General features: G+C 38.0%; 9 protein-coding genes and 2 pseudogenes across 9 annotated transcripts; 1 reads left to right on the top strand and 10 right to left on the bottom strand.

The window, feature by feature from the left end:
* Positions 1-1,732: 1,732 nt before the first annotated feature.
* Positions 1,733-2,671, bottom strand: LOC119254341 (olfactory receptor 5B3-like). Its single transcript, XM_037521450.1, has one exon. The coding sequence runs from the start codon at positions 2,669-2,671 to the stop codon at positions 1,733-1,735; it is 939 nt and encodes a 312-aa protein (XP_037377347.1).
* A 5,934-nt stretch (positions 2,672-8,605) lies between these two features.
* On the bottom strand, positions 8,606-9,570 carry LOC119254210 (olfactory receptor 5B3-like). Its single transcript, XM_037521328.1, has one exon. It carries the CDS (start codon positions 9,542-9,544, stop codon positions 8,606-8,608), a length of 939 nt encoding a protein of 312 aa, XP_037377225.1. The 5' UTR covers positions 9,545-9,570.
* Positions 9,571-15,122: 5,552 nt separating this feature from the next.
* LOC119254340 (olfactory receptor 5B3-like) lies at positions 15,123-16,061 on the bottom strand. Its single transcript, XM_037521448.1, has one exon. The coding sequence runs from the start codon at positions 16,059-16,061 to the stop codon at positions 15,123-15,125; it is 939 nt and encodes a 312-aa protein (XP_037377345.1).
* Positions 16,062-21,999: 5,938 nt separating this feature from the next.
* LOC119254339 (olfactory receptor 5B3-like) lies at positions 22,000-22,938 on the bottom strand. Its single transcript, XM_037521447.1, has one exon. It carries the CDS (start codon positions 22,936-22,938, stop codon positions 22,000-22,002), a length of 939 nt encoding a protein of 312 aa, XP_037377344.1.
* A 5,124-nt stretch (positions 22,939-28,062) lies between these two features.
* LOC119254338 (olfactory receptor 5B3-like) lies at positions 28,063-29,001 on the bottom strand. Its single transcript, XM_037521446.1, has one exon. The coding sequence runs from the start codon at positions 28,999-29,001 to the stop codon at positions 28,063-28,065; it is 939 nt and encodes a 312-aa protein (XP_037377343.1).
* Positions 29,002-42,713: 13,712 nt separating this feature from the next.
* On the top strand, positions 42,714-43,661 carry LOC119254336 (olfactory receptor 5B12-like). The gene has a single exon (XM_037521445.1). The coding sequence runs from the start codon at positions 42,717-42,719 to the stop codon at positions 43,659-43,661; it is 945 nt and encodes a 314-aa protein (XP_037377342.1). The 5' UTR covers positions 42,714-42,716.
* A 3,677-nt stretch (positions 43,662-47,338) lies between these two features.
* On the bottom strand, positions 47,339-48,280 carry LOC119254209 (olfactory receptor 5B17-like). The gene has a single exon (XM_037521327.1). The coding sequence runs from the start codon at positions 48,275-48,277 to the stop codon at positions 47,339-47,341; it is 939 nt and encodes a 312-aa protein (XP_037377224.1). The 5' UTR covers positions 48,278-48,280.
* A 5,625-nt stretch (positions 48,281-53,905) lies between these two features.
* On the bottom strand, positions 53,906-54,851 carry LOC119254207 (RNA-binding protein EWS-like; annotated as a pseudogene).
* Positions 54,852-55,908: 1,057 nt separating this feature from the next.
* Positions 55,909-56,853, bottom strand: LOC119254335 (olfactory receptor 5B3-like). The gene has a single exon (XM_037521444.1). The coding sequence runs from the start codon at positions 56,851-56,853 to the stop codon at positions 55,909-55,911; it is 945 nt and encodes a 314-aa protein (XP_037377341.1).
* Positions 56,854-62,974: 6,121 nt separating this feature from the next.
* On the bottom strand, positions 62,975-64,824 carry LOC119254206 (RNA-binding protein EWS-like; annotated as a pseudogene).
* A 1,078-nt stretch (positions 64,825-65,902) lies between these two features.
* Positions 65,903-66,847, bottom strand: LOC119254205 (olfactory receptor 5B3-like). The gene has a single exon (XM_037521325.1). The coding sequence runs from the start codon at positions 66,845-66,847 to the stop codon at positions 65,903-65,905; it is 945 nt and encodes a 314-aa protein (XP_037377222.1).
* Positions 66,848-71,710: the final 4,863 nt, after the last annotated feature.

Below are 71,710 nucleotides of genomic sequence, written 5' to 3'. Positions count from 1 at the left end.
ACCTCTTGGCCATGTTTGTGTTTGAAGTGTCTATTTAGCCCTTCTGCTCATTTCATAATCTGCAATATTTTAGGTGAATGCTTATTATATTTATTTTTTATGAGGTGACATATAACACTGTGTTGAGGTTTACAACACAATATGATATAGGGCGATAGATTCATACTGCTTAAATGTATTTCACACCACGCCCACTAACAAACCCCCACAGAATTATCTCTTTCATCAAAGCATTCAAGTGTGGTTGTCATGAATGTGAGCTGTGCTGTCACGAGAACTATTTTTAAGTTCTAGTTCCCTGTCATGCTTTTCAGGATGTTCTTGGTCAAGTAGTTTAATCTCTCTTCACTTTACTATCACCTATAAATGGAGGGGTAATAATATTGTATACCCCTCCTGAAAGAGTCTAGAGATGAAATGAGGTTCTGTTCATGAGGTGGTTTGAGATGACACTCTTGAGCAATCCTGTTAAATAGCTCAGGGTGCTATTAAAGTCTATCTGGCAGCTCTAAATTGTAGGGGAGCACTATTATCAGAGGATCAAAGATTTAACACATTGGGACAATTAGAGCCCAGCCTTTATTTCATGCATTCAGTTTACAAGCATTTATTGAGAATCTACAAAGCAACACACATATTTAAGCATGAGGATCATGTTTTAATGAAAACAACATCACTGATTTCTTCAAATTTATAGTCTAGCTGTAGAGAGAGATATATATTAGTGAGGAAATAATATATAGTTAGGCAATGTCAATCTAACTATGAAGAATCACACAGGATGAGGGAATAGTGCACATGGGGTGGGTGATGATATTTATGAAGATGCTTGTGGAAGACAATGCCTGGGATAAGGTGTCATTTACGTAGAACTTTCACACCAAGGACAAAAGTCCTTGACGTAGAATCTGTTTGAACTTGTGAGGAAATTGTGAAAAAATCATTGGAAATTAACTGTGATAAATAACTGGAGAAATGAAAAAATATAATGCAACTTTACTAAATTAACAATTAATAAGCAACATAATTGTCTAAAGTACTTATAGATGTAAAATGCATTATTAATGTATCAGTGCATTTTTTGAACAATGCAAGAGAGCAGTCATCTATACTGAAATTGTAAAAGATTTTATTGTTCTTCCTTATTTTGTGTGGTGACTATTTTCCTTTTGAAAGGCATAATGGGAAAATATAAGCCCAACAAAATGACTCAGACAATGTAGAATTTTTGATTCATTTATAATACTAACTATATTCTATCAATAAAATATGCCAATGATCTAACACATAGTATTATGTCTGTATCTGTTTCTTCTCAACTTACGACTCTTAGATTATTTTACAACTAAAAACACCTTGATATATTTTATATGTCAATATTTAATATTTAAATTAGCTTGTTAAAAAGAATATTCTCATTTACCTCTTGCTGCTTAGCTACAACCATGTATTTACATTGCCCACAGCAGAGAAAATGCACAGAGAGAAAATGAATATGTCAAATATCCTTAATATGCATTTTTGAAAGGTAGAACCAAGCATTTTATGCTTCCCCTTAGCCATTCTTAGTTAAACTTCCATTGTTGTCAGATTTCCCCATTCTAGACAATAGACTTTAGAAAAGGTGAGGGCATCACTTCAGGACTTAAAGGTTTATCTTAGATTGTAAGTCAGCACATGAAGAAGATGGAGAGGAATGAAAGTAGCTAATTATGCCCCACACAATGTTAAATCAGAATCCCAGAGACGATTTTGTCTTCTCACCCACCTTCTTGATTGCATTCTTGACCTCCTTGTTCCTCAGGCTGTAGACTATGGGGTTCAGCATGGGGATGACCATAGTATAAAACACAGACGCCATTTTGTCCGTGTCCATGGAATGGCTGGAGCTGGGCTGTAGGTACATGAAGATGATCGTCCCAAAGAAGATGGTGATGGCGGTGACGTGAGAAGCACAGGTGGACAGAGCCTTCTGATAGCCTGCAGATGAGCGCATCCTATAGATGGTGATAAAAATGAACACGTAGGATACGAAGATAACCGAAAGAGCAGAAGAGACATTGAAGGTGTCTACATAAACAACAACCATCTCAGCAACATGCTTATCAGAGCAAGATAGAGCCATGACTGCTGGAATATCACAGAAGAAGTGATGGACCATATTGGAGCTGCAGAAAGTGAGGCCGAATGTTTCTATAACATGGATGACGGCATTCAGAAAACCACCAGCATGGCAGACTGTGGCCAGACATGCACACACACCTGTAGTCATGATGGTGGTATAATGCAGGGGTTTGCACACGGCTGCGTAGCGGTCATAGGCCATTGCAGCCAAGATGAAAATTTCCCCCGTGGCAAAGGCTGCAAAAAAGAACATCTGGGCAGCACATGCGTTGTAGGAGATGACCTCATCTCCTATAAATAAACCAGCCATGACTGTAGGGAATACAGACGTAGAGTAACAGAAGTCCATCAGAGACAGATTACTGAGGAAGAAGTACATGGGCGTGTGGAGACGAGAGTCCACAAAAATCAACAGGATCATCCCCAGGTTCCCAATGGCGTTAATGACATATATAAGAATGAACATCATTATAAGTGGGGTTCGTAGGTTTATGGCTTTGGTCAGTCCTAGGAGGACGAACTGGGTCACTTCTGTGGTGTTCTCCATGGAGCTTGTTTAGAAATCAGATTTCCTCCAGCAAAAAGATATAAAGGAATATAGAGTTAGATGTGGAAATTACAATGAAAATTATATGTTTATATACCAGGGTCATTATTTTATTACAGCAAGAGTATTTATATCAAGACTCTCTGTACCTAAGAATATGTCCTTCAATGCATGTTTTAATGTCTAAATTATTTGGAATTCTAAACTAATGAAATAAGGAATCTTCATGGATTACCTAGTCAGTTTTTAATTCCTTCATATTTTTAGAATGAGACTTGGAATAGTGAATTTTTCATCAGGGCAATTCTACAATTTATAAATAAGAGCTAAGCTTTCACTAGACAATTATATTTTACACTGCTTAGACATTGTAGCTGTGTTCACTGATTCTTCTCAACAATTTGTGAGGTTGGGTAATTATTAGTTTCACTTACATTGTGAGTCACATGAGACTGAGTAATTTATTCATAGTTCTACAAACACTGTTTTCACTAAAAGCATACATTGTATACAGGAGCTCACCTTCTACTTGAAAACAAATGACAGTCAACCCTGAATAGTATGTTTGAGATAAGAAACAATCAGGCCGTGGTATAATGCACAGAGTCTGTTAGAGAAGCTCTGTGCAGTAGTGGGCACATGATCCAAGGACTCTAAGGCAGGGAACAATGGAGAGAGAGAAAAAAAAACACATTAATGTGGGTTCAAGATCGAATCTATCATTTTTTCTTCCTTGTTTTCTCCCTATTTATAAAATAAAATAATAAAATTACCTCTTTCAATAAGCCCATGGAATATGCTTGTAAATAACAAACCAATGCCTATAAAACAACTTGATGGGTGTAGGGGTTTCATTTTAAAGTAATTCAGTATGATTTTTACCTTGGAGTGTTTTCTTGGCCATGGCTTCAAATTTGTAGAAAATCCTGAGCTCAGAAGAAGGTCTGCATGTGCAAACCGTTAGCATTCTGATGAGCACATGAGATGTTCAAAAGGTCTAGGGCCAAAGTCTAGTCATTGTAAATAAAGCTCCAGAAGTCACAGTGGATACAGGGTTAGCGCATGGGGACCGAGAGTGGATTATAAAGACGTGAGGTTCTCGGGGGATGTCCCCCATGAGGGTACCTCCTGCAACTCACGCCACTTTCCAAAGGACAAAGTAATCAAACTGCCTATGGGATCACATAGATAATTTTAGAATATACAGCTGTGTTTGTATTGTTATTTCTTATTATTTTCATTTTTAATTAACAAGTTTCAGAGAGTAGTATGCTCACCTCTTAATGTATACTTCCAAGATTTTGGTCCATCATGGTCCTTGGAATCAATGCTGTCATAATTACTGACCTGATTTTTCATATATTTTTGTCTTTCTGAGAATGTCCTTCACTAGGGCCTTAGAATCCATAGTGTTTGATTCTTTCATTTTTCACTTAAAATAATTCATCTAAAGGCACATCCTTATCTGTATCTTTCATGGAATTTTAAATTGCAAAGTAGTAGTCCATGTTGTGACCTTATTTTATTTCTTCTTTCCTCAGTTAAGAATCTTTTATTTTGTTTCCAGTGTTTAGTGATTATAAACAAAGCTCATTAAAGTGTACATCTAAAATTTTTGGGCAAACACAAAGTTTTATTTCATTTGGGTAATTATCAGGGAGTTGTTTTGAACCTTTGGTAAATATACTTAATTGAGTAGAAATTTTAAAACTATGTGAAGTGTCTCACAATTACATTTCCAACAGCAAGCACATTCTGATTTCTTCATCTTTATAGCACTAGGTACTTAAATTTCAAAATTTAATTTAATTTATATTTTATTTTCATTTCTTCTCTTTATCAAAGATGTCTTGAGTACCTTTAGCAATTTGTTTTATTATTCAACTTGTGTTACCACTATAATCATGGCCTGACCATGATTTTTTTTCAACAAAATCCCATAAATCCATTTTCTCTTTACGTGGTCTCTAAGCTCATACTCCCAAGCAAATATCATAGCTTCCTCATTGCAGGCATGTGGAGTTACATGTTACAGGTTTGCACAATGTAAAAGTGTGATTAGGCGTCAAATTGTTTAAGTACTTAAATCATTGGACTCCAGCTTCTCATGGGTAAGAGGGAGATAATGGTATCATGCCATCCTTTTAGGATTGTCAAGAAGATTTGCAGATCCCATATACACAAACCAGAAAAAATACCTAACACACATCAGGTGTGCAGAAATGTTCAGTATTAATGCTTACTAAATATTGCTACAGTATGGTTCACAAAATAATAGAGTTTAAACATTATTCTAGTTCCCTGCAGAATGTGCCTGCCCATTTTGGGTACAAGTGTCAGGTGTCCACCATGGGCTTAGAAAGAATTGACATGTGTCATATTGGGTGAGGCGAAGCACACCCAGTTCTCTAAATTTTCGCTCTTCTGCTGCAAGGATTGAAGAGGCTTCATGTGTTGACAGTGCAGCTATGGATGGGGAAGCCTCATAGCCTTGAATGAGCACCCAGAGGGAGCCCTGCACTTGCCCAGGACCCTGGGTGATGGGCTTGGAGAAGAGTCTGTGAGAAGGAAATCAGCAGGGGCTGAATAGAGGTTCTCAAACACACCAAGTCAATTCCTGGATTCTGTAAATATTACATGAGTCAGAACACACTGCACATGTAATTAGATTAAGAGCACTAAGAGGATGCAATTACCTGGATAATCAAATAATCAATGTCTTTACAAAAGAAAGGCATAAAAAAAAGCAGAAATTGTTATGTTTCAAGGGTCCACCCTTTAACAATCTGAAACATCAAGAAAATACCCTTGGAAACAAATTTGTTAGAACTCTGGAAAACTGATGAGTGAGTGTTGAGTGAAGAATATGGTTATGCAAATGTGGAGGTCAAAGAGATACCCACTACTCAGGGGTCACAGGTAAAATTGCAGGCTTCAGAATAGTCTTTATTCTAGAAAACTTATTAAATAAAATTCTACCTTCCACAACAAGAAGCAACAAAAACCTCCCATTAACATGGGGTTCTTTCAATTTACTGAGATCTATTGAAATTCTTTTCAACATTATTTAGAGCTTTTAGAGTACAAATCCATCATATCTTTGGGTAACTTTATTGCTCGATCGTTCATTTACTATTTCATATTTATTGTGAACCCGGTTGCTTCCTTCGTGTCATAATCAAGTTCATCGCTTGTGAATAGAACAGCTGAATTTTGCATTATGGCTTCTCCCCTGTGCTTTTATTAAAATCTTTTTGAAAGATGTATTTTTTTTATTGGTGAAACAATGTTTTTTTAAAATAAATTTTATTTTTATATTCCCCATACAATTGCAATCCCCTCATTTTGACCCCAATCCCTCCCCTCCCCACACCCCCCACCCCATAGAGTGTCTCTGGTTCATAGTTTTTTGTTGATTTTGATTTTCACTTTCTTATAGTTATTCATTTTCCTGGTCCCTTATTTAAGTTTTCTAGATTCCTGCTATGAGTGAGATCATCTGGTATTTTTCTTTTTCTTTCTGGCTTATTTCGCTGAGCATGATCCCTTCCAGCGCCATCCATGTTGCTGCAAATTGCATGTGTTTATCTTTTTTGAATGCTGAGTAATATTCCATGGCGTAGGTGAAACAATGTTTTACAATACTGTGGATGACTCATTCCCACCAAGAGTGCATGAGGTCCCTTTCTTTCAAACCCTCATCATCACTTGTTTCGGGTCTCTTCAAGATGGGCCATTCTCACAGGGGTGAGCTGGTGTCTCATGGAGGATTGATCTGCACTTCCCTGATGATAAGTGATGACGAGCACTTGTTCATGCACCTCTTATCAATCTGCATGTTTTTGAAGCGTCTATTTAGCTCTTTTTTATCATTTCATCATCTTTAATTTTTTATATGACGTGACATGTAACACTGTGTTGAGTTTACAACACTGTATGATTCAGGTGTATATGTTCATATTTCTTTAAATGTATATCAGCACACCACACCCACTAACAATCTCTCAGGAGGAATTATTTCTTTAACAAGGTGTTCAGGTGTGGTTGGCACAAGCTCTGCAGTCTGGGGAGTTATCTACATCCTAGTTCTGTCATGGTTTACAGCACTGTCGTGGCCAAGTAGTTCAATCTCTCCACACTTGACTCTACCACCTATAATGGAGGGGTAGTAATAATGTTTATCCCTGTAGGGTAAATGATTTTCAGGCTTTTCTGGCCTCCCTCCATTAAGATTGCATGCTTGATGGTGGGCAACTTTATTTTGATAAATTGCTATATTTAGTTGCATTGTTTACTTCTGTGGGCCATGGCTGGGCTGCAGTATTGATATATTGGCCAAGAGAAGCAGAGGCAGGAGAGTGAAAGGGAGAAAGAACATCAGAGAGCCCAGAGTGAAGACTTGCCGGGGGCCTGGAAGCTTACCGGCTTCCTGGCCCCCGGCACCTCTACCTGCCATGTACCTGGTGCTGCACTACATGTAAAAGCTCAATAAAAGCCTGAGAAAGCCACCAAGAGCTCCAGGACTCTCCTTTATCCCATCTGCTCCAATCACAGAAAACTTGCTTTGTGCCCTTGCTGGCACTACAATCCCTCACTGAAGAGTTCTAAAGACAAAATGAGGTTCTATTCATGAGGTGGCTTGTGATGACACTCTTGAGCTGGATTTCTAGGAAGCAATCCTTTTCAATAGCTTGTGGTGCTATTTCTAAATTACTGAAAACACACCATGATCAGTGGTTCAAAGATTCAACACATGGGACCAGTAGACTCCAACTTTATTTCATGCATTCAGTTTACAATTATTTACTGAGAATCAACTATGCAGCTCACATATTGAAGTACAAGGATCATTTTAATGACGTTTTAAAGAAAATGTCAACAATGTCTTGGAATTTATGGCATAGTTGAGAGAAAATATAGAAGTGAGGAAATAATCTTTAGCTAGCCAATGTCAATCAAACTATGAAGAATCTACAGGATGAGGGAATTGTGCACATGGGATGGGTGATGAGAATTTATGAAGATGGTTATTGAAGATAACATCTGGGAATAAAGGAGTCATTTATGCAGAGCCTTAACAGCAGGGACAAAATCCCTGAAGTAGAAGCTTGCTTGGATTTGTGAGAAAATTGGGAAATATCATTGTGAATTAACTGTGGTAAAAAAAAAAAAACTGGCAGAGTGAAAAGATATAATGCAACTTAACAAAATTAAAATTAATAAGCAATATAACCATCTAAATACTTGCAGACTTAAAATACATTATCAATGTCTCAGTGCATTTTTTTTAAACGATGTGTAAGTGGGCAGTATCTATGAAGAAATTAAAAATGCTTTTATTTTTCTACTTTTTTTCATGTTGTGGCTATTTTCCTTTTGAAAAGTATTTTGAGAAAATAACAGCCCAACAAAATGACTCAGACAAAGTAGAATTTTTGATGCATTTATAATGACAAATCTTATTCTGTCAATAAAATATGCCAATGAAATAAACACAAAGTATTATGACTGTATCCCATCTTTTCTCAAGTTAGGACTCTTAGATTATTTAACTACTAAAAAACCTTGATTTTTTTTAATATACCAATATCCCAATTTAAAATTTAAGTAAGATTTTTAACAATAATACTCTTATTTTACTTCTTGCTAATTTTCTGCTCCAATGTATTAATAGTGCATGTGGCAGAGAGAATGCCTAAAAACAAGTGAATAAACCAAATATCCCTAATATGTATTTTTGACACAGGAACCAAACATGTTGTGCTTCTCGTTATCCATTATGTTTCCCCATTCTAGACAATAGGCCTTAGGAAAGGTGAGGGTATCATTTTGACTTAACCGTGTATCTTAACCGTATTTTGACTTAACCGGTCAACACATGAAGAAGATAGAGAGGAATGAAAGTAGCTAATTATGCCCCACACAATGTTAAAATCACAATCCCAGAGACAATTTTGTCTTCTCACCCACTTTCTTGATCGCATTCTTGACCTCTTTGTTCCTCAGGCTGTAGACTATGGGGTTCAGCATGGGGATGACCATAGTATAAAACACAGATGCCATTTTGTCCGTGTCCATGGAATGGCTGGAGCTGGGCTGCAAGTACATGAACATGAGTGCTCCAAAGAAGATGGAGATGGCGGTGACGTGAGAAGCACAGGTGGACACAGCCTTCTGATAGCCTGCAGATGAGCGCATCTTTAGGAGGTTGATAAAAATGAATATGTAGGAAACAAAGATAACTAAAAGAGCAGAAAAGACATTGAAGGTGTCAACATAAAGAAGAACCATCTCACCAAAATGATTTTTAGAGCAAGAGAGAGACATGACTGCTGGAACATCACAGAAAAAATGATGGACTACATTGGAGCTGCAGAAAGTGCCACTGAATGCTTCCCCAACTTGGATGGAGGCATTTGTGATACCAGCTACATAGCAGGCTATGGCCAGACCTGCACACACACCTGTGGTCATGATGGTGGTGTAATGCAGGGGTTTGCACACAGCTGCAAAGCGGTCAATGGCCATTGCAGCCAAGATGTAAACTTCCCCAGTGACAAAAAGTGCAAAAAAGAACATCTGAGCAGCACATGCATTGTAGGAGATGACCTTGTCTCCTATGAATAAGCCGGCCATGGCCGTAGGGAATACAGATGTAGAGTAACAGAAGTCTATCAGAGACAGGTTACTGAGGAAGAAGTACATGGGCGAGTGGAGACGAGAGTCCAAAAATATCAACAGGATCATCCCCACGTTCCCGATGGCATTTACTGCATATATAAAACTGAATATCATTATAAGTGGGACTCGCAGGCTTGTGACTTTGGTCAGTCCTAGGAGGATGAACTGGGTCGCTTCTGTGGTGTTCTCCATGGAGGTTGTTTAGAAATCAGATGTCCTCCAGCAATGTGAAATAAGGGAATAGATAATTAGATGTGGAAATTACGGTGAAATTGAATCTTAATATACTGTCGTCATTATTTCATTACAGCAAGAGTATGTGTCTCAAGAGTTTCCATACCTGAGACATTACCTTTAATGCATTGTTTATTGTATACATAGTCTGGAACTCTAAGCTGATGTATAAGGAATCTTCATGGATCACCAAAACTTTTTTTTTTTTATTTTTAGACTGATACTTGCAAACTTTACTGAATTTTCCAACAAGGCAATATTAAGCTTTCACTGGATGGTTAAATTTTACAATGTCTAGCCATTAGAGCTGTGAGATTGGGTCTTTATTATTTTCACTTACAGTGTGAGTCACATGAGAATGAGTTATTTATTCATAGTTCCAAAAACACAGTTTTCACTAAAAGCATACAGTGTATACAGGAGCTCACCTTCTGCTTGAAAACAATGACAGTCAACCCCGAATAGTGTGTTTGAGATTAAAAAAAAAATGCAGCCAGGGAATAATGTACATAATCTGTTAGAGAAGCTCTGTGCAGTAGTGGGGACAGGTTCCAGTGTCTCTAGGGCGGGGAACATGAAGAAAAGAAGCCATTAACCTGGGTTCAAGTCCTGAATCTACCGTGTGTTTTTCCTGACTTTCTCATTAATTTTAAAATAGACATAATAGCATTTACCTCTTTCAATAAGCCCAGGATATTGTGTTAGCAAGTAACAAAGCAACATCTTAAAACAACTTGGTGGATTTAGGAGGCTTCACTTTAAAGTCATTCAATATGATTTTTACCTTGGAGTGTTTCCTTGGCCATGGCTGCAAGTTCGTAGGAAATCCAGAGATCAGAAGAAGGTCTGCATGTGCAAACCATCACCATTGTGATGAACACATGATGTTCAATAGGTCTGGGGCCAAAGTCTGGTCATTGTAAATAAAGCTCCAGAAGGCACGGCGGATACAGGGTTAGCGCATGGGGACCAAGAGTGGATTATGAAGACGTGAGGTTCTCAGGGGATGTCCCCCATGAGGGCACCTCCTGCTTCTCACTCCACTTTCCAAGCGACAAAGTAATCAAACCGCCTATGGGAACCCCATAGCATAATTTGCAGGTGTATAGATGTGCTTGCATTGTTATTTCTTATTATTTTCAATTTTTAATTAACAAGTTTCAGAGAGTAGTATGCACACCTCTTAATGTATATTTCTAAGATTTTGGTCCTTCAGCATCCTTGGAGTCAATGCTGTCATAATTACTGACCTGATTTTTCCATGTAATTTTACCTTTGTGAGAATGTCCTTCACTAGTGTCTTAGAATCCATAGTATTTAATTCTTGCATTTTTCACTTAAAATGATTCTGTTAAAGGTACATCCTTATCTGTGTCGATAGTGGAATTTCAAATTACAAAGTATTATTCCATGCTGTGAACATTATGTTTTATTTTTTTGTTCTTTCCTCAGTTGAAAACCCTTTTTTATTTTTATTTATTTATTTATTTATTTTTTAAATAATAAATTTTATTTTTATATTCCCCATACATTTGCAACCCCCCATTCTGACCCCAATCCCTCCCCTCCCGCCCCCCACCCCCAAAAGGTGTCTCTGGTTCATAGTTTTTTGTTGATTTTGATTTTCACTTTCTTTTTTTTTTTTTTTAAAGATTTATTCATTTATTCATTTATTCATTTATTTATTTATTTATTTATTTATTTATTTATTTATTTATTTATTTATTTATACAAGCACCGGGTACAGTCAGAAGCGCGGGAGGGTGAGAGAATTCACCAGAGCCAGAGTGGGGAGCAGAGCAGGCAGAAGGACCGAAGTACACTGCTGAGGGGAGCAGCGGGCGGCAGGAGAGGTCTGCGCACCATGTGGGACCCTCCTCCGGTGGCCTGGGAGCACTCGGGGATCGAACCGGTGTAGCCGAGGCTGCGGGCAGTTTCACAACCCCGCGCTCAACCGCTGCGCCACCGGGGAGGCCCGATTTTCACTTTCTTATAGTTATTCATTTTCCTGGTCCCTTATTTAAGTTCTCTATATTCCTGCTATGAGTGAAAACCCTTTTTTAATGTTTCCAGTGTTTGGTGATTATAAACAAAGCTGATGAAAAAACATATCTAAAAGTTTTGTGCAAACACAAATTTTTATTTCATTTGGGTAATTATCAGGGAGTCGTTTTGAACCTTTGGTAACCTTTGGTTACCTATGTAGTGGTTACAGGTTTGCACTATGTAAAAGTGTTGAGGCACCAAATTGTTTAAGTACTTAAATCATTGGACTCCAGCTTCTCATGGGTAAGTGGGAGATAATGGTATCACTCCATTATCTTAGGGTTGTCAAGAAGATTTGCAGATCCCATACCCACAAACCAGATAAAATATCTAACACACATTAGGTGTTCCTGAAATGTTCAATATTAAGTCCTTTTTTTCTGTTGCATTTTTTAAAAAATTATTTATTTGTATATATTTTACATCATTGTTCATTTTTTTGTTCATTTTTAAACAATGTTTGCTTTCTCTTTTCAGGCAATATGAACTCTTCCTAAATATTGCTACAGCATGGGTCACAAAATAATAGAGATTAAACCTTACATACTTCCCTACATGTGCCTGCCCATTTAGAGTACAATGGGACATGTGTCAGTTGTAGTCCATGGGCTTAGAATGAATTGACATCTGTCATTTCTGGTGAGGTGAAGCACACCCAACTCTTTCCAGTTATCTTTCTCCCACTACAGGGATTGAAGAGTCTCCATGTGTGGACAGTGCAGCTGTGGATGGGGAAGCCTCATAGCCTTGGATGAGCACCCAGAGGGAGCCCTGCACTTGCCCAGGCCCCTGGGTGATGGGCATGGAGAAGAGTATGTGAGAAGGAAATCAGCAGGGCCTGACAAATGTTCTCACACATATCAGGTCAGTTCCTGGATTCTATAATTATTACATGAGTCAGAATACATTGCACATTTAATTAGATTAAGAGCACTAAGAGGTGCTAATTACCTGGATAATATGGTAGCCTAAATCTAATAATCAGTGTCTTTATAAAAGAAAGGCATTAAAAATAGCAGGAATAGTATGTTACAAGGGTCCACCCCTTTAACGATCTGAAACATCAAACAAATACCATGAGAATCAAAATTATTACAACTCTGGAAAACAGATGAGTGAATGTTGAGTGAAGAATATGGTGATGCAATGTGTAGGTCAAAGAAATACCTGTCACTCTACTCAGGGGTCACAGGTAAAACTGCAGTCTTCAGAGATCACAGCTAGCAAAAAATAGTCTTTATTCTAGAAAACTTACTGAACAAAAATATGAATCCTACAAGAAAGAAGAAAAACCTCCCATCAACATGGAGTACTTTAAATTTATTTTGGTCTATTGAAATTCTTTTCAACATTATTAGGAGTTTTCAGAGTACAATTCAGTTATATCTTTGGCAAAATTCTCTCTCAATTGTTTATTTACTCTTGCATATTTATTGTGAACACAATTGCTTCCTTAATTTCATTTTCAAGGTTCATTGCTTGTGAATAGAACAGGTGAATTTTGCATGCTGATCTTGTCCCCTCTAACCTAACTAAATTTTTTGGAGAGTTGTATTCTTTATTGACATAACAATGTTTTACAACACTGTGGATGACTCATTCACACCAAGAGTGCATGAGGTTTCTTCTTTCCAAATCCTCATCATCATTTGTTTCAGGTCTTTTTGAGATGGGCCATTCTCAGAGGGGTGAGCTGGTGATCATGGAGGTTTTGATCTGTACTTCCCTGATGATAAGTGATGATGAACACATTTTCATGCAACTCTTGTCAATCTGCATGTTTTTGAAGTGCCTATTTAGCCTTTTTAAAATCATTTCATCATCTTTAATTTTTTAGACGAATTTTTTTTTTTTATATATGACATACAACACTGTGTTGAGAACTACAACACTGTGTGATTCAAGGGTATAGGCTCATAGTTATTTAAATGTATATCAGCACACCACACTCACTAACAAACTCCTGGGCAAAATTATCTGTTTAACAAGGCATTCATGTGTGGTTGGCACAAGCTGTGCAGTCTGGGGAGCAATCGACATGCTAGTTCTGTTATGGTTTACAACACGATCTTGCCAAGTAGTTCAATCTCTTCCCAATTCACTCTACCACCTATAATGGAGAGGTCATTATAGTGCACATTCCTCACTGAAGAGTTCTATAAACAAAATAAGCTTCTACTGATGAGGTGGTTTGTGATGACACTCTTGAGCTGGATTTCTAGGAAGCAATCCTTTTCAATAGTTTGTGATGCTATTAAAGTTTACCTGCTGCTCTAAATTACTGATGACACACTATAATCAGTGGTCAAAGATTCGACACATGGGACCATTAGACTGCAACTTTATTTCATGCATTCAGTTTACAAATATTTGTTGAGAATCTACAATGCAACTCACATATTTAAGTATAAGGGTCATTTTAATGATGTTTTAAAGAAAATGTCAATGATGTCTTGAATTTGTTGTCTAGCTGAGAGAAAATACAGTAATGAGCAAACAATATATAGTTAGGCAATGTCAATCAAACTATGAAGAATCACAAGGATGACAGAATAGTGCACTTGGTGTGGGTAATGAGAATTTATGAAGATGGTTATTGCAGACAACATCTGGGAATAACGTATCATTTTGCAGAGCCTTAACTCAAGGACAAATCCCCGAAGTAGAAGGTAGCTTGGAGTTGTGAGGAAATTTGGAAAAAAATCATCGTGAATTAACTGTGGTAACAAACTGGAGAAATGAAAAGATATGCAACTTAAATTAACAATTACTAAGCAACATAACCATCTAAATACTTGTAGAATTAAAATACATTATTAATGTCTCAGTGCAATTTTGAACAACGTGGAGTAAGTAGTCATATGTATAGAAATTTAAAATGATTTTATTTTTCTTCCTTGTTTTTTTTGTGCTATGGCTATTTTCCTTTTGAAAAGTAGTGTGAGAAATATCAGCCCAGACTCATACAAGTTAGAATTTTTGATTCATTTATGATGCCAAGTGGATATTCCATCAATAAAATATGTAAATGAAATAAACACATAGTATTATAACCACATTCCATTTTTTCCCCTCAACTTTAAACTCTAGGACTATTTTACTAATAATAAACCTTGATATGCTTTATATATAAGATCACAATTTATTATTAAAATTAGTTTTGTTAACAACAATACTCTCATATACGTCTTGCTAATTTTTTCCCATGTATTTTTCGTGCATATGGCAGAGAAAATACATGTAGAAAGAGTGAATCAGTCAAATAACCCATATGTATATGACATATGGAACCAAACATTTTATGCTTCTCAATATCCATTATTATTTAGACTTCATTTGCATAGTATATTTCCCCATTCTAAACAATAACTTTTAGAAAAGGTAAGGGTATAATTTCAGGACTTCAAGGTGTATTGGAAATTGTAAGTCAGCATATGAGGAAGATAGAGAGGAATGAGAGTAGCTAATTATGTCCCATACAATGTTAAAATCAAAATCCCAGGGACAACTTTGTCTTCTCCCCCAACTTCTTGATTGCATTCTTGACCTCCTTGTTCCTCAGGCTGTAGACCATGGGGTTCAGCATGGGGATGACCATTGTATAAAACACAGATGCCATTTTGTCCGTGTCCATGGAATGGCTGGAGCTGGGCTGCAAGTACATGAACATGATCGTCCCATAGAAGATGGAGATGGCGGTGAAGTGAGAGGCACAGGTGGACAGAGTCTTCTGATAGCCTGCAGATGAGCGCATCTTTAGGATGGTGATAAAAATGAATATGTAGGAAACAAAGATAACTGAAAGAGCAGAAAAGACATTGAAGGTGTCAACATAAAGAAGAACCATCTCACCAAAATGTTTATCAGAGCAAGAGAGAGACATGACTGCTGGAACATCACAGAAAAAATGATGGACCACATCTGAGCTGCAGAAAATGCCACTGAATGCTTCCCCAACTTGGATGGAGGCATTCAGGAAGCCAGCAGCATAGCAGGCTATGACCAGACCTGCACACACACCTGTGGTCATGATGGTGGTGTAATGCAGGGGTTTGCACACGGCGGCATAGCGGTCATAGGCCATTGCAGCCAAGATGAAAACTTCCCCAGTGGCAAAGGCTGCAAAAAAGAACATCTGAGCAGCACATGCATTGTAGGAGATGACCTTGTCTCCCATGAGTAACCCAGCTATGACCGTAGGGGTGACAGCTGTAGAGTAACAGAAGTCCATCAGAGACAGGTTACTGAGGAAGAAGTACATGGGAGTGTGGAGACGAGAGTCCAACAGAATCAACAGGATCATCCCCAGGTTCCCGATGGCGTTTATGGCATATATAAGAGTGAAGATCATTACAAGTGGAATTCGTAGGTTTGTGGCTTTGGTCAATCCTAGGAGGATGAACTGGGTCACTTCTGTACTGTTCTCCATGAAGCTTGTATAGAAATCAGATGTTCCGTAGCAATTTGATGTAAAGGAACAGAAAGTTAGCAATGGAAATTACAATGAAACCCACATGTTTATGTATCAGGGTCATTATTTCAGTAAAGGAAGAGCGTGTGTCCCCAATACTTTGTACTTCAGACATTACTTTGAATGCATAATTTAATGAGTATATTATCTGAAATTCTAAATTGATGAAAAGGAATCATCACGGATCACCTCACCACTTTCTTATTCCTTTATATTTTTAAGCAGAGACTTGGTAGGTTTACTGAATTTTCCAACAGGGCAATTATGGAATTTATAAATGAGAGCTCAAACCACTAGACAATAAATTGTACACTGCTTCGACACCACATCTCTGTTCACTGATTCTTCTGAATAATTTGTGAGGTTGGGTTAGTTATTATTTTCACTTACATAGTGAGGCAGAATACTAGTAATTTATCCATAATTCTGCAAATATTTTCACTAAAAGCATACAGTGAATATAGGAGCTCACCTTTTACTTGAAATTAAATAACAGTCAATCCTGAATAGTGTGTTTGATATTAAAAAAAATGCAGTCATGGAATAATGCATATGTTCTGTTAGAAAATCTCTGTGCAGTAGTGGGCACAAGTTCCAAGGTCTCTATGGCAGGGAACAAAGGAAAAAAGAAAGCATAAACATGGGTTCAGGTCTTGAAGCTATCATGTGTTTTTTCTAGCTTTGTCTTTAATTTTAAAATAGACATAATAACATTACCTCTTTCAATAAGCCCAGTATATTGTGTTAGCAAGTAACAAAGCAACATCTTAAAACAACTTGATGCATTTAGGCATTTCATTTTAAAGTCATTCAATATGATTTTTACCTTGGAGTGTTTCCTTGGCCATGGCTGCAAGTTCATAGGAAATCCAGAGATCTGAGGAAGGTCTGCATGTGCAAACCATCAGCATTGTGATGAACACATGATGTTCAATAGGTCTGGGGCCAAAGTCTGGTCATTGTAAATAAAGCTCCAGAAGGCACGGCGGATACAGGGTTAGTGCATGGGGACCAAGAGTGGATTATGAAGACATGAGGTTCTCAGGGGATGTCTCCCATGAGGGCACCTCTGTCTTCTCACTCCACTTTCCATGGGACAAAGTAATCAAACTGCCTATGGGATCACATAGATAATTTGAGGAGGTACAGATGTGTTTGCATTGTTATTTCTTGTTATTTTCATTTTTAATGAACAAGTTGCAGAGAGTCGTCTGCACACCTCTTTTTTTTTTTCCTTAAAGATTTATTTATTTGTTTGTTTGTTTGTTTGTTTGTACAAGCACTGGGTACAGTCAGAAGAGCGGGAGGGTGAGAGAATTCACCAGAGCCAGAGCGGGGAGCAGAGCAGGCAGAAGGACCGAAGTACACTGCTGAGGGGAGCAGCGGGCGGCAGGAGAGGTCTGCGCGCCATGTGGGACCCTCCTCCGGTGGGGGGGCGGGGGCCGGGGAGCAGCCGGGCATTGAACCGGCGCCTCAGAGGCTGCGGGCAGCTTCGCAACCCAGCGCTCAACCGCTGCGCCACCGGGGAGGCCCATCGTCTGCACACCTCTTAATGTATATTCCTAAGATTTAGATCCCTCGGTTTCCTTGGAGTCAACGCTGTCAAAATTACTGACCAGATTTTGCATATAATTTTTACTTTGTGTGAATGTCTTTACTAGGACCATAGAATCTGTAGTCTTTAATTCTTGCTTTTTTATTTAACATAATTCGGTTAAAGGCACATCCTTAACTGTATCTATACTTGATTTTTAAATTGTAAAGCATATTCCATTATGTGAATATTATGTTTTATTTTTTTTCTTCTTCCTCAGTTGAAAACCTTTTATACTGTTTCCAGTGTTTGGTGATTATAAATAAAGCTGATGAAAAAGCATGTCTAAAATTTTTGTACAAACACAAGTTTTTATTTCATTTGGGTAATTATCAAAGAGTTGTTCTTAATCTTTGGTAAATATACTTAATTGAGTAGAAATTTTAAAACTGTATGAATTGCCTCACAATTTTGTTCCCCAACAGCAAGCACTTTTGGTTTCTTCATATTTTGCAGCATATTTTTCATTTCTTCTCTTTATCAATAATGTCTTGAGTACCTTTAACAATCTGTTTTATTATTCAACTTGTGTTACCATTATAATCGTGAACTGAAAATTATTTCTCTTTCAACAAAAACCCATAGATCCTTTATTCTCTCTAGATGGTCTCTAAGTTCATTCTCCCAAGCAGAATTATCACAGCTTCCTCATTGTAGGCCTGTAGGGTGGTTACAGGTTTGCACTATGTAAGTGTGTGATTAGTCATCATATTGTTGAAGTTCTTAAATCCATTGACTCCAGCTTCTCATGGGTAAGCAGGAGATAATGGTTCATGCCATCCTTATAGGGTGGTCAAGAACATTTGCAGCTCCCATACAAACTAGAGAAAATATCTAACACATATCATGTATCCTGAAATGTTCAATATTAACTCTTATTAAATAATGCTACAGCATGTTTCAGAAAATGATCTTGTTTAAACATTACATCTGCTTCTCGACATGTGCCTGCCTATTGTGGGTACAACAGCACATGTGCCAGTTGTAGACCATGGGCTTAGAAAAAGTTCATGTGTCATTTCTGGTGAGGTGAAGCACATCCAGTTCTCTCCAGTTATCCCTCTCCTGACACAGGTTTGAAGAGGCTTCACATGTTGACAGTGCAGCTGTGCATGGGGAAAACTCACAGCCTTGGAGGAGCACCCAGAGGGAGCCCTGCACTTGACCAGGCCCCTGGGTGATGGGCATGGAGAAGAGTGTGTGAAAAGGAATTAGCAGGGGCTGAATAAAGGTTCTCACACATATCAGGTCAATTCCTGGATTCTGTAAATTGTATGTTTCAAGGGTCCATCCTTTTAATGATGAAACATCAAATACGCTCTGAATCAAAATTGTTAGAACCCTGGAAATAGATGAGTGAATGTTGAGTGAAGAATATGTTGATGCAAATGTATGGTTCAAAGAGCTAGCTGTCTCACTACTCAGGGGTCACAGGTAAATTTGGAAACTTCAGAGACCACAACTAAGAATAGTTTTTACTCTAGAAAACTTACTGAACAAAAATCTACATCCCACAACAAGATAAAAAATAAAAAAACAACCTCCCGGGCTTCCCTGGTGTGCAGCGGTTGAGTGCTGGGTTGTGAAGCTGCCCGCAGCCTCTGCAGCACCAGTTCGATCCCCAACTACCAGCGAGGGTCCCACATGGCACTCAGACCTCTCCTGCTGCCTGCTGCTCCCCTCAGCAGTGTATTTCATCAGTTTGCCTGCTCTGTTCCCTGCTCTGTCTCTGGTGAATTCTCTTGCCCTCCTACGCTTCTGACTGTACCCAGTGCTTGTGTAGATGAATAAATAAATCTTTAAAAAAAAAAAAAAGCCTACTTTAAAAAAAAAAAAAACCTCCCATCAAGTAGGGTTGTTTAAATTTATTTCAGTCTATTGAAATTATTTCAATATTATTCAGAGTTTTCAGAGTACAATTCAGTCTTATCTTTCACAAAATTTCTCTCTCAATCGTTTATTTACTTTTTCATATTTATTGTGAACGCAATTCATTCCTTAATTTCATTGCCAGGGTTGATTGCTTGTGAATAGAACAGCAGAATTTTGTCTGCTGCTCTTGTCCCCTCTAACCTAATTCTTTTTTGAAAGTTGTATTTTTATTGACATAACAATGTTAAACAACACTGTGGATGACTCATTCCCACTAAGAGTTCATGAAGTTCCCTTTTTTCCAAATCCTGATCATCGCTTGTTGCAGGTCTCTTTGAGATGGGCCAGTCTCACAGGGGTGAGCTGGTGTCTCATGCAGGTTTCGATCTGCACTTCCCTGGTGGTAAGTGATGATGAGCACTATTTTATGCACCTCTTGGACATCTGCATGTTTTTGAAGTTCTTTGTTATTATTTCATCATCTTTAATTTTTTAGATGAACATTATTTTTTATGACATGACGTATAACACTGTGTTGAGAATTATAACACTGTATGATTCAGGGCCATGTGTTCACATTTCTTTAAATGTATATCAGCACACCACACCCATTAATAAACTCCTGGGCAGAATTATCTATTTAACAAGGCATTCAGGTGTGGTTGGCACAAGCTGTGCAGTCTGTGGGGCAGCTATCTACATGCTAGTTCTGTCATGGTTTACAGGACAATCTTGGCCAAGTAGCTCAATCTCACCACAGTTCACTCTACCGCCTATCACGGAAGGATAATAATAGTGCATATCCCTCACTGAAGAGTTCTAAACATGAAATAAGGTTCTACTCAGGAGGTGGTTTGTCATGACACTCTTGAGCTGTATTTTTAGGAAGCAATCATTTAGCTTGTGATGCTATTAAAGTCTATCTGCTGCTCTAAGTTACTGTTGCACTATAATCGGTTGTTCAATGTTTCAACACCTGGGACCTTTAGACTCTAATATTTATTTCATGCATTCAGCTTACAACTGCTTATTGAGAATCTACTAAGCAACTCACATATTTAAGATGAAGATCATTTGAATGATGTTTTAATTAAAACATCGATGATCTTTGAATTTATAGTCTAGTTGTAGAGTGAGAAAATAAACTAGTGAGGAGATAATATATAGTTAGGCAATGTCAATCAAACTATGAAGATTCACACATTATGAGGGAATAATGTACATGGGGTGGGGGATAAGAATTTACAAAGATGGTTATTGAAAACAACATCTGGGAATAAAAGTGTCATTTAGGCAGACCTTGCCAGTAGGGACAAAATCCCTGAAGCAGAAGCTTGCTTAGAGTTGTGAGGAATTTGTGATAAAATCATTGTGAATTAACTGGTAAAAAACTGGCAGAATGAAAAGATATAATGCAACTTAACATAATGAATAATTTCTAAGCAACAAAACCATCTAAATTATTATACTTAAAATACATCATTAATGTCTCAGTGTATTTTTTAAAAAAAATTTATTTATTTTTATACAAGATCTGGGGTACCGGCCAGAGGCATGGGAGGGTGAGAGGATTCACCAGAGACTGAACGGGGAGCAGAACAGGCAGACAACTGAAATACACTGCTGAGGGGAGCAGCAGGTGAGACAGGAGAGGTCTGCTGCACCATGTGGGACTCTCCCTGGCCAGCCGGGAATTAAACCAGTGCTGCAAAAGCTGTGGACAGCTTCACAGCACTGTGCTTAACCCACTGCGCCACTGGGGAGGCCCTCAGTATATTTTTTAAACAATGTGCAGTGAGCAGTCACCTATAAAGAAATTGAAGCTGGTTTTATTTTTCTTCTATGTTTTCTGTATTGTGGCTATTTTCTATTGAATAGTAGTGTTAGAAAATATCAGCACAACAAAATGATTCAGAAGGTAGAATTTTTGATTCATTTATGATGCCAAGTCTATATTTTGTCAATAAGATATGTCAGATAGTTTTATGACTGTATCCTATTTTTTCCCCTTAACTTAGGGCTCTTAGATTATTGTACTACCAAAACCACCTTGACATGTTTTATAGCAATGTCTAAATTTAATATTTAAGATAGTTTTGTTTAAAAAAAACCTCTCATTTACCTCTTGCTAATTTTCTGCTCCCATGTGTTCATAGTGCACACGGAAAGGGAAAATGTATGTGAATAAGTGAATAAATCAAATATCCCTACTATGTATTTTTGACACATGGAACCACACATTTTATGTTTCTCGTAGCCATTATTATTTGGACTTCATTTGCAGAATAATATTCCTCATTCTAGACCATATACTTTAGAAAAGGTAGGGGGTCATTTTAAGACTTAACTGTGTATCTTAGATTGTAACCAGCACATAAAGAAGATGGAGAGGAATGAAAGTAGCTAATTATGCTCCACACAATGTTAAAATCATAATCCCAGGGACAATTTTGTCTTCTCTCCCAACTTCTTGATTGCATTCTTGACCTCCTTGTTCCTCAGGCTGTAGACTATGGGGTTCAGCATGGGGATGACCATAGTATAAAACACAGAAGCCATTTTGTCTGTGTCCATGGAATGGCTGGAGCTGGGCTGTAGGTACATGAACATGATCGTCCCAAAGAAGATGGATATGGCAGTGATGTGAGAAGCACAGGTAGATAGAGCCTTCTGATAGCCTGCAGATGAGCGCATCTTTAAGATAGTGATAAAAATGAATATGTAGGATACAAAGATAACTGAAAGAGCAGAAAATACAATGAAGGTGTCTACGTAAAGAAGAACTGTCTCACCAAAATGATTTTCAGAGCAAGAGAGAGACATGACTGCTGGAACATCACAGAAAAAGTGATGGACCACATTGGATCTGCAGAAAGTGCCCCTGAATACTTCGCCAACTTGGATGGATGCATTCATGAACCCACCAGTATAACAGACTATGACCAGACCTGCACACACACCTGTGGTCATGATGGTAGTATAATGCAGGGGTTTGCACACGGCAGCATAGCGGTCATAGGCCATTGCTGCCAAAATGAAAATTTCCCCTGCGGCAAAGGCTGTAAATAAGAACATCTGAGCTGCACATGCATTGTAGGAGACGACCTCGTCTCCTATAAATAACCCAGCTATGACTGTAGGGGTGACAGCTGTCGAGTAACAAAAGTCCATCAGAGAGAGGTTACTGAGGAAGAAGTACATGGGCGTGTGGAGACGAGAGTCCAACAGAATCAACAGGATCATCCCCAGGTTCCCAATGACAGTTATGACATATATAAGAGTGAAGATCATTACAAGCAGTACTTGTAGGTTTGTGGATTTGGTCAGTCCTAGGAGGATGAACTGGGTCACGTCTGTGGCATTCTCCATGGAGGGTGTTTAGAAATCAGATGTCCTAAAGCATCAAGAAATAAAGGAATAAAGAGTTAGATGTGGATACATTTAGGAAACTAAATGGATCATTATTTTATTATAGCAAGGATCATTATTTTATTATAGCAAGAGTATCTGTCTAAGACTCTCTGTACCTAAGATATGACTTTGAATGTATAATTTAATGTATAAATAATCTAGAATTCTAAACTGATGAATAGGTATCTTCATGGATCACCTCACCAGTTTTTATTCTTTTATATTTTTAAACTGAAACTTGGTAAGTTTACTGAATTTTCCCACAGGGCAATTATGGAATTTATAAATGAGAGCTCAGTTCACTAGACAATAAATTGTGCACTGCTACAACAACACTACATCTCTGTTCACTGATTCTTCTGAACAATTTGTAAGGTTGGATTAGTTATTATTTTCAATTACACTGCAAGGCACAATACAACGTGTAATTTATTCACAGTTCCACAAATACAATTTGCACTAAAAGCATACATTGAATATAGGAGCTTACCTTCTACTTGCAAACAAATGACAGTCAATCCTGAATAGTGTGTTTGAGATTTAAAAAATGCAGTCATGGAACAATGCACATATTCTCTTAGAAAATCTCTGTGCAATTGTGTGTACAAGTTCCAACATCTCTAAGGCAGGGAACAATGGAGAAAAGAAACCATTAACATGGATTCAAGTCCTGAATCTACCATGTGTTTTTCCTGGCTTTCTCATTAATTTAAAAATAGATATAATAAAAGTTCCTCTTTCAATAAGCCCAGGAAATTTTGCTAGCAAATAACAAACCAATGTCTTAGAACAACTTGATGGGTTTCGGGGTTTCAAGTCATTCAATATGATTTTTACCTTGGAGTGTTTCCTTGGCCATGGCTGCAAGTTCATAGGAAATCCAGAGATCTGAGGAAGGTCTGCATGTGCAAACCATCAGCATTGTGATGAACACATGATGTTCAATAGGTCTGGGCCCAAAGTCTGGTCATTGTTAATAAAGCTCCAGAAGTCACTGTGGATACCAGGGTTAGCGCATGGGGACTGAGAGTGGATTATGAAGACATGAGGTTCTCAGGGGATGTCTCCCATGAGGGCACCTCTGTCTTCTCACTCCACTTTCCCTAGGACAAAGTAATCAAACTGCCTATCGGGCCATAGAGTATAATTTCAAGATGTACAAATGTGCTTGCATTGTTATTTCTTATTACTTTCTTTTTTTTTTAAGATTTATTTTTATTTATTTATACAAGCACTGGGGTACAGTCAGAAGCGCGGGAGGGTGAGAGAATTCACCAGAACCAGAGCGGGGAGCAGAGCAGGCAGAAAGACCGAAGTACACTGCTGAGGGGAGCAGCGGGCGGCAGGAGAGGTCTGCGCGCCATGTGGGACCCTCCTCCGGTGGCCGGGGAGCAGCCGGGGATCGAACCGGCACAGCAGAGGCTGTGGGCAGCTTCGCAACCCAGCGCTCAACCACTGCGCCACCGGGGAGTCCCCTTATTACTTTCATTTTAATGAACAAGTTGCAGAGAGTAGTATGCACACCTCTTAATGTATATTCCTAAGATTTAGATCCTTCAGTTTCCTTGGAGTCAATGCCATCATAATGATTGATGAGATTGTGCACATAATTTTTCCTTTGTGAGAATGTCCTTCATTAGAGCCTTGGAATCCATACTCTTTGATTCTTGCATTTTTTCACTTAAAATAATTGGGGTAATGTTATATTCTTAGCTGTATCTATAGTAGAATTTTAAATTGCAAGGTGGTATTCCATGCTGTTTTATCTTTTTACTTCTTTCCCCAGTTGAGAACCCTTTATACTGTTTCCAGTGTTTGGTGATTATAAACAAAGCTCATAAAAATGCATGTCTAAAATTCTTGCACAAACACAAGTTTTTATTTCATTTAGGTAATTATCAGGGAGTTTTGTTGAACCTTGGTAAATATACTTAATTGAGCAGAAATTGTAAAACTATGAATTGCCTCACAATTTTACAATTCACAAAACTGTATGAATTGCAAGCACATTCTGGTTTCATCACATCTTTGTAGCATTAGGGACTTAAATATAAAAATTTAATTTAAATATATTTTATTTTCAATTCTCTTTATAGAAGGTGTCTTGTGTTCCTGTAACTACTTGTTTTATTATTCAACTTGTGTTATCTGTATAATCATGGCCTGAAAATGATTTCCTTTCAACAAAAACCCATAGATCCATTTCTCTCTCTCTATGGTCTCTAAGTCATACTCTCAAATAGAATTATCACAGCTTCCTCACTGCAGGCATGTGGGGTCGTTATAGGTTTGTTCTGTGTAAATGTGTGATTAGGCATCAAATTGTCTAGTACCTAAGTCATTGGACTCCAGCTTCTCATGCATAAGAGAGACATAATGGTATCATGCCATCCTCATAGGGCTGTGAAGAACTTTTTCAAATCCCATATATACAAACTAGAGAAAATATCTAACATACCAGGTGACCTGAAATGTTCAATATTAACTCTTACTAAATATTGCTACAGCGTGTTTCACAAAATAATCTTGTCTGAACATTACATCTGCTTCCCTACATGTGCCTGCCCATTGTGGGTGCTACGGGACATGTGGCAGTTGCAGACCATGGTCTTAGAAAAATTTGATGTGTCATTTCTAGTGAGGTGAAGCACACCCTAATTCTCTCCAGTTACCCCTCTCCTGCTACAGGGATTGAAGAGGCTTCATGTGTGGACAGTGCAGCTGTGGATGGGGAAGCCTCATAGCCTTGAATGAGCACCCAGAGGGAGCCCTGTACATGGCCAAGCCCCTGGCTGATGGGCATGGAGAAGAGTATGTGAGACGGAAATCAGCAGGGACTGAATAGAGGTTCTCACACATCATGTCAATTCCTGGATTCTGTAAATATTGCATGAGTCAGAATACATTGCACATGTAATTAGATTAAGAGCACTAAGAGGATGCAATTACCTGGATAATCTAATAATCAGTGTCTTTACAAAAGAAAGGCATTAAAAAGAGTAGATATTGGGGCCTCCCCTGGTGGCGCAGTGTTTGAGCGCTGGGCTGCGAAGCTGCCCGCAGCATCTGCAGTGCCAGTACAATCCCTGGCCGCTGGGGAGGGTCCCACATGGTGCACAGACCTCTCCTGCGGCGTCCACTGCTCCCCTCAGCAGTGTATTTAGTTGGTCTGCCTGTTCTGTTCCCCGCTCGGACTCTGGTGAATTCTCTCACACTCCTGCGCTTCTGACTGTACCCAATACTTGTATAAATAAATAAATAAATCTTAAAAAAAAAAGAAGAGTAGATATTGTATGTTTCAAGGGTCCATCCTTTTAATGATGAAATACCCTCTGAATCAAAATTGTTAGAACCCTGGAAATAGATGAGTGAATGTTGAGTGAAGAATATGGTGATGCAAATGTGGAGTTCAAAGAAATACATGTCCACTATTCAAGGGTCACTCTTAGAATTGCAGGCTTCAGAGACCGCAGCTAACAAAGAATGTCTTTATTCTAGAAAACTTACTAAACAAAAATTTACATCCCACAGAAAGAAACAAGGAAAATCTCCCATCAACATCGGGTACTTTAAATTTACTTAGGTCTACTGAAATTCTTTTAACATTATTCAGAGTTTTCAGAGTATAATTCAGTCAAATATTTGGTAGTTTACAGGTGCTTATTGAGAATCTACTAAGCAACTCAGACATTAAGCATGAGGATCATTTTAATGAAAACATCAGTGATCTTTGAATTAGTAGTCTAGTTGTAGAGAGAGAAAATATAGTAGTGAGGAAATAATCTTTATTTAGGCAATGTCTATTAAGCTGTGAAGAATCACACAGAGTGTAGGAACAGTACGTAAAGTGCCATTTATGTAGAATCTAAACAGCAGGGACAAAATCCCTAAATTAGAAGCTTGCTTGGAGTTGCGAGGAATTTGTGATAAAATCATTGTGAATTAACTGGTAAAAAAACTGGCAGAGTGAAAAGATATAATGCAATAACAAACTGAAAAATTTCTAAGCAACGTAATCATCTATATATCTGTAGACTTAAAATACATTATCAATGTCTCAGTTATTTTTCAAACAATGTGCAAGTGTGCTGTCATCTAAAAGAAATTGAAAATGCTTTTATTTTTCTTCTTCGTTTTCTGTGTTGTGACTATTTTCCTTTTGAAAGTAGTGTGAGAAAATATCAGCCCAGCAAAATGACTCAGACAAGGTAGAATTTTTTATTTTTTTATGATGCCAAGTCTATATTCTCTCAATAAAATATGCCAATGAAATAAACACATAGTATTATGACCGTATCCCATTTCCCCCCCTCAATTTAGGACTCAGATTATTTTAGTACTAAAAACACCTTGATATTTTTTATATACCAATATCCCAGTTTAATATTTAAGTTAGTTTTGTTAAAAACAATACTCTCATTTACCTCCTGCTAATTTTCTGCTCCCATGTATTCATAGTGCACGTGGCAGAGAAAAGGCATGTAAACAAGTGAATAAGTCAAATATCCCTAATATGTATTTTTGACACACAGAACCACATATTTTATGCTTTTCATTTTCCATTATTATTTGAGTATCATTTTAGGACTTAATGGTTATCTTAGATTGTAATAAGCCAGTGATGAAGATGGAGAGTATTCAAAGTTGCTAATTATGGCCCTTCCTGGTGGCACAAGGGGTTAAGCGCAAGCACTGTGAGTCTATCCTCAGCCTTTGCAGTATGAGTTCATTCCCCAGCAGGCCAGGGAGCTACCTACATGGTGCAGCAGACCTCTCTACTAAGCAACTCAGACATTAAGCATGAGGATCATTTTAATGAAAACATCAGTGATCTTTGAATTAGTAGTCTAGTTGTAGAGAGAGAAAATATAGTAGTGAGGAAATAATCTTTATTTAGGCAATGTCTATTAATGTCTCTGCTTCACCCACTGCACCCCTCAGCAGTATATTTCAGTCAGTCTTCCTGTTCTGTTTCCCACTCTGCCCCCACACATCTGGCCTGTATCCCAGTTCTTGTATGCATAAATAAAAAAAATATTTATAAAAAAGAAAATAGCTAATCATGACCCCTGCAATTTAAAATCATAATCTCAGAGATATTTTTATCTTCTCACCCACCTTCTTGATGGCATTCTTTACCTCCTTATTCCTCAGGCTGTAGACTATAGGGTTCAGCATGGGGATGACCATTGTATAAAACACAGATGCCTTTTTGTCTGTGTCCATGGAATGGCTGGAACTGGGCTGCAAGTACATGAACATGAGCGTCCCAAAGAAGATGGATATGGCAGTGACGTGAGAAGCGCAGGTGGACACAGCCTTCTGATAGCCTGCAGATGAGCGCATCTTTAGGATGGTGATAAAAATGAATATGTAGGATACAAAGATAACAGAAAGGGAAGAAAATACAATGAAGGTGTCTAAATAAAGAAGAACCATCTCATTAAAATGTTTATCAGAACAAGAGAGAGACATGACTGCTGGAACATCACAGAAAAAATGATGGACTACATTGGAGCTGCAGAAAGTGCCACTGAATGCTTCCCCAACTTGGATGGAGGCATTCAGGAAACCAGCAGCATAGCAGGCTATGGCCAGACTCGCACACACACCTGTGGTCATGATGGTGGTGTAATGCAGGGGTTTGCACACGGCGGCATAGCGGTCATAGGCCATTGCAGCCAAGATGAAAACCTCCCCGGCGACAAAGGCTGCAAAAAAGAACATCTGAGCAGCACATGCATTGTAGGAGATGAGCTTGTCTCCTATGAACAACCCAGCTATGACCGTAGGGGTGACAGCTGTAGAGTAACAGAAGTCCATCAGAGACAGGTTACTGAGGAAGAAGTACATAGGCGTGTGGAGACGAGAGTCCAACAGAATCAACAGGATCATTCCCAGGTTCCCGATGACATTTATGCCATATATAAGAGTGAGGATCATTACCAGTGGGATTCGTAGGCTTGTGACTTTGGTCAGTCCTAGGAGGATGAACTGGGTCACTTCTGTGGTGTTCTCCATGGGGGTTGTTTAGAAATCAGATGTCCTAAAGCAATAAGATACAAAGGAATATAGTGTTTGATTGAAAATTACAATGAAACTTAAATATTTATATACCAGGGTTATTATTTCATTATAGCAAGAGTATGTGTCTAAGACCATCTGTACCTAAGACATGACCTTCAATGCTTAATTTAATGAGAAAATTATCTGGAATTCTGAAGTGATGAATAAGAATCTTCATGGATCATCTCATCGTTTTTTTTTTATTCTTTTATATTTTTATAGTTAATGGTTTTCTTTTCTTTCTTTCTTTTTTTTAAGATTTATTTGTTTATTTATTTATACAAGCACGAGGTACAGTCAGAAGCGCGGGAGGGTGAGGGTCCCGCATGGCGCGCAGACCTCTCCTGCTGCCCGCTGCTCCCCTCAGCAGTGTACTTCGGTCCTTCTGCCTGCTCTGCTCCCCGCTCTGGCTCTTTTATATTTTTAAACTAAGACTTGGAAAGTTTATTGAATTTTCCAACAGAGCCATCATGAAATTTATAAATGAGCACTCAGCCTTGCTAGATATAAAATTGTACACTGCTTCGACACTACATCTCTTTTCACTGATTCTTCTCAACCATTTGTGAGGTTGAGTTAGTTATTATTTTCACTTACATTGTGAGGCACAAAATGAGAAATTTATTCATAGTTCCACAATTACAGTTTTCATAAAAGCACACATTGTGTATAAGAGCTTACCTTCTGCTTGATAACAAACAACAGTTAATCCTAAATAGTGTAGTCATGGAATAATGCACATACTCTGTTAGAAAATCTCTGTGCAGTACTGGCACAGATTCCAACGTCTAAGGCAGGAAACACAGTAGAAAGAACACCATTAACCTGGGCTCAAGTCCTGAATCTACCATGTGTTTTTCCTGGCTTTCTCATTAATTTAAAATAGACATAATAAAATTACATATTTCAAGAAGCCCACAGATTTGTCTTAGCAAATAACAAAATAAGCCCACAGATTTGTCTTAGCAAACAACAAACCATCATCACAGTTTCTTATTTTTACCCCTCTCTCTTCTCTGTTTTGATTGCCCTCCATACCTCTCCTTTGCTGTATGACTCATCTATGGTCAGCTTGCTAGTTTTGTCTTTTTTTTTTTTACCTTTGGACTGATATCTTTATAGTCCACCTGTAAGACCATCCAATATTTATCTTTTTTCCTTCTGACTTGTCTATAAAACAAATTGATACATTTAGGGGGTATCATTTTAAAGTCATTCAATATAATTTTTACATTGGAATGTTTTCTTGGCCATTGCTGAAAATTTGTAGGAAATCCTAAGATCAGAAGGACTGCATTTGCAAACCATCATCATTCAGATGAACACATGATGTTCAAAGTGTCTGGGGCCAAAGTCTGGTCATTTATATAAAGCTCCCGAAGTCTCAGTGGATACCAGGGTTAGTGCATGGGGACCGAGAGTGGATTATAAAGACATGAGGTTCTCAGGAGATGTCCCCCATGAGTGCACCTGTGGCTTCTCACTCTACTTTCCAAGGGACAAAGTAATCAAACTGCCCATAGGAATCACATAGCATAATTTGAGGGTATACAGACGTATTTGCATTGCTATTTCATATTATTTTCATTTTTAATAAAAAAGTTGCAGAGAGTAGTATACACACCTCTTTTCTCACATAATTTTGCCTTTGTGAGAATATCCTTCATCAGACCCTAGAATCAACAGTCTTTGATTCTAGCATTTTTCACTTAACATAATTCAGCTTAAGTCCATGAACATCATTACCTGTATCTATAGTGGAATTTTAAATTGCAAAGTAGTATTCTATGCTGTGACCTTATATGTTTTTCTTCTTTCCTCAGTTGAGAACCTTTTGTTTTGTTTCCAGTCTTTGGTGATTATAAACAAAGATGATAAGAAAGCTCATCTAAAATTTTTGTGCAAACACAAGTTTTTATTTCACTTAGTAAATATCAGGGAGTTGTTTTGAACCTTTGGTAAATATACTTAAATGAGTAGAAATTATGAACCAGAGACACTTTTAGGGGGGCGGGGGCGGGAGGGGAGGGATTGGGGTCAGAATGGGGGCGGCAATTGTATGGGGAATATAACAATAAAATTTATAAAAAAAAAAAAAAAAAAAAAAACTATATGATGTGTCTCACAATTTTACATCCCCAACAGCAAACATATTCTGGTTTCTTCTCATCTTTGCAGCACTAGGTATATATATACATATATATATATAATATATATATATATTATAAATATGTATATTTTTTAAAAAGATTTATTTATGTGTACAAGTATTGGGGTACAGGCCAGAGGTGTGGAGGGTGAGAGGATTCACCAGAGACAGAGTGGGAACAGAACAGGCAGATTGACTGAAGTACACTGCTGAGGGGAGCAGCAGGCGAGATAAGAGAGGTCTGCTGCACCATGTGGGTATCTCCCTGGCCTACGGGGAATCAAACCGGCGCTGCAGAGGCTGCAGACAGCTTCACAAAGCTGTGCTCAAACTGCTGTGTCACTGGGGAGGCTCTTTTTTTGCAAAAATTTTATTAATTAAATTTTTCTTGTATCAATGTGGTCCCCATATTCTCCCACCACATATCACTGGTAAACCATCATCACAGTTTCTTATTTTTACCCCTCTCTCTTCTCTGTTTTGATTGCCTTCCATACCTCTCCTTTGCTGTATGACTCATCTATGGTCAGCTTGCTAGTTTTGTCTTTTTTTTTTTTTACCTTTGGACTGATATCTTTATAGTCCACCTGTAAGACCATCCAATATTTATCTTTTTTCCTTCTGACTTATTTCAGCTAGCATAATCCCTTCCAGCTCCATCCATGTTGCTACAAATAGCATGTTTGTCTTTTTTGATTGCTGAGTAATAGTCCATTGTATAAATTTACCACAGTTTTTTGATGCATGTGTCTATGTTGGGGCATTTGGGTGGTTTCCATATCTTGATTGTTATAAATAGTATAGCACTAGGTGATTTCCATCTTAAATTTTAATTTAAGTTTTATTTTTAATTTTTAATTTTATATTTTAATTTATGTTTTATTTCTGCTCTTTGTTAAAGATGTCTTATTGAGTACCTTTAACAATTTGTATTATCATTCAGTTTGCATTAACACTATAATCATGACCTGAAAATATTTTCTTTTTCACAAAAACCCATAGATCCATTCTTTCCTTCACATGATCTCTCAGCTCATACTCCCAAGCAGAAGTATCACAGCTTCCTCATGCAGGCATGCAGGGTGGTTACAAGTTTTCTCTATGTACAAGTGTGATTTGGCATCAGATTGTTTAAATAATTTAATAATCTAACTTCAGCTTTTCATACATGAGAGGGAGATAATAACATCATTCCATCTTCCTGGGATTGTCAAGAAGATTTGTAGATCCCATACATACAAAACAGAGAAAGTTTCTAACACACATGAGGTATTCTGAAATTTTAAATATTAACTATTAATGGGTCACAATATTGTTTAAATAGTAGAGTTTAACATTATGTCTGCTTCCCTACATGTGCCTGCTCATTTTGGGTACAATAAGACTTGTGTTATAGGCTTAGAAATAATTGACATGTGTCATTTCTGGTGAGGTGAAGCACACCCGTTACTCTCCAGTTCTACAGGGATTGAAGAGGCTTCACGTGTTGACAGTGCAGCTGTGGATGGGGAAGGCTCATAGCCTTGGACGAGCACCCAGAGGGAGACCTGCATTTGGTCATAGTCTTATAGTTTCATTGTATAGGTACATCACCTCCTGGCTAGATTTATTCCTAGTATTTGATTCTTCTTTATATAATTGTGAATGGAAATTAGTTTCTTAATTTCTATTTTTTCTCTTTTATTGCTTATATAACGAGATGCAACAGATTTTTATATGCTGATTTTGTAACCTGCCACTTTACTGTATTCATTTATTATTTCCAATAGCTTTTCAGTGGAATTTCTAGGTTTTTCTTTTTTTTAAAGATTTATTTATTTATTTATACAAGCACTGGGTATAGTCAGAAGTTCAAGAGGGTGACAGAATTCACCACAGCCACAGCAGGGAACAGAACAGGCAGATCAATGAAATACACTGCTGAGGGGAGCAGCAGGCGCAGCAGGAGAGGTCTGTGTGTCATGTGGGACCCTCGCCGGCGGCCGGGGATTGAATCAGCACTGCAGAGGCTGTGGGCAGCTTCACAGCCCAGTGCTCAACCATTGCGCCACCAAGGGAGGCCCTCTCTAGGTTTTTCTTTACATCATCTGCATCTATATTTGCATTATATCATCTGCAATTAATCATAGATTCACTTCTTTTCCAATCTGAATTAAATTAATTCCTTTTATTTCCTGTTGTCTGACTGCTTAACCTCAAACATTTAACATGAAGTTAAAAGGAAGTGGTAACAGAGGAAATTCTTGCCTTGTTCCTGACCTTAAAGAGTAAGTTTCAGTTTTTCATCATTAAGTATTATACTGATTGTAGTTCATGATATATGCCTTGATTATATTGAGGTAGGTTTATTCTGTTCCCATTTTGTTTAGTTTTTTAAAAATCATAAATAGGTGCTGAATCTTATGATAGGCCCTCTCTGCTTGTATTGATATTATAATATTATTTTTATCTTTTCTTTTGTCAATAAAATGCATTATATTAATTGATTTATATATATTAAACCATCCTTGCATCCCTTGTTTAAACCCTATTTCATCATGATGTTTAATGATCATTGTGATGCATTGTTGAATTCAATTTGCTAGTATTTTGTTGAAGATTTTTGTGTCAATATCTATGAGGTATAAACTGCAGTTTTATTTTCTTATACTGTCATTGTCTGCATCAGAAAATGTGTCAGGGAACACTTCTTTGGAATTTTTAGAAATCATTTGAGCATGATGGACTTAAATACTTAAAGGATTTGGTAGAATTTGCTTGTATAGTTATAATATAATATAATATAATATGGTCTTGAGTCAGCTCAACCTGTAGAGTATGCCTGAGCACTAGGTACAGCACTGGTTAAGGATTGTAGCTGAGACAAAGCTGCAAGCCAGGCATTTTGCTTTTTGCTTTTCCAGTGCAGTCTTACCCTGGGGTGTATGCTATGTTAAGACCAGGTGTTTAAACTCTGGTTAATGAAGGTGTCCCATTGTTTCCATTTTGATCCTGAGTGTTTGTGTGCGGGGTACAGGGGAGACAGTGGCAGGTGTTTAGAATATCATAGCCTTATGGCAGCAATGAGGTGACACAGGTAATTCAACTTGGCTCATCTTATTGGTTGGTCTCCAGATGTTTTAATTTGGAAGGCTTAAGCTCAAGTCAGTTACTATCACTCTACATGCAAAGTCCTTTAGTTCTCTAATGGTGCTCCTTCTGTCCTGAATGTCACTTCTGTGCGCCCACTTATCCAGTTAGTACTCGGTCTGCAATATGGGTATGTTGGGTCTCCCAGCATGGGTATGTGCCCCCCAGTCAATAGTTGTAGGGCATTTTCTATGGCAGTTACCCCTCCTGTTCATGAGTTCTACTGCTCTAATATGCTTCGAACACAGTTTAATTAGTTTTTTATACCCCTTTCCACCAGATTGTCGTTCCTGTTGTATGCTATAGTCATCAGGCTGTCTGTTAGGGGTTGTTAACTTTGTGCTGCAATTTAGTTGTGACTATATGGAGGAGACCAGCCTGGCATCTTCACTGTGTCATCAACTTGTGAAACTTTAGCTAAAACTTCTGTCATGCCATGTAGTTATCATTACTTTTTTGTGGTGAAACATTTAAATTCTAGTCTCTTAACAACTTTGAAGTATTGTATAATACTGTCTTGTGGACTGTCATTAAGCTGTGCATCAGAGCTCTAGAATTTATTCATCTTCATCTTCTGGTTGCAAGTTCAGATCCTCTCAGGGTACCTGAAGCCTTTTAAAATATCTTTTTTAATAAAGACATCTTTTTGTTTGTTATTTTGGGAAAATCTTGGTGAGTGTCTCTTTAGATATTGTTTCTGCCATATTATTTCTCCCTTCCTTTCTTTGTTTCCAAATCATATTCAAAGAACCTTTTCATTATGTTCCTCATGTATTTTATGGCCTTTTCTTTAATTTCTGTGTTTTGCTCTACTTTTAGCTTGGATATTTTTCTTCTGAGCCCTTTGCTAGCATAACATTTTGCTGTGTCTAATATGCTTTTTATCAAATATTGAATTCCTTTATCCAGTAAAGAAAATGAAGAAAAACTCAATCCATTTATTTTCCCTCCTGTAATTAGGCTCCTCAGTTCATGACTGCCTTGGTTATTCTTCACTATCTTTACACAACTTTAAAGAAACAGACTTAATTTCTACAGTTGTACTTACTGACACAATTAGGCTATTTCCATCTACATGGTTATAAGCCCTAATGGTCTTTTTTTACTAAATTGTGGACTAGATTTCTTAGTCATAAAATGATCCATAACAGAGCTGAGATCACTGTGTATACATGCCACAATCAATCAACCTCTCTTTTATTTTTAATTTTTTAATTAATAAATTTTATTTTTATATTCCCCATACAATTGCAATCCCTCCATTCTGACCCCAATCCCTCCCCTCCCGCCCCCCACCGCCCAAAAAGTGTCTCTGGTTCATAGTTTTTGTTGATTTTGATTTTCACTTTCTTATAGTTATTCATTTTCCTGGTCCCTTATTTAAGTTTTCTAGATTCCTGCTATGAGTGAGACCATCCAGTATTTTTCTTTTTCTTTTTGGCTTATTTCACTGAGCATGATCCCTTCCAGCGCCATCCATGTTGCTGCAAATTGCATGTGTTTATCTTTTTTGAATGCTGAGTAATATTCCATGGTATATATGTACCACATCTTCTTGATCCAGTCATCTATTTTTGGGCATTTGGGCTGTTTCCAAAGCTTAGCTATTGTAAATAGTGCTGCTATAAACATAGGGGTGCAGGTGTTCTTTGGAATTGATGTTTCTGTATCCTTTGGGTAAATACCTAGGAGTGGAATTGCTGGATCCTGTGGAAGCTCTATGTTTAGTAGGTCCAGAAATCTCCACACAGCTCTCCATAGTGGTTGGACCAGTTTGCACTCCCACCAACAGTGCAGAAGATCAAACTCTCTTTTTTTTTTTTTTTTTTTTTATATTTTAATTTATTTTTTTTTTTTTTAATAAATTTTATTGTTATATTCCCCATACAATTGCAGCCCCCCCATTCTGACCCCAATCCCTCCCCTCCCACCCCCGCCCCCCTAAAAGTGTCTCTGGTTCATAGTTTTTTGTTGATTTTGATTTTCACTTTCTTATAGTTATTCATTTTCCTGGTCCCTTATTTAAGTTTTCTAGATTCCTGCTATGAGTGAGACCATCCGGTATTTTTCTTTTTCTTTTTGGCTTATTTCGCTGAGCATGATCCCTTCCAGCGCCATCCATGTTGCTGCAAATTGCATGTGTTTATCTTTTTTGAATGCTGAGTAATATTCCATGGTATATATGTACCACATCTTCTTGATCCAGTCATCTATTTTTGGGCATTTGGGTTGTTTCCAAAGCTTAGCTATTGTAAACAGTGCTGCTATAAACATAGGGGTGCAGGTGTTCTTTGGAATTGATGTTTCTGTGTCCTTTGGGTAAATACCTAGGAGTGGAATTGCTGGATCATATGGAAGCTCTATGTTTAGTAGGTCCAGAAATCTCCATACAGCTTTCCACAGTGGTTGGACCAGTTTGCACTCCCACCAACAGTGCAGAAGAGTTCCTTTTTCTCCACACCCTCGCCAGCATTTGTTGTTGCTAGTTTTTTTAATATGTGCCATTCTCACTGGTGTAAGATGGTATCTCATGGTAGTTTTGATTTGCATTTCCCTGATGACAAGTGATGTTGAACATTTTTTCATATGCCTGTTGGCCATTCGCATTTCCTCTTCAGAGAAGTTTCTTTTAAGCTCTTCTGCCCATTTTTTGACTGGATTATTTTCTTTGTTGTTGTTGAGTCTCATCAGCTCTTTGCAGATTTTTGTGATCAGTCCTTTATCATTAGTGTTGGGTGCAAAAATGTTCTCCCAGTCGGTGGGGTTTCTCTTTGTTTTTGTTATTGTCTCTTTTGCTGTGCAAAAGCTCTTTAATTTGATGTAGTCCCAGCTGTTTATCTTTGCCTTCACTATCACTGCTTTGGGTGATGTGTCTGTAAAGATGTCTTTGATGTGCAAATCACGTAGTGTTTCGCCTATATTTCCTTCTATATATTTTATGGTTTCAGGTCTTATGTCTAGTTCTTTAATCCATTTTGAGTTGATTTTTGTGTATGGTGTGAGGTGGTGGTCAAGCTTCATTCTTTTGCATGTAGCGACCCAGTTTTCCCAGCACCATTTATTGAACAAACTTTCTTTGCTCCAATGCATATTCTTTGCTCCTTTGTCAAAGATTAGTTGACCATAAATCTGTGGGTTTATTTCTGGATTTTCTATTCGATTCCATTGGTCTGTATGTCTGTTCTTGTTCCAATACCATGCAGTTTTGATGATTATGGCTTTGTAGTATAGTTTGAAGTCTGGGAGTCTGATGCCTCCATTCCCTTTTTTTTTTCAGGAGAGCTTTGGCTATTCGGGGTTTTTGGTGATTCCATATGAATTTCATCAATAATTGTTCTATTTCTTTGAAGAATGACATTGAAATTTTGATTGGAATAGCATTGAATCTGTATATTGCTTTTGGTAGGATGGCCATTTTAATAATGTTTATTCTTCCAATCCATGAGCAGGGGATGTCTCTCCATTTCTTTGTGTCTTCTTCTATTTCTTTTAACAGTGTTTTATAGTTTTCTTTGTATAGGTCCTTTACCTCTTTTGTTAGATTTATTCCCAAATATTTGATTTTTTTTGTTTCAATAACAAAAGGGATGGTCTTTTTGATTTCTTCTTCTTCAGATTTATTGTTTGTGTATAGGAAGGCTACTGACTTTTGCGTGTTGATTTTGTATCCTGCCACTTTACTGAACTGATTGATGAGTTGAATTAGCTTTTCTGTGGAGTTTTTGGGGTTCTCTATGTATAATATCATATCGTCTGCAAATAGTGATAGTTTGACTTCTTCTTTTCCTATTTGGATTCCTTGGAAGAAACAGATAACATTCAAAGGAAAACCAATCAGGCTGACATCAGACTTCTCCGAAGAAACACTACGGGCAAGGAGAGAGTGGAGGGACATAGTCAACAGACTCCAAGAAAACAGATGCCAACCAAGAATACTCTATCCCGCAAAGCTCTCCTTACTCTTTGAAGAAAGAATATGGACCTTCCCAGACAAACAGAAACTCCGGAATTTCATTGCGACTAAACCCCCACTCCAAAAAATACTACAAGGAGTCCTAAAGCCAGAACCTCAGAGGGACGAATAACAATGAAAGAAGGCCAAAAAAAAAAAAAAGTTATTAAAAGAATAAATAAATAAAATCAAAGGAAAGACAAACACAATGGCAAATACAGATGTTAACATATCAATATTAACTCTAAATGTAAATGGACTAAACTCTTCAATATAAAGACACAGAGTGGCAGCCTGGATTAAGAAACAAAACCCAACCTTTTGCTGTCTCCAGGAAACACATTTAGCTACAAAAGATAAAAATAGGCTCAAAGTTAAAGGATGGAAAACAATCCTACAAGCAAATGGACCAAACTCTCTTTTAAATAACAATTATCACAAGTCCACTTACTGCACAAATTCTCTCATGATTTTCTGTAAGTCAGATGATAAATATTTTCAATTAGTTGGTATGTTTTTCCAGTGATTTCTGAACTGAATTGATTTGACAGGAGTGATGGAACACTTTATTTCAACTCATTGGATGACTAAGCACTCCACACTATCCACTTCTTTTTTTAGTGAATGTAAAGACTGAAAAAAGCCAGATTATTTTTCATGCCATTTGGCTAGATAGGTAGAAATCTATATCTACCTATATATTTTCTATCACCTATCCCTGTATCTGTAATCTATCTCCCATCCATATTAATTGTTCCAACTATTTTATATATTATCACATTATGATGTAAATAGTACTATTATCACAAGTGTTTTCCAAATATCTCATAGACAGATAATTGAGAAGTCTAGCATTTAAAAGTAAATGCAACTCTCTATAGTCTATGCTTACCATGCATATCAATGCATGTAACAACATGGACCTAGATGGAAAAAAAAATTCCTATTCATTTACAGAAGTGAGAATAGTCAGTATTCCTGCCAGGACAGGGAAAAAAGATATCCTTGTGGAATGTTGATGACTGATAAATGAATACATTGTATCACTGGGTGTAGGAATATATTGCTCAGTCATGTCTTAATTGAGTGGAGGTTAATTATTCATATCTTTTAGTAAGTCATTGGAACTATTCATTCTATCATGGGATTTTAGACATATAGGCTGTAAGTAATTCATTTCAGATAGATGAATAATCCTTAAGAAATGGTGGTGCACTTTCTCAAAATGATACCTATTCCCAAACAAATGGGAACAAATAATTTCCAATTTGAAGACAAATGTGAATCCCAATGACCATTGCTTTGGGGAGAACAAATTGGAAGCATCATTACAACCTTCCTGTTTTGTTCATGTGTTCCAAACCAGTAGCCATGATGATCAGGCATTGGGGATTTGTCTCGCTTTACTCGGGTTTTATTTTGGGAGGATGCTCCAGTGGAAACTGCCAAGGAAGAGGTCTAGTTACCTATATTGCATCTTCATTGCCTTCCTTTAGATTATGCCAATCCCCTTTAAATTTGGGGCCATTACTACATAATTTTCATTTTCCTTGGAATAGTCTTTCCCATGCTGGTGTATTCTAATGCCTGGTTAAAAAGCTAATTTAAAGAGAAAAATATTCTGACCAGTTAATGAAAATTAGATTTCTAGGGCCTCCCTGATGGCGCAAGGGGTTTGATGCAACCTTTGAAGTAATCCACAGCCACTGCCGCACAAGTTTGATCCCCTGTGAGCCAGGGAGCAGCCCACATGGCGCAGCAGACCTCTCTTGTCTCGCCCACTGCTCCCGTCAGCAGTGTACTTTGGTCAATTTGCCTGTTTTGTTCCCCACTCTGTCTCTGGTGCATCTCTCACCCCCCACACCTCTGGCCTGTACCCCAGCTCTTGTATGCATAAATAAATAAATCTTTAAAAAAAAAGAAAATTAGATTTCTACTGTTCACTTTCATTTTTCTACATGTAATTACATGTTTTTTCTATACATAATTATATATAACTGTCGTTTTGTTTTATATCTTTTAAATGCTCACTGGGTATTTGTCTATTTTCTCCATTAGTTATAAGTATCATGAGTGCAAGAAATATATTTATTTTGCACAAGTCTATTCCTTCATCATTATGGTTGAAGGCCATTTGGGATGAATAAAGAGTGAATGAGTTGGTATTTCTCAATGATACACACATCAAGTTGAATTAAGGAATGCATTTTTCCTGGGGTCCACTTGTTCAATGACAAAGCCTCTATCTCTGTTTCCCAACATTTATGCCAAATTGCAGTCTGAGATCATGCTGTGATTCAATTTGTGCATTATCAGAGAGAATTACTGCAAACAGTGTAGATACACCCGTGATTTTCCTCAACAGGCAGAGCTGAATCCCCAGACACTTAAACACTTGTTCCCTTGTTAGGGGAGATAAAGAGCTTTGCCTGCTTCCTAGTGTATTTGTCCCTTGAGACTTCCATGACTCTATAAGTCCCTCCTGATTCTCATTCTTTAATCTTTCATGTCTGCACATGGCTCCATTTTACCTCATACTAGAGGGTGCAGTCCAAGAACCAGAGTTCTTTGACCAGACACCTATTCATCTGATTTGTTAATAGTTGTCTAGTATTGATAATGACTTTTCTCCAGACAGTGATTTTACTAAGAGCATGCAATGCCAGGAAAAACCACCCCAGATAACAGGGATGCTTATTGCAATTATCGTGACTACCTCTTACCAAGTAGAAGGCATATTAGGGTTTTTCTTATCATAGTTAGTATTTGGGGAAGATGTTTTGAGGACTACCTTTCATTATTTCAGCTTTATAGATGGAGATATCAAAGCTCAAATAGATGAACTTATCTAAGAAAAGTGAGCACTAATAAGACTAGAACCCTGTTATCTTACTCAATTGCATTTTTGTTCCTCAGTTTCCCCCTGCCTCCAGAGAACTTTATAACTTTGGTCACACACTGAAGAACATCCCTATTTGCTGTTTTGTTCTTTCACAGACTGAATCTTCTGAGATCCTTGCTGTATTTTTCAGTGAGAAAGGTAAGCCTACAAATCTACTAGATCAAATCAACTGTCTGTATAAATTTGCATGAGTAGAGGTAGTAGGGAAATGCATCAAGGAAGCCATTTCTCCTTTTATAAATTCAGAGCTTGGGCTTGAATATCTTGAATAATTCTTATATTTTGTTTGTACTTCATGAGGCCAGATGTTACATGTCTAAACCTTATTGATATGCTAATAGAATATATTTATCTATATATTTATCATGTGACACAGAGAAAAGCACAAGGAATCACTTAGTGCGTACTTTGAGCAGGTTATTTAAACTATTTCAATTTCAATTTTTTTCCTTTCAGTAAATGTGAAAATAATGGTCATCTTAACTAACAAGTTTTAACTTTATTTTCACTTCAGGCAGACAGTTAAAATCAAATTTCACATATGACGAGAAGGTTGGTAAAAATTTTGAAATGATTCCTATCACAATGTATTTTTTTCCTGGAATTTTAATAATCTATATTTGTGGTATTACTTCAAATTAGCAGATCTGTACCAGAGGGTATTCTAGACACACTGAAAGGGTATCCTAGACACACTTCTCTGGAAAAGTGAGCCTCATGTCCCTAATAGCAGGAGTGAACACTGTCCAGAATCTCCATGCCCCTGTCATGAAGCTCACCTGTCTAATCACCTGTCTAGTCCCCACGCTCACCTAGAAGCTATAGGACTAATCACATTATTCTATTTACTCCTGTGTCACTCATTGTTAAGCTGAGGATTGCCATGCCAGCCCTCTGCTCCTACTGTGATGTCCACACACATTTTCTAGATGTCCAGATGTCTTTATTAATGAATTTGTGTGGGTTTACACTGTGGTAAATCAGCCACACTGTACTGCACCATCATGTACATCAAACTACAATGTAGACATTTTAGACTATGAACATGTTTTATTGACCTGATTTTCCCTATCATATAACACTGTTCTTGACACACCTGCAAAAATGTCGGTTGAAAGAATTAATTCAAATTCACATTAATTTTCCTGAGCTATTCTAGTTTAGTGTAAACAATAATTTATGTTTGATTTAGAAAAATCAAACTGGGAGTTTGAGCTCTTTTAGTAACTAATATGATGATGTTGCTTAAGTCTTTTCTTCACTTTTACTTAATTCAGTTTTCTATGAAGTTAGGAAAGTGGGATGCACTATCTAAAAATTCTTTAATCTAGAACACTCTACCATATATTAAAAATTTAAATTTGTATTTTTTGTCATGCCATGCTTTAGATCTAAGACTCATGGAAACAAGTTATTGTAATATTGAAATAAATCACAGAATATGTTGATGGATATCAGCACAGTCTTCCCTCCATTTATCATTGTGCTTCTGTTTCCTCAGGGCTATAGGAAAGTCACATAAATTCCAAATAATCCTCATGGAGAACAATACAGAAGTGACTGCGTTCATTCTTGTGGGGTTAAGTAATGACCCAAACCTGCAGATCCCTCTCTTCATAATCTTCTCTTTCATCTACCTTATCACTCTGTTTGGGAACCTGGGGATGATAGAGTTGATTCTATTGGATTCTAGACTCCACACACCCATGTACTTTTTCCTCAGTAACCTCTCTCTGGTGGACTTTGCTTACTCCTCAGCCGTCACTCCCAAGGTGATGGCAGGATTCCTCACAGGAAACAACATCATCTCCTACAATGCTTGTGCCACACAGTTGTTCTTCTATGGAGCATTTATCACTGCTGAAAGTTTCCTCCTTGCCTCAATGGCCTATGATCGCCATGCAGCTGTGTGTAAACCCCTCCATTACACCACCACCATGACGACAGGTGTGTGTGTGTGTCTGGTCACAGGGTCCTACTTCTGTGGTTTCCTGAATGCCTCCATCCACACTGGGGACATTTTCAGTCTCTCCTTCTGTAGGTCCAATGTGGTTGATCACTTTTTCTGTGACGCGCCTCCTCTCCTGACTCTCTCCTGCTCAGACACCCACACCACTGAGATGGTAATGTTTTTTGTGGTGGGTTTCAATGTCCTCTTTTCTGTCCTGGTCATCTCGATCTCCTACCTGTTTGTATTCAGCACTATTCTGAGGATGCATTCATCTGAAGGACGTCAGAAGGCCTTTTCCACCTGTGCTTCCCACCTCACTGCAGTCTCCATCTTCTATGGGACGGTCATCTTCATGTACTTACAGCCCAGCTCCAGCCATTCCATGAACACAGACAAAATGGCGTCCGTGTTCTACACCATGATTATCCCCATGCTGAACCCCATTGTTTACAGCCTGAGGAACAAGGAGGTGAAGAATGCCTTTAGAAAGGTTATGGGAAAGACAAAATCTTCAATAGGATTAATATTTTAATTATTTCAAATCTGCAATAGGCAGTTTCATCCATTTCAGATCTTCCTAAGGAAAATATTTATCTGTGAGTTCCTAAATTTTATGATTTCTTGAAGCGATTTCCACAACTGTTGTTTACCCAAAGTAAAAGACTCTTAAAAATGAGATCTAGGAATAATAGCTTCAGAAGAATCACTCATGGAAATGGAATTCTTAGTGTAAATATTCTTAGCAAACAAATCCACAGCTACTACCATGTTAACACGTGTATTTACATATCTGAGCAAATGAGCTCATGGACATTTATGAGAAACTCATGGAATCTGCACACCTGCAGATGGAGAAATTAGTTAAAAAACATGAAATAGATATTATTATAACAGAATTTAGAAAAACTATTTTGGTGTCTGAGAACATATTCTTAATATAAGCATTTTAACTTATTTTTATAGTATACTTCATTTATATAAATATTTTTTTGTATTTGGTTTTGAAAAATTAAATTTCACTTTCACTTTTTGCATATAAAAAGAATTAGGTTATATTTTTAAAAACCTTATGAAAATAGTGATCGATAGGTAGAGATAGTAGAAGGTACTGGGAGAAAAAGTATGTATATAACCTCCCCCCACACATATAAGCCTCATTTTCAGTTAAGAAAATGTAGAATTAAAGAGGTTATGTGCTTTCCTCAGGTGCTTCTTTACTATTTCACAGTATTCTGTTTGTAAATAGAAAATGAGGGTCTTTAGTGACTTTGTAAGGGTTATCACTTCAACATGAATGGGTGTATCTTAAGGTGTTTTCCCTGGATCTGGATGCAGATTCATTTCCAATATTCACTCTGGAGAAAGTCTGGCATGTACTAGAAAGTATGGGCATTCACTTGTATGAATGATGACCAAAGGAGCTCTGTGCAGGGTGTGTCATGTCAACCAGTGAACAGACACTAGGGAAAAATTGTTGAGGCATAGAACTCCCAAGAGAACAGAATCCTATGAGAACAATCATATCTCTTCTCTAGGGAGGAAGCAATTATGAAAGGATAGCAATTGTTATGTTGAGTATCACATAAATTTTTGTAAATATTTTTATCCATGAGTTCTTTAAGCTTTGCATAGAGATTTGTATGTCTGTGTTAGAGCATGTCCTTAATGATCTAATAGTTTAATAGTTTTCAAGTTTTTTTTCCTGTGCTTACTTACATACAGGCTGGCTTATGTGCATAATTTTTTGTAATCCTCAGAAATATATTGGAGCATTTCAAATTCTCTTATGGATTCCTCATCTTACAAAAAAATTACTTTGAAGATGTTGTCAGATTATTGTTTGCCTCAACTGGCATTAGTGTCTTGGGCAATTTCATTGATAAACAATTGTCACTTAGTCATTTTGCCAACACCATACAAATAGGAATTTTCTCACAGAATGAACAGAATAAAGTGTAATAAAGACAACATCTGTATGGGCTTTACTAGAGAGCTTTCAGATAAGTAAACCAGTGACATTTCTCATGTGTTAAGGTTTTTAAGGTATTTTAGAATATTTGGCTCACTTATGTGGCTGTTACACTGATGTTTTTCTCAGCTATCATGTTTCTGAACTGCTATTTATTCTAGACCTTCATTTATGTTTAACATATGCAAATCTAAAATGTAATTTGGCACATCAGCAAAAAGAAAAAAATCATGATTTTATCAATTAATGTATTTGACAACATTCAACATCCATTTATGATTAAAACTCCTTAATAGATGATGATATAAGGAACATTCTTCAAAATAAGAATAGGCCTAATATTACAAACCCACAACTAACATTCCTAATGATAAAAATCTAAAAGCTTTTTCCTATTCTTAAGGATCTTCATCACCTACACACACACAAGGGAAAGTAATCAGACTCTAATGAGGTCAAATATTTTTTTTTGAAGATTTTTATTTATTTATTTATACAAGCACTGGGTACAGTCAGAATCACGAGAGGGTGAGAGAATTCACCAGAGCCAGAGCAGGGAGCAGAGCAGGCAGAAGGACCAAAGTACACTGCTGAGGGGAGCAGCAGGCAGCAGGAGAGGTCTGCGTGCCATGTGGGACCCTCCTCAGGTGGCCGGCGAGCAGCCAGGGATTGAAACGACACTGCAGATGCTGCGGGCAGGTTCCCAACCAAGCGCTCAACCGCTGCGCCACTGGGGAGGCCCGAGGTCAAATATTTTTAATAGAGAGTAACAGAGTAGGAGAAAGAAGGATTTCAAAAAATGGATTCTTGATCAAACTCTGGAATCACTTCTTCACTCCTGGGCAAACATCCAGCTAAACAGACTGGGCAGAGTGGGGCAGCGAGAACTGAAAGCAAAACTACAAGTTTTCTAAGGTGGTCTGACAGGAAGGTTAGATCAAATAGCATGGGAGAGAAGAGTCAAATGTTCCAAAGGTACTGTACAAACCGAATCCACCAGATGGCCAAGATAATGACTGTCATTGTCTCTGAAAAGCCCACCTGCAAAAAAACTAAATCTGCAAAAACAAAGCAAAAATCTGCAAAATCTGCAAAAACAAAACAAATATTAGGGGATATTCTCCTCTTGAAGATTACTTAGTTTTCAGAGTTCTCTTCCACCCATACACTTTGGAATTTCTTGAATGGTTTGAAATCAAGACTCAAATAACCAAATTAACCAAATTTAGCTACTGTTCACAGTGATATACCATTCAAGTTCAGAGATTTAGATGAATAGATGAACAAATAAATATAAGCTAAATATTAACGGCTATGAAGAATGAAGCATGCTGAGGACAGAAGGTCTAAAGAGAGTGGAGTGACTATTTTATAAAATAGTTTAGGGAAGACTTGCATGACTTTCCTGAGCAGGAAACATTTAAGCAGCAATCTGAAAGGTTTGGGGAGGCATTCCTGGCAGAGTCAACAGCAAATACAAAGCTCCTGAGACAGGGATATGCATGTGGGAATAGCAAGAAATCATTGCGAGTGGGGTGGGGTGAATGGGTTCAAGAGTGACAAGAATGATACAGCTCAAAGTATCTGTAGTAAACTAATGATTTCAAAGTATTTCTGATAAAAATAGCACTATTATTAATATCCATGCATTTTAATTTTTTGTTATTTATATTTTATTAAGATAACATTGGTTTACAACACTGTATATTAGTCAGAAATTTAGCATCTCACCTACTCAGGTATATTATGACATTACACCCATGACCAAGACATCCAGTCCTCCACCATAATTCATTGAACCTCCTGTCCCCTTTCTTCATTTTTCACATAAGGTAAAGAGCTGGTAGTCATAAGCTTAAGGTATAAGTGACATACTATTCCCTCCTCATTTTTAATGTGATATGGCTGTGATTATCTTTTAGAAATTGCGATGTGAACATGCTTTCTCTTACAAAAGGTATTCAGTAACAACTGCAACTTTAATTTATATAAATGTTATAATTATTTATATCTGGATAAAATGTGACCAAAACACATAATTCATTAAAAAAATTTTACTAAAATAATTATATATTTCTGTTTTAGGGATGCTTAAATCAGTTGTAAAACTAAGGAAATAAATAATGTTAGACACAATTTTATATTTTGTATTGTTATACATGGCCATGGACATTCACTTATGGAACGAAGTGTATCTAAAAATGATGAAACAACTTTTGTGATTTTTACTTAGTAAAACACTAAGGGACCAGGAAATATTTTACCTTCTCAACAAACTTCTTGAATGCATTCTTGACCTCTTTGTTCCTCATGCTGTAGACCAAGGGGTTCAGCATGGGGATCACCACAGTATAGAATACAGATACAACTTTGTCTGTGTCCATGGAATGGCTGGAACTTGGCTGCAAGTACATGATGATGACAGTCCCATAAAATATGAAAACTGCAATGAGATGAGAGGCACAGGTAGATAATGCCCTCTGGTATCCCTCACCTGAGTGCACCTTAAAAATTGTGATAAAAATGAAAAAGTAGGAAATCAAAATAACAACAAGTGCAAAAAAAATGTAAAAGCTTGAAAGAAGAAAAAGAGTCATCTCACTGAAGTATTTATTTGAGCAAGCCAGACTCATGACTGCTGGAATATCACAGAAAAAGTGGTGGACCACATTGGACATGCAAAAAGAGAGCGAGAATGTGTCTCCAACATCAATAGCTGCAGTCAGGAGACCAAGGAAATAAGAGCCTATGACGAGACAAGCACACATATTTGTGGTCATGATGGTGGTGTAATGCAAGGGTTTGCACACGGCTGCATAGCGGTCATAGGCCATTGCAGTCAAGAGGAAATTTTCCACGGTGGCAAAGACTGCAAAAAAGAACATCTGAGCAGCACAGGCATTGTAGGAGATGACCTTGTCTCCTATAAGGAACCCAGCAATTACCTTTGGAGTGACTGTTGTAGAGTAGCAAAAGTCCACCAAAGAGAGGTTGCTGAGGAAGAAGTACATGGGGATGTGTAGACGGGAGTCTATTAGAATCAATGTGACCACCCCCAAATTTCCTATCAGAGTGATGAGGTAGATGAGGGTGAATATTACAAAGAGAGGAAGCTGCAGCTGTGGGACATTGGTTAGTCCGACCAGGATGAATTCAGTCACTTCTGTGCTATTCTCCATGGATGTGATCTGAGAATCATGAGAGGCTCTGTACAAAAGAGAAGAACACGTTGATGACCAAAACCTAATTGCACATAAATTGAAATATGCAAGCATTACTTCATTAGAGCAATAATTTCTTGTCAATATACTTCAATCTCAAGCATGGGCATGGGCAGGAGAACACCTTTTATAATTAACTCATTGTTATGCTAATACTATTTTGAAGAGGAAGGGTCTTTATGGATTTTCCAGTGTGTTGAGCTTATACATGAGTAAACTGAGTCCCAGGAAGGGTGAAAGAGTTGCCCAGTTTTACATGTCTAGAATAAGTCCATTTTCCAAAGCAGAACTTTTGAGTCTTCTAGTGACTTTCTCCTTGATAGTGCCCACATGCTAGGTGCTAAACACACACACACACACACACACACATCACATGTTTAATCCACTCATCACCTATATTAGTTATTTTATTTCATTTATTTATTGGAACTTGTGCAACAGAGAGATTGATTATTAATTATTCAAAGGTACAAAGGTATTAATGGACAAATCACATTTTAGATCCTCTCAGAGTGGTTCTAATTTAATGCCATTAATAAATTTGAATTGATTTTGATTCCAGCCAATGTGCATTTAAATATTTTTATTGTACCAAAATCATTGTATGGAGTAGTTCAGTTGAGAAATTCACAAGTAAATGTGGAGCATATATTGTGGGCTTAATACAGCATTAGAGGTATGTACACCCATCCACTCACTTCTGGAGAGAAAATATGGCACTCGGTGTAAAAGTCTTGATTTTGAGAAGACGTGCATGCATTCAACTCTCTGTCCTACCATTTAGGTAGTAAATGGTAAATGGTAACCTTAACTACCACAATTCTCATTTTATCCATCAGCAAGATGGTACTGTAAAGATTCCAAGGAATTATTACAAGAGTCCAAATAAATGATGCATAAAAATAGCACAAAGTGAGTGTTGAACACAATTCTGATGAGTATAGAATTATTATTATTGTCATTATTATTATTATTAGGCAGGCATGATGGTCTCTGTGTTGGTGTAACATAGTTGGGCTAGTAGATGCAAGTTGGTGGGTTTGGAAGCCTGGTCCCCTTAGTCTCAGATTTGCCCTTTCCAATGTACTGTGCACTTAGATATTCTGTCCTCCCCTGTGTGTCTCTCTCTGTCCTCAGGGCTGTGTCAGTCACTGTGTATGAGGACCCAGGGACAGTCAGCTCCTCTTTACTTAGCTTGTGCTCTGAGATGCACATATAGCCTGTATTGAAATCCTCCCTGGTACCTTAGACTCATTCATACTGTCATTCTTCTCAATACTGAGCTGGATCAGATACTGAGATATTGAGGGTTGAAAATTCATGGATTGGGGAGTTGATTCTCACATGAAAGTCTATTCATGAGCAAGCATGAATCCTTGCACTTTTAGACAAACCCTTGTGAAAGATATCCATTCCTTGGGGATCACTCTTTCCTATCCTTGTCTTCCTGGTCCCTAAACATTACCCTACATGTCTAGAGCTTAAACTATTTGTTTGCCAATACCTCACCCATATTAACATAATACAATCAATATAATATTAAATTCATTATATAAATTACTAGGGTCTATGTTAACTAGTAGTTCTCCTGAGGTTAGTATCAACTAAAATTTACTGCTCAAGTACAACTGGTTTCATTGGTGGAAAGGTAGATATATAGATGACAGATGATACTGATGATGATGCTTAAGATAGTGATAGCAGAGGAAGGAGAGTTATAGTAATGTATGCACAACCAATATAAGCATTTTATGTAATTTGCAGTTAAGAAAATGGAGAATTCGAGTTTGTGCACTTACTTAGAATTTCCCACCCAGTACAAGATATTTCAGGTACAATTCATGGCTACCTGATCCCAATTCTTGTGTTTTAATCACTGCATTTTTAGATTGTCTAGAAAACCAAGTAATGAAATGGTGAGATTGAGGGGAACTGATAGTGAAAATGGAGTGAGGATCAGGAACAGCGTCATGAAGATCCATCTAGAGTAAGCAAGTGTTCCTTCACCCTGTTTGGCTAATATCTCTTTGATGGCAGCACATAGTAAGCAGGGGGAAATTGCCACCAACTCAGAGTATCAGCCATCTGAGGTTTTTGCTCATCCCCTAAAAAAGAAGCATATTATTTAATAAATACTAGTTGCTGAACAAAAAATTTTTTTGCACATGAATACTAGAAAAAAACAGAAACAAATTTCCAACAGCAAGATGCAAGCTCAAAGACTCATAAGATGGAGCTTCCCTAATGCTTTGGCATGAATTCATTTCTCACTAGAAGAGTGGATTGACTGTGAGAACTTACCACGCTCCTTGAAAAGAAGACAAAGGCAATCGTGAAATGGGAATCTGCAATCAGGAATTCATTCATGGGAGAATGCACAGATAACACAGGAGAAAGTTTTCCTCTCGTGCTGGTAAAAAGGTTCCAAGATCCCTGAAGCATGAAGTGCCAGAAAAGTCATTAATGTGAACTGAAAAGGCTGATTTTCAGTATAAATATCCAACTACATATTCTTCTGTTTACTTAGAAAATTTACATTCTGCTGATCTCCGTTTCCATATTTGTGATACCAATACAATGGTGACTTCCACAACATTTACAGAACTGTATGCGGTTAGATAATGAGGATGGGGATATAAAAGACTGCCATGGTGGTTTAAATTTTGAGCATCAATTAATTTACATTTAATCTTAGGGCATTTCCCCTGCCAATGGTTGCAGACTCACTGCAAATACTCCATTTGAGGAGTGGCTGGTGTGTATCAAATCATTAGATTTCATTTCAGTAAATGGTGACCAAATTGGCTCTATTCAGACTCCGGTCCTTTTAAAGTAATGTCACATGGAGTCGTGATGGGATTTAAACAATTAAGAAGGAAAAAATTGTACAGGCTTGGGACTCTCAGGGGAGAGGGCCCGTGTGAGGACGATCACTTTTCTTTATACCATTAAATTGTGCAGGGACATAATGTGCTATGTTGAGCAGTGCACACCTACACCTGCAGTCTCGCTCTTTCCTGTCCTCCTCCAATTGTAAAAATTAAGGTGCTAGTTATAAGTATCAAGAGTAGTTTTGGGCGTGCAAAGACAGAGACATGCAGATGGCTCTTTGTTTCCCTTCTCCTATTTCTAATAAATCTGTCCTTTAAAATAAAAAAGTGCAAAGGAGGGCTTGGGGTCAAAATAAGGGGGTTGTAATTGTATGGGGAATATAAAAATAAAATTTAAATAATAAAAAAATAAAATAAAATAAAAAAGTGGTTGCTTTGAATAATGCACATTTATTGTGATTAGTTCTCTACCAGTAATTGAGAAATCATTGACAAGCATCGCTGTAGAGGTGTAAGGTGAACAGCAAGGTGGTTTCATTTACATATATTGTGAGGATGACCACAGTAGTTTCAGCTGACACCACCTTCTCCTATAGAGAATATGAAAAGAAAAGAAAGGTAGAAAGAAAAAGCTGAAGGAAAAAATCTCATCGTGATGAAAACTCTTAGGTATTTAGTTAGTTAATTAGTTATTTTTTACATTGTTCATTTTTGGGCAGTATTTGATTTCTCCCCTCAGATACCCATAGTTCTCCCAACACTGTAGCCCCCTGCCCCCCCAGTCTATCTCCCCCCACTTCCATGTGCTCTCCCCTCCCCTGTTTTGGCCCCCTCCCCTTCCTTACTCCTTTTCTGCTGTTTGCCTCAGATTTATGGTCAACTGGCAAGTTTTCTCTTCTTCCTGTGTCTCCTCACTCAGCAGTGTTAACGACAGTCCTCGTGTTGTCCATGACATACCTAGAACTCTTTTATATTATAACTGGAAAGCTCTACCTTTTTTGTCTCCCTCCTTCAATTCTCTCTTGCCACCCTTCATCTCTAGTGTGATTTCTTTTTGTATAATTTTGAATTTTGTTTTCTTCCTAGACTCCACATATAAGTCAGACCATACAGTATTTAGTTGTCTCTGCCTGACTTACTTCCTATAAGATAAGCCTTCCAGGGCTATTCAAGTTTTTACCATTGGTAGGGTTTCCTCCTTTTAATGGTTGAATAATATTCCATTGTGTTGGGGGGGTTGGGGTGTACACTATATAAAACTTCAATCATTCATTCATCAATAAATATGTAGGATTTTTCCACACAGTAAATAATGTTGTTATAAATATGCCATTTCACTCGATTTTTTTTAGTATATAAAAATTAACTTTATTTTTAAAACGTGAACACCATCATTCTTATTCTATTCACCCTCTATCCCTGTGTAACTACTATTTAATTCTCCTTTTTTTTTAATTTTTAAATTTTATTTTTATATTCCCCAAACAATTGCAACCCCTTTATTTTGACCCCAATCCCTCCTCCCCCACCCCCCACCCCTCATAAAGTGTCTCTGGTTCATAGTTGTTTGTTGATTATGATTTTCACTTTCTTATAGATATTCATTTTCCTGGTCCCTTATTTAAGATTTCTAGATTCCTGCTATGAGTGAAACCATCCGATATTTTTCTTTTTCTTTCTGGCTTATTTCGCTAAGCATGATCCCTTCCAGTGCCATCCATGTTGCTGCAAATTGCATGTGTTTATCTTTTTTGAATGCTGAGTAATATTCCATGGTGTATATGTACCTCATCTTCCTGCACTGTTGGTGGGAGTGCAAACTGGTCCAACCACTATGGAGAGCTGTGTGGAGATTTCTTGACCTATTAAACATAGAGCTTCCATATGATCCAGCAATTCCACTCCTAGGTATTTACCCGAAGGAAACAGAAACATCAACTCCAAAGAGTACCTGCACCCCTATGTTTATAGCAGCACTGTTTACAATAGCTAAGCTTTGGAATCAACCCAAATGCCCAAAGATAGATGACTGGATCAAGAAGATGAGGTACATTTCACTCGTTTTAATGTTTCTTCACAAAAGATGAAATACACCAAAGTACAGACAAGGACTACTCATGACACTTTAGCCAACATTATAAATGTGAAATTATAAATTTAAAACATTTTGAGTTTTTTGTTTTGTTTTGTTTTTTAATTATTTTTAAAATATTTTATTTTATATAATTCTTACATCATTTTTCATTTTTGTACAATGTATGCATTTTCATTTTGGTTCCAAAACATTTTCAGTTTTAAAAAGAAATCTGGTGGTCAGTGTAGCTCTGCCAGGTCTCTGTGTCTAGAGGGGGGTCTCTGCCTTCCTGATGGTGCTTGCCTTTGTGTGTTTATACAGGTCCTCCATGACCACGGAAACTTCCTTCCATCTGTTCCATCAAAAGTCCATGGGGTGTCCCCACAGCCACCTCATCTTCCTCCCCAAGCTTCCTCCGTTCCTGTTCTGTCCACCTGACATGACAGAAGCCACCTCTGTGTCCACCACATTCTCCTCTGGACTTGCCCTGGGACTACCTCAGTGACGAGGCCCCCTCTCCCTACACTCAAGCTACCAGGGCCACCTCTGCCATAGTCACCACCTGGGGCGGAAAGGGTGGTGGAAAGAATCCTTCAGGCTTGGGGGGCCTTACACTGCTTGCATTTTGTTCTCCAGGCAAAGTTCCGGTTTCCACATCCTGCACTGGGGCGCTCTCAGTCCCTAGCTCGGTGCTGGACATTTCCTTCTCTGGAGGGTTCTCTCGGGAACCCCAGGGTGCTTTTGTGGGGAAGCCTCCTCTGTCTCCAGCTCGGTCCCCCACAGCGCCATGACTTCCACAGAGAGGCTGCGGCATCCCTCCGCCTTGATGGGGTGGGGTAGCCAAACCGCCCGTTGTTCATTGAAATCTTCTGATGAAGAGAAACTTTCAGTTTGCTCTTTGAAGATCTTTCCCATCAAACCGCTCCCCTGCACCCTTGGCAGGCAGGGGCCATCGCCTCGGGTTTCCTTACCCAAGTAGATGCGCACTTTGGGTTGTCAGGTTTTGTTTATCTTAACTCCATAGCTCTTAAAGGTGATCTAGAATCCGTGCACATAAATCACACTGTTGTCAGAGTCTTCATCTGGATGTATAGGCTCGTGGAGATCAAGACTTAGTCCTTCCTCCATGGGTTCATCTGGCTTTTGAGGTCACCTGGCTCTACAGTGCCCATTCCACAAGGTCAAACTCCGGGTCCACATCTGCTCGTGTGTCCACATCAACCTGCCTCTTCCCTGCCCCAGTGATGAGGCCCACTCCTGCTCCTGCCCTTCCTGCTGCAAAATCCTTGAGACTCCTGCCCATAATCACTCATGCTACTGGGGTGCTCCTGTGGAAAGAACTCTGGTGCCAGAAGCTGCTGTTCTGTTGGCTGTGTAGACTTGGATCCTAACTGGAGGGTCGAGTTTGGGGGGGGCGGGCAATGAGGAAGTTGTGAGTGGCTGTTGCACTCAGTCACTTTATTGACCATACTCTGCTGTCCGTAGCTGTTCTCTGCCCATTGGTGACCTGCTGAGAGTAACTGCCCTGACCATGACTAGTCCACTGTGAAGAGGAATAGCTGGTAGGAGAAGAAGAGGTGGGGTGGTGACTGCAGAGGGATCTTGGGGTGACTGCTTCTCTGCCCATAGCCTAGGCTGGGCTGCTTGTAAACAAATGAACAGATAAATCTTCAATGGGTGATGGTCCGTAATACTATGTAGAATAACAGAATGGAAACAATGGTGTCTGGTCATGCATGACTCATTCATAAAGGTGATAAGGAGAGAAAACCCATACAGAGCAACACTAAACCAAGATGTCAATAAAATAAGGAACATCCCACACTGGGAAGAGCAATTATAAATATCCCAGAGCAAGGGCGAGTTGAAGTTGACAGATTGTGAAGAAAAAGGAAGAAAATCAGTGTTAATAAAATAGGATAAAAGAATGAAGGAGAGTGAAGAATAATTTAAACCAATAGAATTAATTTTTTAAAAAGCAGCATTAACATATTAAAACATGTCCAGGAATAAAATCTATAGCATTATTGGTATCCAGTGAAATTTTTTCAAGTGCGACATGGGTAGTAGTGTCTGAAGAAATAGAAATGTTTTTTTTTCTCTCTACATTTTTCTTACACTCCATTTTATCCTTGTCAAAATTGTATCATGCATGCGTAGATTCTAAAGACTACCACAATCAAGACAGAAACAATTCATTTAAAATGCTATACTTATGTATCACTGTGTGAATGTTCTAGCACAACGGCATACTTTTAGTTTATTATATCATCTTATCATCAGGTTAGGACTATCAGAACAGAATCCAAGAAAGAATATTAAAATATTGGTCATAAAACTCTATTCCAAATTCTTAAATATTAGTATTTAAAACTAGCAACAATCCAATGTGTGTATATGCTCATGGGGCACAAGTATGTACTTGTGGTCATGGCTCATTGGTGCCCAAGTCTTACATATATTTGCACTGACGAGTGGTCAAAATAAAAATGCATGTAGAATAATGAATAAACCAAGATTTAGGAAAAACTGTACCAATACCATTTTAGACTCTCTATTCAGGTATTGTAAATAATTCAATAATGTGATTTACTCAGGAAAAGAATCTTTTGAATAGGTCTCACTTCAAGTATTTAATTTCACAGTGGCTTTAATGAAACTAGGTTGTTGAATATTGTACAACCTTAAAATCCTGATCTTAAAGATGATTTTACTGCTACTAAAAGCTTAATGAAGGCACTCTTGACCTCCTTGTTCCTCAGGCTGTAGACCATGGGGTTCAGCATGGGGATGATTATGACATAGAACACAGATGATATTTTGTCTGTGTCCATGGAATGGCTGGAATTGGGTTGCAGGTACATGAACATAACAGTTCCATAAAAGATGGAGACAGCAACAAAGTGGGAGGCACAGGTGGACAGAGCCTTCTGATAGCTTGCAGATGAGCGCATCTTTAGGATGGTGGCAAATATGAATATGTAGGATATCCAGATAACCAGGAGAGCTAGAGACACTTGAATGCTCACTACATAAAAAAGAACCAATTCCCTAACATGTCTATCAGAGCAAGAGAGAACCATGACAGCTGGAATATCACAGAAAAAGTGATGGACCACATTGGAGCCACAGAAAGTGAGGCTGAATGTGTCCCCAACATGGATGGATGCATTCATTAAACCACAGAGGTAGGAGGCTGTGGCCAGACGTGCACACACTTCTGTGGTCATGGTGGTGGTGTAATGCAAGGGTTTGCACACGGCTGCATAGCGGTCATAGGCCATTGAGGCCAAGAGGAAATTTTCTACCGTGGCAAAATTTGCAAAAAAGAACATCTGAGCAGCACAGGCATTGTAGGAGATGACCTTTTTTTCTATAAAGAATCCAGCTATGACTCTAGGAGTGACAGTTGTAGAGTAACCAAAGTCCACTAGAGACAGGTTACTGAGGAAGAAGTACATGGGCGTGTGGAGATGAGAGTCGAAGCGGATCAGCACTATCATCCCCAGGTTCCCTACTACAGTGATGAGGTAGATGAGGGTGAAGATTATAAACAGTGGGATCTGCAGCTGTGGGTCATCCGTCAGTCCCAGGAGGATGAACTCGGTCACTTCTGTGTTGTTCTTCATTGCTGTTGAGTCACCAAATGCTTTGGAGATATGAGCAGAAAGAGATAGTGATAAACAAACTTGTTGAAAATTGCATAAATAGTATCATTTCATTTTAGCAATAACTTTTATTTCAAGATTGTCCATATTATAAAAAAAGACTTGACAATAGAATTTAGTGCTTTAATTATATACACATTAACATGCTGCTGAATTAAGTATCTTTGTATTTTACCTCTCTAATTTTTAAATTTTACAAGTTTATAGTCTGAGTTATATAAAATGAAATGGGTTGATCAATGGCTTGTCCAGTATGAATATATCTGACTATTTATTTGTATATTTCTCGCCTAAATAAGAACCTCTCTAGATAGTTTAGATATATATTTATTATAACCTATCAGGAACATTATGATTTGGTTTGTTATTATAATATAAAAGTATGATGCACAAGAAGTTGAATAATTTTTTATACTTAAATAGAATTAATTGGCTGTCATGCTCTGAAGCGTAATCAATATTTGAAATCATACTCAGTAATTTCTAAGTCCAATGAACTTAGTGGAATAAATCCAAAGTGAATTTCACTCTATTTGAAAGTACCCATAGTCTTCACTGATCCAAACTCAGTATTTGTGATTGCATAATGCAGTCACTAAGATATGCGCTTAGTGTGTGTGATGCAACACTGGACCAGCAGGTGCATATACACGTAGCAGAGGCAATTCTGAAAAGGAGGCACATCATTTGGTATAGAGCTTGGGCTTCAGGATGAGGTACACACCCCCATTACCCCTTTCTACCTCGGAGTCATTGGCCCTACCTAATAGCCTGTCCCTCATTTTCATTCTATGGAGTAAAGATAGTAATGAAATTGACATTACATAAGACTTGTGACTTAGAAAAAGTAATTCCCCAAAAACAGTCAGAATTGTGGTTAACTTCAGTCTGATGAGTGTTAGCTGTGATATAACTATGAGGACACAATGATGGTTTCTTTGTTAGTTTGGGGAAAATAGGAGGCAGCCTGTAGGATTTCAGGTGTGGGTGAGTTCTGAAATTCCTCTTCAATTTACCTTTTCTCCCAACCCAGAGCGACCGGAATTTTCTGTGATCTCCAGGGTATCTCAGTCTGTCCTTGCTTGCCCCATAGAATGGGTTGCTCCAGCAATTCCGAGTGAGCCAGACTTCTGCTTAATTTCTTCTTTGATACCTATATCTAGTTTGAACAAGAGTCTCTTTTTCTTAAAGTCTTTCTTTCATTACTGTCATGTCATAGCAAGATCACAGATATCAAGCTTGATCCCTCCTTATCTGTGGGCCATCCTCAGCCTGTAAATCTGTTTTGGAGACAAGCACCATATTGGTAATTTTTTCATATTTATTTTAAACTTTTCATTTGAGTTTGCACACTTTGGAAGGGCATCCATCCTTGGTTAACTACTACCACCTTCCTCCTAAAGCTTTTGCAACTTTACTCCCCAAGTCTGTTCTACAAGGACAATATATTTGCTGACCTTACCCCACATAACCACTGTTAGCATATATTACATTCTTCCACAGCCAAGGATGGGACTTTGTGTGCTTATGTGAATTGTGTTGTGAGTGTTTGAAATAGCTAGTATTATTATAACTACTTTAGCATTAAGGAAATCAAGGGTTTAAGAGGTTATGTGATGCTATAAAATCATCTGATTTCTAGCTGGGACATTCCATGTTCACTGAGCACTATTCCCCATAACCAAGATGTAGGAACAACCTAGTTGCGCAACAACAGTTGATTGTGTGAAGAATACTGACTATTTACACAAAGTGGAAGACTACTCAGCTATAAAAAAGAAAATGAAATCTTGCCTTTCCACCGACATGCATAGAGGTTGACAATGTTGTGCTAAGTGAAATATCAAAAAGAGAAAGGCAAATCTTGTATGGTTTCATTCAAGTGTAGAATATAAAGAAACAAAGTCAAGGAACCAAAAAAAGAAAATGACTATAAACCATTGGACCCTGACACACCATGGTGTTTCCATGGGGTAGGAAGTAGAAAAGGGGGGAATGGGAGGAGGGGTCCCTTGAAGACAGTGGCCAGTTATTCCAATTAGAATTGGAATGGTGGTTGTGGTGTGGAAAATGCATTGGAAGAAGTGTGAAACTGTACCCGGAAAACGTACTCAGTGTTGTAAAATAATGTTTGCTCAATAAAAATTAAGATTAAAAATTGGAAAAGCAGAGCTTTACAAGAGTCAGGATTCAGTAGTTCAATCCATTTTTGAGCTCAAAAGTCTATGCTTTTACCCACCGACCATCACTATCTGGGAAAGTGTTAGTATTGATAAGCATGAGACTATAAGTAAAAGTTTAACATGAAGTTTGATCATTATTAATTCATAATGATAATTTTGTAGTTTAAGGATCACCTTGCACTTCTGCTTCGATTGTTTGTTTGTTGGACCTCCAATCAGAGGCCAAAACTTAGTGAACAAGATAAATTATACTTGGCCAATCAGAGCATCATTATTTTACTTATTTTTGTTCATTTCTTTAGAAAATCAGGATGGTGTTTCATAAATATCAGTAAACTCTTGTGATAGAAATTTTGACAGTTAAATTCCAGTCTTATTTTAGAAATACATTGAAACAATCTATTTCTGTTTCAAATTACTTGAAGTGTGGCTGCACCACAGATTTTTCAGGAATAACACTTCTTGCTAAAAAATAATTTATAAATGTGGATGCTTACCAGGCTGCGGGAAGAGGTTGAACAGTCAGTCTGAAGTCAGAATAACAGCTGTGAAATAATGCCTAAGTATGAGCAGAGGACCTCCCCAGCAGGAGTGTTAATGAGGGTTCAAGTTATCTAGATTGGTAATATAGGGGGAAAGATGTTAATGTGGATCAAGCATTTTTCCCATGCCTTTATTTATTTTTTTTTTTAAGAGGCATGTATTTATTTATTTGTTTGTTTGTTTATTTATGCATGCACTGGGTACAGTCAGAAGCGCGGGAGGGTGAGAGAATTCACCAGAGCCAGAGCAGGGAGCAGAGCAGGCAGAAGGACCGAAGGACACTGCTGAGGGGAGCAGCGGGCGGCAGGAGAGGTCTGCGCGCCATGTGGGACCCTCCTCCGGTGGCCGGGGAGCAGCCGGGGATCGAACCGGCGCCGCAGAGGTCGTGGGCAGCTTTGCAACCCAGCGCTCAACCGCTGCTCCACAGGGGAGGCCCTTCCCATGCCTTTAAAGGAGGCACCTACTGCCTCCATATTTGTAAATAATAACAATAACAACAGCAATAATAATATTACCTCTGTCTAAATCACAGAATTGTTTTTAAAAATATAAAATAAATTAAAGTCTAACTATTTCTAAGGGCTTATAATTTTAAGTCAACCCATATAGATTGCCTTGGGGTGCTTTCCCTGACAACATTGAGGAGTCAGAGAAAATTCTTAGGTTGGGGAGCACCTCTGTGTGCCACATGAATAAATGTTCAGAAGAATAAAGATGATCCTATGGGCTCAGCATACAGTCTGGCTCCTCTAAAATGATGTGACGTGGTCATTTTGGGATTCAAAGCCTACTGTATGGAGATGCAGGGAGAATTATAGAAACCTGGGGCTCTCTGAGAATTTCCCTGGTGAGAACATGGACAATTTGTCATCCCATTTTCCCAGAAAGAAGCAATTAAACTGCCTGTTGGGATGAAACTGTTTGTTTTCATTATAAACACACATTTTTGTATTATTTTTTATTTCTTTTTGTCCATTTATTAGTAATGTCTTATTTACATACAGTAATAGCCACAATTTAATGCATAGTTCGAAAAATTTTGTCCAATTTTTGTCAAATAATCACAGTCAGCATAATACATTTTTATCAACTTCTTTTGATCAATCTCTTCTCCCTCCAACTGCCCCTGGAAACCAGTTAACTCTATTTCCAAATAATTTTACTTTTGGAAGGATGTACTTGAATACATATTCTTTTTAAGTCTGTAGTATTTCTTTAGTACTTTTGGTCCATTCATATTGTTATCTGTGTTGAAGTAGAAATCCCTATTTCTTTTACTCTAACCTGCCTCTCCATGTGACTGAATATGTCAGTTATTCTGTGTGAGAAAGCAGAAATCTCTAAGTCCTCTTTTGTTTAATTTTTCCTTGCAAGTCACATTTTAGTTTCTGTTGAAATTCCTTTCTTACACTCATTCTCAAAGCATTACTATCAATACCTAGCTTGATTACAGGTATTGATTACTAAAGATTAATAGTCTGGATAGGTGACTTTAATTTGTAGATTGTTTCATGAACAAAACAATAATTTAAATCTTTTCACTTTAATTTGAAAACCACTATCATTCTCTGAAAACCAGTATTCTCCACTATCTTCATCCTGGTCCTACTCTACATTATATCTGACCTTAAATTTATGTATCAATACATCACACACACAATGCCATAACTGATAATTTTAAATTTTATTTTTAATCAATTTATATGTACATGATTAATAACATGTCACATTGGGTCCACACGGATAATCCAGTATTATTGTAATCATCTCAAATTCTGTGACTTGGTCATAAATCTACAGTTTCTTTACTGGTAGTCAATATACTTACAGGTGCAAGGGATTAGGATGTAAACATTTTGGAGATCATTATTTAGGCTACTATACTATAATATAGTGGGATAAGATAGCAATATAGAGAAGGTAATTAATCCCCAGAGTTAGAGATTCTTGAACATCTTTAGAAATGATGTGGTTTACTTCCTAAATGTATATATGAATGACCTGAGGATCAGAGAGCAGTATTATTGTGCTCAAATCACATATATGGAATTAATTAATCTTCTAGATCAGATCTTCTGAGTTTTTTAACACTGAAATTTAGTGTCTATGTACCAGTTTGTCTCAAAGAAGAATGGATCTGTGGATAAATGATTGGTTGATTGATGGAATGAGAGGAAGCTAGAGTGAAAGAGACAGAGAGAAAAAGATGGGTGACAGAAAGATAGATGATCAGTAGGTAGAGATAGCAGGAGGGAGAGCAAGCAAAAGTATGTATATACTCCCACACACATATAAACCTCATTTCCAGTTAAGAAAATGTAGAATTAAAGAGGTTATGTACTTTCCTCATACTGCACATGCATTAAGAGATCAGTGCAAGAATCAAGGTAATGTCCAGCTTTCCTTGTGTCTGTGCATAAGTCACACCACTGTCAGAATGTCTGGAAGAACAGGGAATGAAAGAAAGTGGGGAAATGAGAGTAAGAATAGAGTAAGACTTTTGAGGGTTTCATGGTAATCCTGTGGAGTCTACAGAACTATTGTCTCACATGTTAACCTAGTCATCCCTTCAATAACAATCCAAAACATGAGAAATTGGAGACATTTACCCCCAATTCAATCAAAATATCTATCATAGCTTTTTGCAGTCCTCTTAAGGAAAGCCACATGGACTCTCATAAATTCTACTCTCTGCTGAATAAATATTTTTGAATCCTATGTTTTTCAAATGTTTCAGAAAAAAAAAAGTATTCAAACAACCAGAATGAGTTCATAAGATCACAGAAAGTGTTCATGGAGTCTAGAGGCTTCCCTTGCTCTTGGAAAGATAAGAAAGACAATATTGAATTGTGAGTTTGAGATGTGAAATCCAGCCCTAGAAGTATGTCCAAATAATTTCTGGGAAACTGCCTCTCGGGTACTGGTCAAATGCTCCAAGGTATCTGAGGCTTATTATTACCTCAGAAATGGAGGAAGAATTATTACCAAGGAACTAGGAAGCCTACATCCAAGTCTTGGCATGTACATCAGATGTTTTATGTACTTGGAAGAACTATTTACTTCCACTTCCACCAAGCTCAACTTATCTGTGCTACAGGAATAATAAAATTGCTTTTCAAACTATTTCATAGTAATGTCTGTAAAAAACAAATGAGGGTGGGTCTCTAGTGACTTTGTAAGGGGTTATCATTTCAACATGAATTGCTATGTTAATTATCTTAAGGTGTTTTCCCTGGATCTGGATGCAGATTCATTTCCAGTACTCACTTTGGGGAAAGGCTGGTGTATGCTAAAAAGTATTGGCAGTCACTTGTATGAATGATGACCAAAGGAGCTCTGTGCAGGGTCTCCTCCCTTTAAAATGGTGTCATGTAATGACATGCCTGGTCACCACCTTGGGAGGAGAAGGGTGGTGGGAGGAAGTCTCCAGACTTGGGGGGTCTCACACCGCTTGCATTTTGTTCTCCAGGCAAAGTTCTGCTTTCCACGTCCTGCACGGGGGCACTCTCAGTCCCCAACTCAGTGCTGGACGTTTCCTGCTCTGGAGGGTTCTCTTGGGAACCCCAAGGTGCTTTTGTGGGAAAGCCTCCTCTGTCTCCAACTCGGTCCCCCACGGCACCCAGGACCATCACGCGAGGCTGTACCATCCCATCCGCCTGATGGGGTGGGATAGTCACACCATCTGCTCTTCATTGAAGGCTTCTTCTGATAAAGAGAAACTTTCAGTTTGCTCCTTGAAAATCTTTCCCATCAAACCACTCCCCTGCAACCTCGGCAGGCAGGGGGACATCACCTCTGAGTTTCCTTACCCAAATAGATGTGCATATTGGGTTGCTGGGTTTTGTTCTCTTAAAGATCATCTAGAATCCATGCACATAAATCACACTGTTATCAAAGTCACTAGGAAGGCTTCTTCTGGATCTATAGGCTCGTGGAGATCAAGTTCTGGTACTTCCGGGCCTCCCTGATGGAGCAAGGGGTTAAGACACAACCTATGAAGCTGTCTGCAGCCACTGCAGCAGAGTTCAATCCCCGGCCAGGGAGCTACCCACATGGCTCAGTAGACCTCTCCTGTCTCGCCCGCTGCTCCCCTCAGCAGTATATTTCAGTCAGTCTGCCTGTTCTGTTCCCCACTCTGTCTCTGGTGAATCCTCTCACCCCCCACACCTCTGGCCTGTACCCCAGTTCTTGTATGCATAAATAAGTAAATCTTAAAAAAAAAAAAAGATCTGGTCCTTCCTCCATGGGTTCATCTGGCTTATTGAGGCCACCTGGATCTCCAGCGCCCATTCCACCAGGTCTATCTCTGCGTCCACATCTGCTGGCGCTGCCACATCAACCTGTCTCTTCTCTGCCCCAGTGATGAGGTCCACTCTTGCTCCTGCCCTTCCTGCTGCAAAATCCTTGGGATTCCCGTGCATAATCACCCATGCTACTGGGGTGCTCCTGTTGAAGGAACTTTGCTACCTGCAGAGGCTTCTTGTTGACTATGTTGACATGGAGCCTGGAGGGAGGGTCCATTTTGGGGGGCAGTGAGTGAGTTGTGGGTGGCTGCTGCACATAGCCACTTCATCAACCATAGATATTTTGCTGTCCATAGCTGCTCGCTTTGTAGGTGACCTGCTGAGTGTAACTGCTCTGATCATAACTAGTCAACTGTGAAAAGGAATAGCTGATAGGAGAAGAGAAGGCGGTGTGGCAGCTGGATGCATAGGGACAGGGGATAACAAGTTTCTTGTCCAAATCCTGGGCTGGGCTGGTTGTAAATCCCTGTACTAGATTGAGGCTGACTAATCTTAGCAATTTTGTTAACATCTTGTGGCCTTGCAATGTAACAGCTACTGGATGTTGTCAGTGGTTTGAGTAAACAGGCTGAGTGTCTTAGGCAGATGGAGTTGCAGAGGAAAATGAATGATCGAAACTGTAGCAGAGATGGTATCATAATGGCTGTGCCATACTGCTGGACAGCTGACTGTGAGCCCAGGGACAGGTGGACTATTAAAGTTAGTGGGTAGCTGTCTACATGAAACTGCATAGATGGTACACCCATAGGTGGCAGTAGTCTGAGCCTAGGTGTGGCTGACATCAATGTGCAAGTGTCCCCTACTTTGTTGCCCATATGCTCTTGAATGGGCTGGGAGGTGTAAGCCCCATAGTGCTGCAGGACTGCTGCTTGGCTGTGGGTACTGTAATCTGTGGCTGCCATTTTCTCTCCTTCTTTCTGGTTCTTTCAACGTTCTTCTCCTTCTTGCTTTGCTTTTAGGTGCCAGCAGATATCTTTTCGTTAGTGTTTTTGTTTTCTTTGGATTTACTATGAGAAGCGAAATTGCTGAATTCCCCTCATGCCCCATGCCAGTATTACATTTAAAATTGATGCATCTACATTAATGCATGAGAATCACCCAAATGCCTCAGATTGCCTTTGGGTTCAGCTGAACTTTGTCAGGTGCTATGGCAAGTGAGCAGAGAAAATAAATTCTTTTCAACCAATTTACCTGCAACTGTTATCAGTCCATATGCAAAATAACTAAATGTTAAATGTAAACTGAAAACTTATACCCCCCATAAACCTTTATGCAAATGTATTTAAACATTTGAGATTAACAATTGCCAGAACTGGAAATAACCAGAAGCTCTTTGAAAAATGAATGAAATACACTAGTATAGCACTAAACAGAAGACTATCCAATGATTAAACAGAGTACTCATGACTCATGCAAAAAAATGGATGTCTACAGTGAATTTTAAAATGCAGTAAGCAAGATGTACAGGCTTGGTACTATATGATTCCATTCAAATAACATTGGATGAAAAGCTAGTACGGTGATTTCCAAGGGAATGGTTGTCCATAAGAATTAGGAATGGACTTTCTAAGATGACACAATTATGCTCCTTGGTACTGTGTCATGAACACACAATTCTGTGAAAACCCACAGAACTCTACCTAGCAAAGAGTGAAATTTAATGTGCACAAATTAAAAAGAATTAGGACCACAGATCTCAGGAATGAATATAGAAAATAAAAACATCTTTCCTTGTACTACACATTTATGACATTTCTCTGAGGAAAGCTGGGGAAATGTGAGCTGACCTAAGAGGTATGGGAAGAAAACATTGTGTTAATCAGAAAATGCAAGGCCAAATAGCAAAGAAATTATTTTGAAACTAACACTTCAGTTACTAAATATGTTTCTCAAGGGAATATGATTAACATCTATGGAACCACTTTACTTTTAAACCGGAGTCACATGAATTAATGAAAGGGTATTACACATTGCACAACCTTAAAATCCTGATCCTAAAGATGATTTTACTGCTACAAATAGCTTCATGAAGGCACTCTTGACCTCCTTGTTCCTTAGGCTGTAGACCATGGGGTTCAGCATGGGGATGATGATGGCATAGAACACAGATGCCATTTTGTCTGTGTCCATGGAATGGCTGGAGCTGGGCTGTAAGTACATGAAGATAACAGTCCCATAGAAGATGGAGACGGCAGCAAAGTGGGAGGCACAGGTGGACAGAGCCTTCTGATAGCCTGATGATGAGTGCATCTTTAGGATGGTGGCAAATATGAAAATGTAGGATATCCAGATAACCAGGAGAGCAAAAAAGATATTGAAGCTCACTATATAAACAAGAACGAGTTCACTAACATGTCTATCAGAGCAAGAGAGAACCATGACAGCTGGTATATCACAGAAAAAGTGATGGACCACATTGGAGCCACAGAAAGTGAGGCTGAATGTGTCCCCAACTTGGATGGAGGCATTCATGATACCACAGAGGTAGGAGGCTGTGGCCAGATGTGCACACACTTCTGTGGTCATGGTGGTGGTGTAATGCAAGGGTTTGCACACGGCTGCATAGCGGTCATAGGCCATTGAGGCCAAGAGGAAATTTTCTACAGTGGCAAATACTGCAAAAAAGAACATCTGAGCAGCACAGGCATTGTAGGAGATGACATTTTCTTCTGTAAGAAATCCAGCTATGACTGTAGGAGTGACAGCTGTGGAGTAACCAAAGTCCACCAGAGACAGATTACTGAGGAAGAAGTACATGGGCGTGTGGAGATGAGAGTCCAAGAGGATCAGCACTATCATGCCCAGGTTCCCTACTACAGTGATGAGGTAGATGAGGGTGAAGATTATAAACAGTGGGATCTGTAGCTGTGGGTCATCAGTCAGTCCTAGGAGGATGAACTCCGTCACTTCTGTGTTGTTCTTCATTGCTATTGAGTAACAAAATACATAGAGGATATGAGTGGAAAGGAACAGTGATAAACAAATTTTAAGTTGAAAATTGCGTATATAGTATCACATTTTCACAATAATTTGTATTTTAAGATTGTTCCTATTTAAAAAAATGAATTTACAATATAATTTAGTGCTTTAATTATATACAGATTGGCATATGGTTGAATATAATATCTTCATGTTTCACCTCTCTAATTTTTAAGTTTTATAACTTAAAACTCAATGACTTTTCTTGAATAAATATATCTGACTATTTATTTGTATATTTCTCATCTAACAACAACCTCTCTACATACTGTATATATTTATATGAATATTCTATCAAAAACATTGGATTTGGTTTGTTATTACAATAATAAATCACGATGCTTTAAGAGACCAAATAACTTTACATACTTTAATAAGAATTAATTGGCAACACTGGACTAAAATTAACATTTGAAATCATGCTGAGTAATTTCTAAGTCCAGTGGTCTTAGCTGTATTAAAATCAAATGGAATTTAAGTCAAAATACAGTTATTCATTGTCAACACTACTCCATACTCTGTATTCATGATTTCACAGTGAAGTCACCAAGATATGTGTTTAGTGGATGTGATAGGACACTGGACCAGCAAGTGCATATACAAGTGGAGGGGCAATTCTGAAGAGGAGACATAGCATTTGGGCTTCAGGATGAGGTACACACACCCATTACCCTTTCTACCTGGGAGTCATTGGCTCTACCTAATTTCCTGACTCTTATTTTCCTTCTGCGGGATAAAAACAGTAATGAGATCTACTTTACATAAGACTTGTGACTTAGAAAAAGGAAATCCCTAAAATCAGGGTTAAGCAGTCTGATGAGTATTAGCAGTGATATTACTCTGAGGATGCAATGATGTTACTTTGGAGAAAATGGGAGGCAGCTTGTAGGACTTCAGGTATGGGTAAGATCTGAAATTCCTCTTCAATTTGCCTTTTCTCCCACCCCAGGACCACTGGAATTTTCTGTGATCTCCAGGGTATCTCAGGCTGTTCTTGCTTCCCCAATAGAATGGGGTTGCTCCAGCAATTCCATGTGAGCCAGTCTTTTGCTTAATTTCTTCCTCTAAATCCATATTTACTTTGGATAAAAGGTTACCTTTTGTAAACTCTTTTTTTTTCTTTCATTGCTGTCATGTCATAGCAAGATCACAGAAATAAAGGATTGAACCATCCTTATCTAAGGGCCATCCTTAACTCATAGATCTTTTTTGGTGACAAGCAACATGTTGGTAATTTTTTTTTCATTTGAACCTGTTCTTATGTAAGGACAGTATTATAAATAATTTGTTTGAGTTTGAACTGTGGAAGGGCATACATCCTTGGCTAACTACTAACAAATTTCTCCTAAAGCTTTTGCAGCATCATTCTACAAGTATGTTTAATGTGTTTAATGTGGACATTATGTTTGCCAACCTACCCCACTGACCACTGTTAGCATATCCTATGCTCTCCCTCAGTCAAAGATGGAATTTTCCCTATAAATGTGTTGTGTGAATTGTGTTGTGTTTGTGTGTGTGTTTGCTTTAGGTAGCTGGTATTTTTATACTACTTTAGCATTAGGAAATTAAGGATTTAAGGGGTTATGTGATGTTCCATAAATGCCAGATTCCTCGCTGGGTTTTCTATGTTCACTGAGCACTATTCCCAGTAACCCAGATGTGGGAACAACTTAGTTGCTCACAACTGTCGATTTTATAAAGAATGTATGCTATAGACACATAGTGAAAGAATGCTCAGCTATAAAAAAAAAAAATCACCACTCCCCCCAAAAGGATAGAGCTTGAGAATGTTGTACTAAGAGAAATATCAAAAAAGAAAGGCAAATCGTGTATTATTTCATTTATGTGCAGAATAAAAGAAACAAAACAAATAAACAAGTAAACAAGATGAATACAAACTGAGGTGTTGAAACAAAGGCAGGAAGAACATAAGGGATTCTGGTGATGGTGCACAGGTGAATTTGTGGTGGAAATTCTATGGGGACTACATCTGAGAAAAGAAAGCAAAAATTGTACAAAAATGAACAATGATATAAAATATAAATAAATACATAAATAAGTAATATAAAAATAAAACATTAGACCCTGACAACAACATGGTGGTTCTAGAGGGACAGGAGTTTGAGGTAGGAGGATTGGGTGGAGGGGTTAATTGAAAGGCCAAGGCAAGTTATTAGAATTCTTTGGTGGTTTTGGTATGTAAAATGTATTTGCAGAGGTGTTAAACTGTACTCACCCAGCATACACAGAGTTGTAAACTAATGTTACCTCCATAAAATTTAAGGTTAAAAGTGGATCAAAATTTGTAGTATGTATACACAATGGAATACTACTCAGTGATCAAAAAAGATAAACACATGCCATTTGTGGCAACATGGGTGGAGTGCATTAGGCTAAGTCAAATAAGTCAGAAGTAATAACATTAATATTGGATGGTTTCATTTATACATGGAATATAGAAAAACTGAACAGAAGGTCAAGAATAAGACAGAATTTACAAGCTGACTACAGATCTGAGCAAGACAGAGGAATTGAGAGGGGTTGAGAGAGGGGAGTGAATAGCACAAGTGTCCATAGTGATGGATCACGGGGCTATGGTGGTGGTGGAACTATGGGGACTACATCATGAGGAAAAATCAAATTCTGTATAAAAATCAACAATGATGTAAGAAAATAAATAAATTTAACTACTAAAAAGAAAATCTTAAAAAGCAAAGATTTTACAAGATTTAAGATTCAATAGTTAAATTCACTTCTGAGATCAAAAACCTGTTTCTACCCATTGACCATCAGTATGTGGGGAAGTGATAGAAATAATAAACATGAGATTATAAAGTGAAAATTTGGCCATTATTAATTCATAACAGGACACTTTTGTAGTTTAAGAACACCTCACAATTCTGCTTTTATTTTTTGTATGTTTTATTGTTTCTGTGTTAATTGTATATTTGTATGTATTTTTTGTTAATTTGTGTAGGAAAGCAGGATGGTGTTTCATAGGTAGCAGTAAGCTCCCTTTGATAGATTTTTTGACATTTGTATTCCAGTCTTATCTCATCATTTTATTTTATTTTTTTTAAGATTTATTTATTTATTTATTTATACAAGCACTGGGTACAGTCAGAAGCACAGGAGGGTGAGAGAATTCACCAGAGGCAGAGCAGGGAGCAGAGCAGGCAGAAGGACCGAAGTACACTGCTGAGGGGAGCAGCAGGCTGCAGGAGAGGTCTGCGCTCCATGTGGGACCCTCCTCCAGTGCCCGGGGAGCAGCCGGAGATCGAACCCGCACTGCAGAGGCTGCGGGCAGCTTCGCAACCCAGCGCTCAACCGCTGCACCACCGGGGAGGCCCTTATCTCATCATTTTAAAACTACATTGAAACAATCTATTTCTATTTCAAATTACTTGAAGTGTGGTTGCCCTACAGATTTTTTTCAAGAATAACACTTTTCCCTAAAATAAAATTTATAGAATGTGGATGCTTACCTGGCTGTGGGAGGAGGATGAACAGTCAGTTCAGAAAAGTGAGTCTGAAGTCAGAATAACAGCTGTGCAATAATGCCTAGTGCTAGCAGAGGCCCTGCCTCGCAGGAGTGTTGATCAGGGTTCAAGTTTTCTAGAGTAGGAAAAATAGGGGGAAAATGTCAATGGGGTCAAGCCCCAAACCTACCTTGCATTCTTTCTGTGTCCTTACAGGTGTCACTTCCTTCTTTTTGTTAAATAATAATAATAACAATAATGATAATCTCTTTCTCTAAATCACAGAATTGTGATTAAAAACATCAAATAAGTGAAAGTCTATCACATAATTCTGAGAGATTATCCTTTTAAATCAATTGTTTTAAGGTGCTTTCCCTGACAACATAGAAGAGCCAGAGCAAATTCCCAGGTTGGGGAACACCTCTTTGTGCTACAAGAATCAACATGCAGGTGAATACAGATGATCCTATGGGCTCAACCTGCAATTGGCTCCTCTAAAATGATGCGCTGCACTCTGGCTCTGGTGAATTCTCACCCTCCCGCGCTTCTGACTGTACCCCAGTGCTTGTATAAATAAATAAATCTTAAAAAAATGATGCAATATGGTCATTTTAGGATTCTAAAGCTAACACAGGAGAATAGGGAGAGAATTATACAACCTGGGGCTCTCTGGGGCTTTCCCCGGTGAGAACAGGACAATTTGTCATCCCGTTTTCCCAGGAAAGAAGTAATTAAACCGCCTGTGGGGATGAAGCTGATTATTTTCAGTATAAAAACACATTTTGGTATTATTTTTGTATAGCTTTTTACTTCTTTGTTGTCTATTTATAAGTAATGCCTAATTTATGTACAGTAATTCCACAATTTCAGTGTGTAGTTTGAAGAATTTTGTCCAATTTTTGGTCAAATAATCAGAGTCACAATAATACATTTTTGTCAACTTCTTGTGATAAATCCTTTCTCCCTCCCATTGCCCTTGGCAACCAGTTAACTTTTTCAAATAATTTTGCTTTTGGAAGGATGTAGTAGAATGCATTCTCTTTAAGACTGTATGTAGTCTTGCACTTAGCACTTGAGTTCCATCCTTATTGTTACCTGCGATGAATTGGAAAATGTTCTCTTGCAGGGAATTATTCCATATATGAACATTAGGAAGAATTTCCCACATTCTACAGGCGAGGAACACATTTGTTTGTTCTAGCATTTATTGGCTACAAATAAAATTGGTGTAAATATTTGCATAAAATTTTTTATATGAAACCAGGTTGTTGTTTCATTTGGGTAAATACCTATTAGATTGCTTGGTCACATTGTAAATATATTTCTATTT

This window comes from Talpa occidentalis, unplaced genomic scaffold, assembly GCF_014898055.3.
Source record: "Talpa occidentalis isolate TD23 unplaced genomic scaffold, MPIMG_talOcc4v2.1 talOcc4.3, whole genome shotgun sequence".
Taxonomy (NCBI): Eukaryota; Metazoa; Chordata; class Mammalia; order Eulipotyphla; family Talpidae; genus Talpa; species Talpa occidentalis.
This window is presented reverse-complemented; position numbering and strand designations above follow the sequence as displayed.

Excerpts from the sequence above, each read along its gene's own strand:
- LOC119254210 (XM_037521328.1), bottom strand. The coding sequence starts at position 9,544 with ATGGAGAACACCACAGAAGCGACCCAGTTCATCCTCCTAGGACTGACC.
- LOC119254336 (XM_037521445.1), top strand. The coding sequence starts at position 42,717 with ATGGAGAACAATACAGAAGTGACTGCGTTCATTCTTGTGGGGTTAAGT.
- LOC119254339 (XM_037521447.1), bottom strand. The coding sequence starts at position 22,938 with ATGGAGAATGCCACAGACGTGACCCAGTTCATCCTCCTAGGACTGACC.
- LOC119254335 (XM_037521444.1), bottom strand. The coding sequence starts at position 56,853 with ATGAAGAACAACACAGAAGTGACCGAGTTCATCCTCCTGGGACTGACG.
- LOC119254209 (XM_037521327.1), bottom strand. The coding sequence starts at position 48,277 with ATGGAGAATAGCACAGAAGTGACTGAATTCATCCTGGTCGGACTAACC.
- LOC119254205 (XM_037521325.1), bottom strand. The coding sequence starts at position 66,847 with ATGAAGAACAACACAGAAGTGACGGAGTTCATCCTCCTAGGACTGACT.
- LOC119254340 (XM_037521448.1), bottom strand. The coding sequence starts at position 16,061 with ATGGAGAACAGTACAGAAGTGACCCAGTTCATCCTCCTAGGATTGACC.
- LOC119254338 (XM_037521446.1), bottom strand. The coding sequence starts at position 29,001 with ATGGAGAACACCACAGAAGTGACCCAGTTCATCCTCCTAGGACTGACC.
- LOC119254341 (XM_037521450.1), bottom strand. The coding sequence starts at position 2,671 with ATGGAGAACACCACAGAAGTGACCCAGTTCGTCCTCCTAGGACTGACC.